This window comes from Scyliorhinus torazame, chromosome 15 (genome assembly GCF_047496885.1).
Source record: "Scyliorhinus torazame isolate Kashiwa2021f chromosome 15, sScyTor2.1, whole genome shotgun sequence".
In the NCBI taxonomy this organism is placed as follows: domain Eukaryota; kingdom Metazoa; phylum Chordata; class Chondrichthyes; order Carcharhiniformes; family Scyliorhinidae; genus Scyliorhinus; species Scyliorhinus torazame.
This window is the reverse complement of record NC_092721.1, coordinates 151,456,131-151,521,008: the sequence shown is the minus strand read 5'-3', so window position 1 is coordinate 151,521,008 and position 64,878 is coordinate 151,456,131. Positions and strand designations below refer to the sequence as shown.

Sequence of the window (64,878 nt, the reverse complement as noted above, 5' to 3'; positions counted from 1 at the left end):
ACCCCATGACTTCAAACCTCCCTGCCGTTAATGTTTCACTGCCCTGCAGTACCCAGAGCCCAGTCACCAGCGACACTGCATCATCCTGGTGTGCCAGGTTCATAACCTGGTACTCCCTGTCCTATGTGATCGAAACACTGTTAGCGTTGGCGATACTCTGCTGTGTAGTGCAGACTATGCGCCGACGGAAATGGAGAAGGAGAGCCTACCGCGCTCGAACCCCGGTATATAGGATCAGATCCCCTATGTTTGGTTACGACCAGACCCCCGACCCCCGCGATCTATTATAAAATAATAAAGTGCACTCACTTGCGTTTATTTTTGTTGTAAATAAAGAGATGTAAAAAACTTTTTCATGAGCAAAAATTGTATGATCCTGAGCTTGACTGCCAAGCCAGGAAAGATTATATGAAATGCTGAGATTTTGTTGTATGCTTGAGGAAGGTAGGATAATGGAATGTTTAGCGAGCGTAGTATATTAAGGATTTTTGTAAAGGCCCCGAAGAATCCAGCACGAGTTTTAAGGATACAAAATAATAAAGTTTATTTACTATAACAATATATACATAGTAGTAGCAGTAACTTCCCTTGCTACCTTCTCCTTCCTCCTGGTTCCTGGACTGGCCAGCTTATTTATAGTAGGAGTTTCTCCGCCCCCCTCATTGGGGAAGTTCATACTCCCATAGGATTGTGGGATAGTCATTAGTCCCCAGCCAATCGTCAGTAGGCAGGTTATAACATCCCTCCCCCCCAAAGTCCAAGGAATCCACCGTAGGCCCTGGCGAAGGAAGGCGTCGAACTCGTTTGGCCGCAGGCCGGACGCCATTTGCACGCGGCGCTGGATCAGGCGGCGTATAACGAGACGGAGACCGGCGCTTCCGTGATGAACGGCGCGGTTGTACATCCACGGCCTGTGGACCCGAGGATTCCCCCTCTGATTCATCCTGTGTCTCCATCTCGGAGTCAGAGTCTGCTGCCTCCGTCATGTCAGCGTCTCTGTCCCCATTCGGTCCCGTCATGACCTGCGCAGGCTTTGAGTGAGGCACCAGTGGAAGATTTGGAGGACTACCTTCCCTTGTTTCTGGTCTTTGCCGCTGTTGAACTGAGCTCCGGGGGCGGGGAACCTTTTGCGGGGATGATCTTCTGGACCGGACGTGGTCTACATGTTTTCGCTGGAGACGACCCTGAGCTTGCACTTGGTACGATATAGGGCCCGTTTGGCGAAAGATTACCCCAGGAACCCATTGGGCACCACCAGCAAAATTCCGCACGAATACTGGGTCACCGGGCGCAAACTGCCGAATCGGACGATGCTGAGACAATCCCGGTCCCTGCCGTTCTTGTGTGCGGCGTACTTTTGCGCCAATGTCCGGGAAGACCATACTAAGGCGGGTGCGAAGTCTCCGGCCCATTAGGAGTTCTGCGGGAGCTACCCCCATCACTGTATGGGGGGTGGTCCTGTACGTAAACAAAAACCGAGCCAGTCTCGTGTCCATTGATCCGGAAGACTGCTTCTTTAGGCCTCTTTTGAATGTTTGCACTGCACGCTCTGCCAACCCATTTGAAGCCGGGTGGTAAGGGGCAGTGCGGATATGGCGGATGCCGTTCATCTTTGTAAACCTAGCAAACTCCTCACTCGTGAATGGAGTGCCATTATCCGTGACCAGCACCTCGGGGAGGCCATGCGTGCTAAATGATAAACGCATTTTTTCAATTGTTGCGCAGGACGTTGTCCCCTGCATCTTATGCACCTCCAGCCATTTGGACTGGGCGTCAATTAGTAGGAGGAACATGGATCCCTGAAAAGGGCCTGCGAAATCTGCATGTAAGCGTGCCCAAGGCCGCCCTGGCCATTCCCAGTGATGTAGGGGCGCGGCCGGCAGAAGCTTCTGATGCTCCTGGCAAATGGAGCAGTTTTGGGCCACCTTCTCAATGTCGGTGTCGAGGCCTGGCCACCAGACATAACTCCGGGCCAACATTTTCATCTTGGTCACGCCCGGATGCCCATTGTGCAAGTCTGATAATATCAGCTCCTGGCCATTTTCCGGGACAACCACACGCGTCCCCCACAAGAGGATGCCGTCTTCCACGCTGAACTCTGACAGCTTGGAGGAAAATGCCCGTAACTCGCCTGGGAGCTGTCTATGCTGCCCACCATACAGGACTATGTGCCGAACCTTTGACAGGACTGGCTCCGTCTGGGTCCACTCACGGATCTGTGATGCCGTGACAGGCAAGGTGTCCATAAAATTTAGGGTTGCGACCACCTCACCGGTCGTGGGGGTCGACATGGGCCCGGTCGATAAAGGCAATCGGCTCAGTGCGTCGGCATTTGCTATCTGCGTACCTGGTTTGTGCTCCAGAGAATACTCATATGCAGCAAGCTACAAAGCCCAGCGCTGGATCCGTGCAGAAGCAATGGGCGGTATCGGCTTATCCTCTCTGAAGAGTCCCAGCAGGGGCTTATGATCAGTCACGATAGTGAAATGGCGGCCGTACACATACTGGTGGAAGTGTTTCACCGCGAAAACCACTGCCAGGCCCTCCTTCTCGATCTGCGCGTACTTCTTCTCCGCTGCAGTCAATGTGTGGGAGGCGAAAGCTATCGGTCGCTCGGCCCCGTTCTCCATCTTGTGGGACAGGACAGCCCCAATACCATACGGGGATGCATCACATGTGACGAGCAAAGGCTTTCCCGGATCATAGTGGGTTAGTAACCCAGACGACGACAATTGTTGCTTTACCCGCCGGAAAGCGGTTTCTTGCGGCTGACCCCAAACCCAGGTGTGATTTTTCTTTAGCAGCAGGTGCAAGGGGGCCAGCGTAGTTGCCAGATTGGGGAGGAACTTCCCGTAATAGTTTACGAGACCGAGAAAAGAACGAAGATGCGAAGTGTCAGTCGGGGTGGGGGCATGTTGAATTGCACGCACCTTCTCTGCGACAGGGTGCAGACCCTCGCGGTCCACCCGATAACCTAGGTAGACTACTTCTTTTGCCTGAAATACGCACTTTGTGTGACGTAAACGGACTCCAGCCTCCGAAAGGCGTTTAAGGACAGCCTCCAGATTTTCCAAATGCTCTTGCTCCGACGTCCCTGTAATCAACACGTCATCTAGGTAGACAGCCACACGTGGTAAACCTCTCAAAATGCCCTCCATAACACGTTGAAAAATTGCGCAGGCAGAGGATACTCCAAAGGGCAACCGTGTATATTCATACAGGCCCCGGTGTGTGTTAATTGTTACATATGGTCGGGAGGCAGGGTCCAGCTCCAACTGCAGGTAGGCGTGACTCATATCTAATTTTGTGAATGAGAGTCCGCCTGCAAGTTTCGCGTAGAGATCCTCTATGTGAGGCATTGGGTATCGGTCGAGTCGGGAAACTGTATTCACTGTAAGTTTATAGTCGCCACACAAGCGAACTGTGGCATCTGGCTTCATTACTGGCACAATTGGTGCTGCCCAGTCAGCAAAACGGACAGGCCTGATAATACCCAAACTCTCCAAACGAGTGAGCTCCCCTTCTACCTTCTCGAGCAAAGCGTAAGGCACTGGGCGCGCCCGGAAATAGCACGGTGTGGCTCCTGGTTCAACTTGGATACGGGCTACGGCCCCTTTTATTTTCCCCAGACCAGGCTGGAATACCTCTGGGTATCGTCCTAGCACCTCAGTCAACCCTCCAGAAACTGTTTGGAGGATGTGCTGCCATTGCAACCGCAAATGGCGCAACCAGTCCCGACCCAACAGGCTGGGCCCATGGCCACGCACTACGATAAGTGGGAAACGCCCCTCCTGGCGTCCATAGACAACAGGGGTCATTGTAGTTCCTGCAATGTCCAGTGGTTCCCCCGTGTAGGTGGCCAACCTGGCCTGTGAGTCAGTTAGTGTAAGGGTCTGTATACCTGCTTGATGCGGTCGAATGTCCTCTGGGCGATCACGGAGACCGCTGCGCCAGTATCCAACTCCATCTCCAGCGGGTGGCCATTGACCCGTACTGTCACCTTAATGGGGGCCACACGGGGAGCTGCCACACAATGCAGCTGCAGGCAGTCGTCCTCCGTCTCCACGTCCTCAGGAGTGGTCGCCGCAGGTTCATCCACATGGAAGGTACGGCCTCTGGGCTGGTCCCAGTTACGGCCCCTGGGCTGGTCCCAGTTTCGGTCGGAACGACGGCGCCTCTGGCGTCCCCAGGACCGCCGTCTGCGACGGGGTCGGCGCCTACTAGTCTGACACGGACATGGCTCCTCATCCATTGGCTCTGGAGAAGGCTCCCTTCGGGGAGGAATGTCCGATGGCCACTGGCGTCGGTCTGGTCGTTGCCTCGCCCAAGGTACCGCAGGAGTGCGGGGGGACGTTTTTGGGCGGAAAGGGTTTCGCCCCAAGGCATGCACTTCCATTCCCTGTAGCTCCTGTACTCCTCGCTCTGCGCTCTCTCGGGACAAGACTATTTGTATTGCCTGTTGAAAAGTCAATGTTGGCTCCGCTAACAACTTTCTCTGGGTGGCCGCATTGTTAATACCGCAAACCAAACGGTAGCGTAACATTTCTGACAAGGTCTCACCATAGTCACAGTATTCCGCAATCCCGCGTAGCCTGGATAAAAAATCGGCAAGGGATTCTCCAGGGGTCCTCTCAGCGGTATTAAACCGGTAACGCTGGACTATCGTGGACGGGGTTGGGTTAAAGTGTTGCCCCACTATATTCACAAGTTCGTCAAACGTTTTGGTGTCCGGCGCAGCTGGGTACGTAAGGCTCCTAATCACCCCAAACGTATGCGGCCCGCAGGCGGTGAGCAATATGACCACCTGGCGCTCGTTTTCAGTGATATTGTTTGCCCGGAAATAGTAACGCATCCGTTGCGTGTACTGGTTCCAGCTTTCCAGCGCAGCATCAAAAACATCCAAACGTCCGTACAGAGGCATGGTGTAATAGAAAACAACTTCCAACCTGTATCCAACAAAAATCCAGGGAGGTGGCTTCAGCAGTGTAGACAGCTATTCACTTTTACCTTCGTCGCCAGTTTTGTAAAGGCCCCGAAGAATCCAGCACGAGTTTTAAGGATACAAAATAATAAAGTTTATTTACTATAACAATATATACATAGTAGTAGCAGTAACTTCCCTTGCTACCTTCTCCTTCCTCCTGGTTCCTGGACTGGCCAGCTTATTTATAGTAGGAGTTTCTCCGCCCCCCTCATTGGGGAAGTTCATACTCCCATAGGATTGTGGGATAATCATTAGTCCCCAGCCAATCGTCAGTAGGCAGGTTATAACAGGAGAAATTAGAGGTTCCAAGTTTATTGTTTTTTAATGCATGTCCCTGTCTGACATAGCGCCCTTAGAATTGTTAGTTAAAAAATTTTGTGCATAGCTATGGTCAGTGCAGAGGCCATGTAGGAGGTGTCCCCCCCCCCGGTCAGGGAATGGAAAGTAACAATCATGATGTGATCCTTCACGCTTCGCGTTAGGATCACAAAGAGGGAATATAGCCATGTAAAATGGCTAACTCCCGATTAGAATGGCCAAACCCTGATTTAAAATGGCGAACGGAAGAGGCTGATGGGAAAATCAGCCAACAGGACTCAAACAGACAGCTGCAGGTAAAAACAGTGTATTCGCCTCTGGGGAAGCCAGACAGAATTGATACCTGCAGCCATCAACACAACAACATACCAGCCATCTGCATATTAAGTAGCAATCCCGGGAACAATATGCTACAAATTAGAAACACAAAGCCAACCCAGACTTTTCGGCGCCAGCAGGAGCTTACACAAAGAGAGGTGAATGACCACCCTGAAACCGCCCATCGATCAAAGAATCGCTCCAGCATTGGAGAATATCGAACCAAGTGATTGGGACCAAGTGCAATCACTTGGAACCAGGTACAGGGTCTGCCCCAAAAGGCAGGCAGCCCCTGGTGACTATAAGAATAGAGTCCAAGGTCAAATCGCTCTTCCCTTCTTCTCCTCTCCGCACCCTTCGAGACCCTTCTGCTGACCTTCTGCAACAGCCACGAGAAATAGTAAGTCTTACTCCAACGCTCGCTACGAGATAGGCACTCCTGACTGTCGACCTGTACCAGCTTTGAATCCCACAGGCTCAGAACCCATACGAAGGCCATTCGTTTCCCTGACCTGGTGGGCCATTTCCAAAGTTAAGTATTGGCCTGTTAGTTGTAGGAAGTAGCTTAGAAGTAGAATGACTTCCGGGTGCGGCGATGACCAGCTAAGTCACACGTTTCGGCAGCTCCCGGTGGAACGGACTTTTGGGCTCTTAATAGGAGCCCCAACGGCAATTTTAACGGCTAAAAACACTGTGCGGTAAACCAGAAGGGAATTCCCCCTGGACACGGATGGAAAAAGGAGAGGAAAGTGGCCGGATTGCGGAGGATCCTCTAGAGCAGTGGCAAGGAAGGCAAGCACAAAGCAAGATGGCGTCGGAAGGGGGCCGGCTAGTATGGGGCCCTGACCAACAAGAGTTCCTGCGGCGCTGTGTGGAAGAACTTAAAAAGGAGATGAAGAAGGAGCTGCTGGCCCCGATATTACAGGCGATTGAAGGGCTAAAGGAGGAGCAAAAGACCCAGGAGCAGGAGCTTCGGGTCGTGAAGGCAAAGGCCGCTGATAATGAAGACGAAATACAGGGCCTGGTGGTGAAGACAGAGATGCACGAGGCACAACACAAAAGGTGTGTGGAATGGCTGGAGGTGCTGGAGAATAATGCGAGGAGGAAGAATTTAAGGATTCTTGGTCTTCCCGAAGGTGCAGAAGGGGCGGACGTCGGGGCATATGTGAGCACGATGCTTCACTCGTTAATGGGATCGGAGGCCCCGACGGGCCCGTTGGAGGTGGAGGGAGCTTATCGAGTTATGACGTGGAGAAATACCTCGAGCCATAGTGGTGAGATTTCTCCGATATAATGACAGAGAGATGGTCCTCAGATGGGCGAAGAAAACTCGGAACAGTAGGTGGGAGAACACGGTGATCCGCGTATATCAAGATTGGAGGAGCAGCTGGAATAGGCGGGCCAGAAAAGAACGTTTGGGACAAAGTGTTGGGGTGATTACGTGGGGTGAAGGGGGGGAAAAAGGGGGAAGGGATGATATCTCAAGTTGTTAATCTTGCGACCCTGTCACTTTTCTCGCTTCCCCATGTCGTGGGGGAGAGGGGGGAGGGAGGATGAGGAATTGTGGGCGCCGGCCATTAGGGGTGGGGCCAAGTGGGAAACGCGGGCTTTGTTCCCGCGCTATGGTAATCATGGCGGGAACAGGGAAGCAGGAAGGAGGGGGCCTCGCACAGTGGGGGCCGAGGTCACGGGGGGAAGCCGAGGTCAGCCAGAGTTTGCTGACTTCTGGGAGCAACATGGGGGGTGCAATCACGCTAGAAAAGGATCTAGCGGGGGGGGGTTTAACTGGGTTGCTGCTGCTGGGGAGAAGGGGGCGCTGGTAAAGGGTGGGGTGGTCGAGGCGGGAGGGCGCAGTCGGGGGGAGATGCGGCTACGTGGGAACCGGGTGAGGAGCTGGATTAAAAAAGGAGATGGCTAGTCGACAAGGGGTGGGGGGGCGGGTAAAGAGCCCCCCAACCCGGCTGATCACGTGGAATGTGAGAGGGCTGAACGGGCCGATTAAAAGGGCACGGATACTCGCACACCTAAAGAAATTAAAGGCAGATGTGGTTATGTTGCAGGAGACGCATTTGAAACTGATAGACCAGGTCAGACTACGCAAAGGATGGGTGGGGCAGGTGCTTCATTCGGGGTTAGACGCAAAGAACAGGGGGGTGGCTATATTAGTGGGGAAACGGGTACTGTTTGAGGCAAAGACCATAGTGGCGGATAGTGGGGGTAGATACGTGATGGTGAGTGGCAGATTGCAAGGGGAGGCGGTGGTTCTAGTGAACGTATATGCCCCGAACTGGGATGATGCCAATTTTATGAGGCGTATGTTGGGACGTATCCCGGACCTAGAGGCGGAAAAGTTGGTAATGGGGGGAGACTTCAATACGGTGCTGGACCCAGGGCTGGACAGAAGGAGACCCAGGACCGGGAGGAGGCCGGCTGCAGCTAGGGTGCTCAAGGACTTTATGGAGCAGATGGGAGGAGTAGACCCCTGGAGATTTAGCAGGCCTAGGAGTAAGGAGTTCTCGTTTTTCTCCTATGTCCATAAAGTATATTCACGGATAGACTTTTTTGTTTTGGGAAGGGCGCTGATCCCGAAGGTGACAGGGACGGAGTACACGGCTATAGCTATCTCGGACCACGCTCCACATTGGGTGGACCTGGAGATAGGGGGGGAAAAAGAATAGCACCCGCCCTGGAGAATGGACATGGGATTATTGGCAGATGAGGGGGTATGTTTAAGGGTGAGGGGGTGTATTGAAAGGTACTTGGAGATTAATGACAATGGGGAGGTTCAGGTGGGAGTGGTCTGGGAGGCGTTGAAGGCAGTGGTTAGAGGGGAGCTGATATCTATCAGGGCACATAAAGGAAAACAGGAGGGTAGGGAAAGGGAGCGGTTGCTGAAAGAACTTTTGAGGATGGACAGACAATATGCGGAGGCACAGGAGGAGGGACTGTACAGGGAAAGGCAAAGGCTACACGTAGAATTTGACTTGTTGACTACGGGTAATGCAGAGGCACAATGGAGGAAGGCACAAGGTGTACAGTATGAATATGGGGAGAAGGCGAGCCGGTTGCTGGCCCACCAATTGAGGAAGAGGGGAGCAGCGAGGGAGATAGGGGGGGTGAGAGATGAGGAGGGAGAGATGGAGCGGGGAGTGGAGAGAGTGAATGGGGTGTTCAAGGCATCCTACGAAAGATTATATAAAGCTCAGCCCCCGGAAAGGAAGGAGAGAATGATGTGCTTTCTGGATCAGCTGGAATTCCCTAAGGTGGAGGAGCAGGAGAGGGCGGGACTGGGAGCACAGATTGAGATGGAGGAGGTAGTGAAAGGGATTGGGAGCATGCAGGCGGGGAAGGCCCCGTGACCAGACGGATTCCCGGTGGAATTTTATAGGAAGTATATGGACTTGCTGGCCCCGCTTCTGACGAGAACCTTTAATGAGGCTAGCGAAAGGGGGCAGTTGCCCCCGACTATATCAGAGGCAACGATATCGCTCCTCCTAAAAAAGGAAAAAGAGCCGCTGCAATGCGGGTCCTATAGGCCCATTTCTCTTTTAAATGTGGATGCTAAGATTCTGGCCAAGGTAATGGCGACGAGGATAGAGGACTGTGTCCCGGGGGTGGTTCATGAGGACCAAACTGGGTTTGTGAAGGGGAGACAGCTGAACACGAACATACGGAGGTTGCTAGGGGTAATGATGATGCCCCCGCCAGAGGGGGAAGCGGAGATAGTGGTGGCGATGGATGCCGAGAAAGCATTTGATAGAGTGGAGTGGGACTATCTGTGGGAGGTGCTGAGGAGATTTGGCTTTGGAGATGGGTGTATCGGATGGGTACAGTTGCTGTATAGGGCACCGATGGCGAGTGTGGTTACGAATGGACGGGGGTCTGGTTATTTCCGGATTTACAGAGGGACGAGGCAGGGGTGTCCCCTGTCTCCGTTATTGTTTGCACTGGCGATTGAGCCCCTAGCCATAGCACTGAGGGGTTCCAGGAAGTGGAGGGGAGTGTTTAGGGGAGGAGAAGAACACTGGGTATCTTTGTATGCGGATGATTTGTTGGTGTATGTGGCGGACCCGGTGGAGGGGATGCCAGAGATAATGCGGATACTTGGGGAGTTTGGGGATTTTTCAGGGTATAAATTGAACATGGGGAAAAGTGAGTTGTTTGTGGTGCATCCGGGGGAGCAGAGCAGGGAAATAGAGGATTTACCGCTGAGGAAGGTAACAAGAGACTTCCGGTACTTGGGGATTCAGATAGCCAAGAATTGGGGAACCTTACACCGGCTTAATTTAACACGATTGGTGGAACAGATGGAGGAGGACTTCAAGAGATGGGACATGGTGTCCCTGTCACTGGCAGGTAGGGTGCAGGCGGTTAAAATGGTGGTTCTCCCGAGATTCCTCTTCGTGTTTCAGTGCCTCCCGGTGATGGTCACGAAGGCTTTTTTTAAGAGAATCGAGAAAAACATTATGAGTTTTGTGTGGGCCGGGAAGACCCCGAGAGTGAGGAGGGGGTTCTTGCAGCGTAGTAGGGATAGGGGGGGGCTGGCACTACCGAGCCTAAATGATTATTACTGGGCCGCCAATATTTAAATGGTGTGTAAGTGGATGGGAGAAGGGGAGGGAGCGGCGTGGAAGAGATTGGAGAGGGCGTCCTGCAAGGAGACCAGCTTACAAGCAATGGTGACGGCACCGTTGCCGTTCTCACCAAAGAAATATACTACAAGCCCGGTGGTGGTGGCAACATTAAAAATTTGGGGGCAGTGGAGACGGCATGGGGGAAGGACGGGAGCCTCGGTGCGGTCCCCGATAAGAAATAACTATAGGTTTGTTCCGGGAAGAATGGATGGGGGATTTGGAGCATGGCAAAGAGCTGGGGCAGTACAATTGAGAGATCTGTTCGTAGATGGGACGTTTACGAGCCTGGGAGCGCTGACGGAAAAATATGGGTTGCCCCAAGGGAATGCATTTCGGTATATGCAACTGAGGGCTTTGCGAGGCAACAGGTGAGAGAATTCCCGCAGCTCCCGATGCAGGAGGTGCAGGATAGAGTGATCTCAGAAACATGGGTAGGGGATGGTAGGGTGTCGGACATATACAGGGAAATGAGGGACGAGGGGGAGATCATGGTAGATGAGCTGAAAGGGAAATGGGAAGAAGAGCTGGGGGAGGAGATTGAGGAGGGGCTGTGGGCTGATGCCCTACGTAGGGTAAACTCGTCGTCCTCGTGTGCCAGGCTAAGCCTGATACAATTCAAGGTTCTACACAGGGCGCATATGACTGGAGCACGGCTCAGTAAATTTTTCGGGGGAGAGGATAGGTGTGAGAGATGCTCGAGAAGCCCAGCGAATCACACCCACATGTTCTGGTCATGTCCGGCATTACAGGGGTTCTGGGTGGGGGTGGCGAAGGTGCTTTCGAAGGTGGTGGGGGTCCGGGTCGAGCCAAGCTGGGGGTTGGCTATATTCGGGGTTGCAGTAGAGCCGGGAGTGCAGGAGGCGAGAGAGGCTGATGTTTTGGCCTTTGCATCCCTAGTAGCCCGGCGCAGGATATTGCTTATGTGGAAGGAAGCCAAACCCCCGGGCGTGGAGACCTGGATTAACGACATGGCAGGGTTTATAAAGTTAGAACGGATCAAGTTCGTATTAAGGGGATCGGCTCAAGGGTTCACCAGGCGGTGGCAACCGTTCGTCGACTACCTCACAGAACGATAGAGGGAATGAAAAAGAAAGACAACAGCAGCAACCCAGGTGGGGGTGGGGGGGTGGGGGGGGGGGGGGGGGGGGTGGAGGATCCAGGCGGGCTCTTAGGGATGTCATTGTATATGTATAGACAATTGTTATAGGTAATGTATATTGGACTGTTGGATTGTATCTTTGGAGAGTAACTATTTTTGACAAGGCAGTTGCCATTTAGTTTTGTTTTTGTTTCTGTTTATATATTATTTATTTACTTGTTTAAAACTGGCCACTGTTATTTATATTGCTTTATTGTTGTTTAAAAGAAAAACTTTGTACTGTTATGTTTGGCCAAAAAATCTTGAATAAAATATATTTTTAAAAAAAGAAGTAGAATTAATGTGTAAGTATTGATTGCTGTATGTAATAAATATGCGTTGATTTAACTCTTACTAAGCGGTGTATTGGATTATTGATCATTACTCAGACTTGAACCACGTGGCGGTATCAGAAGGATACCTGGTGACTCAAGAGCAAAGGTGACAGAACAAGAGCAATTAAACTAAGGCTAAAACGAGCAACATTTGTTAAGCAATGAACATTCAGTAGGTAAATCATATATCAAGAACTATGTAACAGTGACTGGCGGCTCAGGAACACCACAACAGCTGTCCCTTTCAGCTCCCCTGCCTGTTGTAATTATTGGGCACAATGAAGTACAAACATTTTTACAATCCAAAGAAACCCCCGTCAACTTGTGACAATAAGCAATTATTATTATTGTGTGGAAGGAATCTATTGTGTAAAATGAAAGCTACAATTATATGTTCAGCAGAGGGTATAGAAGTACAAGTCCCGGCAGATCGATGTGACCTCTACCCTCTGCACTCCAGAAACCATCCCATTTTGTACGCTTGGGAAAATTTTGAGGCCAGCCTTAGTTCATGACTCACTTGTATTATAGGGTCACTCCAGTGCATCCCCCAGGACGTAGTGGACTATCAGAGGAAATTGCATCTAGGTCCCTGGAAAGAGAAATTACATTGTACCACCTTCTTTGGCGAAACAGGAAATGATCAAGCCAAAGCCGAATATTACAGGCCCTACTGACATGCTAAATAATTGTTGAAAATTATAAAGATCTGTATGGGCCCAGAAGGCATTGCTGCAACTGTCTCACTATTCCAACAGGCACAACCCTTGTTCCTAGAGAAGGAAAGCAAATCCCACATCACCCTAACAGTATCAAGAGGACATACTCCGAAGGACTTAGGACCAATGGTTTAAAGGATTGAGCGCTTACAACCTCAGGCTGAATACGGGAGACCTGGGGGTAACACAATCTTGCAGTTCGCAGATAACCAGGAATATGGGATCCTGCTGAAGGAATGTATTTGTTGCATGGGAACATTTGAAAGAGGCCGAGTGCATCTCCAGGCCCCAGCAGTCCCTGAGGACCCCACTGATCCCCTGTCCCAAATACCATTCACACTGTGCTCCAGCCATCCCAATGAAGTGGGAAAGATGTTGACTGCACCTCCCCAGATCACTCTAGTACACGGTCATAGATTTATGTTCGGCATTTTTCTCTGTCCCCATACACCAGGACTCACAATTCCTGTTTGCCTTCATGGCCTACAGTACACTTGGATTAGATTACCACAAGATACACAGAGAGCCCTACAATATTCTCCCAATGCCTAAAAAGAGACTTGGAAGATGTAATATTACCCGTAGGGTCCGTCCACCCTAATCCAATATGTCGATGATCTACTCCTCGTATCACCCAATAAAAAGGCCTGCGAGATGGACTCAAAAAGGGACACAAAGTATCAAAAGCAAATTTACAGTTTATAGCCGAAAGGGTCCGATATGTAGGCTATAAGCTCTTCTGTGACACCCGTCAATTGTCCAAAGGCAGGATTGAAGCTGAATGCTCAGCCCCATCGCCAGCGACTACAAGAAATGAAACATTTCCTCAGATTGGCAGGCTACTGTTGCCAGTGGATAGTTAACTACAGCGAGCTGGCAGACCACTCTTAGACCTCTCAGTGCCATCACATCCTGAACCCTTATCATGGACCAAAAATACTCAGGATGCATTTTTAGCCTTAAAACAGGCTCTGATCTCAGCTCTAGACCTCCCTGCCTAGAGCCATTTAACCTTATCGTGCATCACAAATCTGGGATTGTCCAATCCGTCCTCACCCAGGATCACGGGGGCAGACAGCGACCAATCGCTTATTTTAGCACCCAATTAGACCCAGTGGCAAGTGACCTGCCTCGTTGCCTGCCAGCTATAGCTGCCGCATATTATGACAATCACCCTAAATCATCATACCACCTTACATGCGCACCATTCGGTCGAAATTCTCCTCACTAAATGTGCCACCAGGACCTGACTCTAACTTGACCATTAAGCGATGCACAACACTAACCCTGCCACTTTATTACCTAATACTGAAGACGGCACGCCTCATTGTTGTGAGACGGTTATGCATCTAGTGACTTAGTCGCGTGCAGACCTCGGTGAGGTACCATTGGGCAACCCGGTTCTAGTATATTTTGTCGACAGCTTGGCACTCCCCGAAATCAGAAAGGGAAATGTTGTGCTGGCTATGCTATTATGTCACCATATGAGACCGTAGAGGCAGCCACTCTTCCGGATACTTTTTCAGCACAATAAACTGAATTGTTCACTCTTATACGGGCCTGCATATTAACTACAGACAAGACCGTAAACATCCATACTGAATCGAGGTACACTTTCAGAGTGGCCCATAATTATAGACAAATTAGGAAATTCAGTGGATTTCTAACATCATCAGGCTCAACTATCAAAATGCGGAACGAGTGGATAATCTTTTATGGGCGATTCAGAGCCCAAAACAATTGGCGATTTTAAAATGTCAGACCCATACAGGACATGCAGATGAAGTTTCACGAGGGTATGGGAGGGCGGGCGGCATTATTGGATACTTGTGTACAAGTCTCCCCCTATGTGTCCAGACATACCAAGCCATGATTCACCACCCGCAATTGATGATGTGTTGGTCTTCCAATCTCAGGCCAATACTGATGAGGTTATGACTTGGGTTCAGAATTAATGTACTAAGACCCCTGATGGTGTATGGGTCCACCATGGTGACTGTTTGGGGCCCCCAAATCTTTACTCCCGTGGATTGCCCGATGTGAGCATACATTCACACATCCGGGCAAAGGGGGGATGGCAGACTATATTGTAAAAACATGGTACGCAAAACAAATTAGTAAACAATGTGCCACTTGGCAGACCATGAATCCGGGGGAAAACGGAAAAAATACAGTCTGCCTCCTACCCAAATCCAACAGGACCTTTCGTAAATTTACAGATGGGTTTTATTGAATTACTACCATGTATGGCTTTTAAATATGTTTGAATGATTATCGATGTATTCTCTCAATGGATTGAAGCTTTCCTGTGTAAAAAGAATGATGCAACTACGGTTGCAAAACACCTGTTGAAAGAAATTGTGCCGCGATTCGGCATTTCTGTACAACTATCAAGTACGCTTTGCGCATGTGATGTAGAGCCTGAGTGAGAATGCCCGAGTGAGGATTAAAACTTGGTAATTTGGAGAAATGTGGTAATTAAAGAGCCATGATGTGGAGATGCCGGCGTTGGACTGGGGTGAGCATAGTACGAAGTCTTACAACACCAGGTTAAAGTCCAACAGGTTTGTTTCGATGTCACTAGCTTTCGGAGCGCTGCTCCTTCCTCAGGTGAATGAAGAGGTCTGTTCCAGAAACACATATATAGACAAATTCAAAGATGCCAAACAATGCTAGGAATGCGAGCATTAGCAGGTGATTAAATCTTTACAGATCCAGAGATGGGGTAACCCCAGGTTAAAGAGGTGTGAATTGTCTCAAGCCAGGACAGTTGGTAGGATTTCGCAGGCCAGATGGTGGGGGATGAATGTAATGTGACATGAATCCCAGGTCCCGGTTGAGGCCGCACTCATGTGTGCGGAACTTGGCTATAAGTTTCTGCTCGGCGATTCTGCGTTGTCGCGGGTCCTGAAGGCCGCCTTGGAGAACGCTTACCCGGAGATCAGAGGCTGAATGCCCTTGACTGCTGAAGTGTTCCCCGACTGGAAGGGAACATTCCTGCCTGGTGATTGTGGCGCGATGTCCGTTCATTCGTTGTCGCAGCGTCTGCATGGTCTCGCCAATGTACCACGCTTTGGGACATCCTTTCCTGCAGCGTATGAGGTAGACAACGTTGGCCGAGTCGCACGAGTATGTACCGCGTACCTGGTGGGTGGTGTTCTCACGTGTAATAGTGGTATCCATGTCGATGATCTGGCACGTCTTGCAGAGATTACCATGACAGGGTTGTGTGGTGTCGTGGTCACTGTTCTGAAGACTGGGTAGTTTGCTGCAAACAATGGTTCGTTTGAGGTTGCGCGGTTGTTTGAAGGCAAGTAGTGGGGGTGTGGGGATGACCTTGGCAAGATGTTCATCGTCATCAATGACGTGTTGAAGGCTGTGAAGAAGATGACGTAGTTTCTCCGCTCCGGGGAAGTACTGGACGACGAAGGGTATTCTGTCGGTTGTGTCCCATGTTTGTCTTCTGAGGAGGTCGGTCCGGTTTTTCGCTGTGGCGCGTTGGAACTGTCAATCGATGAATCGAGTGCCATATCCCGTTCGTACGAGGGCATCTTTCAACGTCTGTAGATGTCTGTTACGCTCCTCCTCGTCTGAGCAGATCCTGTGTATACGGAGCGCTTGCCCATAGGGGATGGCTTCTTTAATGTGTTTAGGGTGGAAGCTGGAGAAGTGGAGCATCATGAGGTTATCCGTGGGTTTGCGGTAAAGCGAAGTGCTGAGGTGACCGTCCTTGATGGAGACGAGTGTGTCCAAGAATGCAACTGATTTTGGAGAGTAGTCCATGGTGAGTCTGATGGTTGGATGGAACTTATTAATGTCATTGTGTAGTCGTTTCAGTGATTCTTCGCCGTGGGTCCAAAGGAAAAAAATGTCATCGATGTATCTGGTGTATAACATCGGTTGAAGGTCCTGTGCGGTGAGTAGGTCCTGTTCAAACTTGTGCATGAAGATGTTGGCGTATTGGGGTGCGAATTTGGTCCCCATGGCTGTTCCGTGCGTCTGAATTAAGAACTTGTTGTCGAAGGTGAAGACGTTGTGATCCAGAATGAAGCGGATGAGTTGCAGAATTGCGTCTGGAGATTGGCAGTTGTCGGTGTTGAGTACTGAGGCTGTTGCAGCAATGCCGTCGTCATGGGGGATGCTGGTGTAGAGTGCCGAGACGTCCATTGTGACGAGGAATGTTCCTGGTTCAACTGGTCCATGGGTGCTGAGTTTCTGTAGGAAGTCCGTCGTGTCGCGACAGAAGCTGGGTGTACCTTGTACGATGGGTTTCAAGATGCCCTCGATGTAGCCAGAGAGGTTCTCACACAGGGTCCCATTGCCTGAAACGATAGGGCGGCCTGGTGTGTTGGCCTTGTGTATTTTTGGGAGTAATTATGTAATTAAAGAGGTAAGTGGTGAATTAAATTTTCCTGTTTTTCAGTGAAATGTTTAGCGGACGAGTTAGCTGCAGCTGCCCCTACCCTAATTGCTGAGTGGCAGCTTTCTGTCAATCACCTGAAGCCTGATTAGAGGCAAAGGTGTAAATTGCATTCTTCTGTTTGAAGCTTTGAGTGAGGATTGAAACTTTGTCATTTGGAGCAGTGTGGTAATTCGGCGCACAGTGGGAGGAGGTGATTCTTCCCTTTCATTTTGGTTTCATTTTTCTGGCTTTGTAACTGTTTATCTGCAGGGAGAGATCCAGCGAGCATCCTGGGAAGGTAAGTGATATAAAGACCTTTTCAAATTGGGGGGGGGGGGGCGGGGGAACGGAAGTGACATCACATTAAAACTGTGACCAAGTTGGCTGGTAGGCAATCTGCTAAGTTTGAAAGAAAAAATAACATTGAAAATCTAATTAAAACTAATTAACGAACCATATGTTTTGGTCTTGTCCAAAGCTGGAGGATTACTGGAAGGAGTTTTTTAGGGTAATCTCTAAAGTGGTGCACGTGAAACTGGACCCGGGCCCTCGGGAGGCCATATTCGGTGTGTCGGACCAGACGGGTTGGAAATGGGTACGGAGGCAGATGTTGTAGCCTTCGCCTCGTAGATCACCCAAAGGCGGATCCTGATGGATTGGAGAGCAACCTCTCCACCCTATGCCCTGGCATTGCGGGTGAACCTGTTGGAATTCTTAACTCTTGCGAAGGTTAAGTTTGAACTGAGGGGAAGGATGGCGGGATTCTACAATTCATGGGCGTTATTCATTATGCACTTTCAAGAATTGGATAACATCGAACATTAGTTGGGGGGGTGGGGTTGGGAGGGTTGGGGAGGGGGACTGTGTGTGTTAATGGTGACTATGGGTGATTCCTGATTCCTTTTTGTTATTTGTTTATGTTAACATGCGGGCAGTTGTTTGTGGGTTTGGTGAGAGGATGGGATTGTTGTTGTTGATACGGGGATTGACATTATATTTGTTACTGCTTATTGTTTATTGTTGATGGGTGCAAATGTGGGAGAAAATGTGAAAAAGGAGGAGAATAAAAATATTTTTTTTAATTTAAAAAAACTAATTAATTAACTAGGTAGAGATGTAACTGAACCTGAGGGCAGAGATTAGTATTTGACATTCAATTTTACAGTAAAAGTCTAGCGCCAGGGCCATATAGTTAATTGTAACTTAATATGATAACAATTTGTGTATTTACTTTGAATTAATTAACTAGTGCATAAATGTCACTCAGCGGGGTGCAGTGAGATGTGGGAGATCCCTAACGCTTACAGCGTTCCGGTCGACTATGTCTGCGGGAAGTGCAACCAATGGCAACTTCTTACAGACCACGTGCTTCGGTTGGAGCAGCAGTTGGATGCACTTAGGATCATGCAGGTGGCAGAAAGCATCATAGATAGAAGTTATCGAGACGTGGTCACACCCAAGGTGCAGACAGGCAGATGGGTGACCGTTAGAAAGGGCAGGCAGTCAGTGCAGGAATCCCCTGTGGCTCTCCCCCTCTCTAACAGGTATACCGTTTTGGATACTGTTGGGGGGGATAGCCTATCAGGGGAAAACAGTGGCCAGAACAGTGGCACCACAACTGGCTCCGTTGCTCAGCAGGGGAGGGCAAAGTGCAGGAGAGCGATAGTTATAGGGGACCCTATAGTAAGGGGCACAGATAGGCTCGTCTGTGGACATGAAAAAGACTCAAGGATGGTATGTTGCCTCCCTGGTGCCAGGGTCAAGAATGTCTCTGAACAAGCGCAGGACATCCTGAAGGGGGAGGGTGAACAGCCAGAGATCGTAGTACACATAGGTATAAATGACATAGGCAGGAAGCGTGATGAGGTCCTGCAGAAGGACTTCAGGGAGTTAGGCAGTAACCAAAAAGCAGGATCTCTAGGGTTGTAATCTGTGCCACATTCCAGTGAGGCTAGAAATAGGAGGATAGTGCAGCTAAACACCTGACTAAACTGATGGTGTAGGATGGAGTGTTTCAGTTTTCTGGACCATTGGGATCTATTCCAGGGCAAGTGCAACCTGAACAAGAAGTACGGGTTACATCTAAACTGGAGGGCCCCCAATATCCTGGCTGGGAGGTTTGCTAGAGTCATTCGGGAGGATTTAAATTAGTATGGCATGGGGGTGGGAACCAGAGCGTTAGCTTAGAAGGTGTCATAACTGAAGGGAAAATAGAGAACAAAAATAAGAGAACAACATCACCCTCAGGCCAAGCAAAAAAAGGTGACAAGTGCGAGAAGGAAGGTGATCAATGCAAGTCTGAGGGTGTTGCACCTAAATGCGCGCAGTATACAGAACAAGGTAAATGAGCTTGTTGCGCACATTAAAATTGGTCTGTACAATGTTGTGGGCATCACAGAGACGTGGCTGTAAGGGGATCAGGGCTGGGAACTAAACATCCAAGGATATGTGTCCTATAGAAAGGACAGGCAGATGGGCAAAGGTTGCATTGTTAGTAAGGAATGGTTAAATCGATAGCAAGGAGCGCTATAGGATTAGAAAGCATAGAATCTTTGTGGGTAGAGTTGAGGAATCGCAAAAGTAAAAACACCCTGATGGGAGTTATTTACAGCTGCCGAGCAGTAGTCAGGATGTGGGACAGAAAATAAATCAGGAGATGGAAAAGGCATGTAAAAATGGCAATATTACAATAATCATGGGACTTCAATATGCAGGTGGACTGGGAAATCAGGTTGGTAGTGGATCCCAAGAAAAGGAATTTGTGGAATGTCTAAGAGCACGGTAGCATTGTGGATAGCACAATTGCTTCACAGCTCCAGGGTCCCAGGTTCGATTCCGGCTTGGGTCACTGTCTGTGCGGAGTCTGCACATCCTCCCCGTGTGTGCGTGGGTTTCCTCCGGGTGCTCCGGTTTCCTCCCACAGTCCAAAGATGTGCAGGTTAGGTGGATTGGCCATGCTAAATTGCCCTTAGTGTCCAAAATTGCCCTTAGTGTTGGGTGGGGTTGCTGGGTTGTGGGGATAGGGTGTAGGTGTTTGACCTTGGATAGGGTGCTCTTTCAAAGAGCTGGTGCAGACTCGATGGGCCGGGTGGCCTCCTTCTGCACTGTAAATTCTATGATGAGATGGTTTTTTGGAGCAGCTTGTGACAGGGCCTACTAGGGAAAGGCAATTCTGGATTTAGCGATGTGTAATGAGGCAGACTTGATTAGGGATCTTAAGGTAAAGGAACCCTTAGGGAGCAGTGACCACAATATGATGGAATTTACCCTGTAGTTTGAGAGGGAGAAGCTGCAATCAGATGTAACAGTATGACAATTAAATAAGGGTAACTACAAAGACACGAGGGAGGAGGCCAGGGCTGATTAGAAAAGGAGTCTCGCAGGGAAGACAGTGGAACAGCAATGGCAGGAGTTTTGGGCGCTTATTCGGGAGGCACAACAGAAATTCATCCCATGGAGGAGGAAACATGCAAAGGGGAGGACAAGGCATCCATGGCTGACGAGGGAAGACAAGGACAGCATAAAAGCTAAAGAAAAAGCATACAAAGTGGCGAGAATTAATGGGAAGCCAGAGGATTGGGAAGCCTTTAAAAGCGAGCAGAGGACAACTAAAAAATAAATAAGAGAGAAGAGGATGAAATTTGAGTGCAAGTTACCTAGTAATATCGAAGAAGATAGGAAGAGTTTTTTTCAATATATAAAAGGTAAGAGAGAGGCAAAACTAGACATGTGATCACTGGAAAATATGGCTGGAGAAGTAATAATAGGAAACAAAAAAATGGCAGAGGAACTGAATAGTTACTTTGCATCAGTCTTCACGGTGGAAGAGACCAGTGGGATTTCAGAACTCCAGGAGAATCAGGGGGCACAGTTGAGTGTAGTGGCCATCACTAAGGAGAATGTTCTGGGGAAACTGAAAGGTCTGAAGGTGGATAAATCACCTGGATCGGATGGATTACACCCCAGGGTTCTAAAAGAGATAGCTGAGGAGATTGTGGAGGCATTGATGGCGATCTTTCAGGAATCACTGGAGGCAGGGAGGGTTCCAGAAAGTGGCTAATGTAACACTGCTGTTTAAGAAGGGAGGGAGGCAGAAGATGGGAAATTCTAGGCCGGTTAGCCTGACTTTGGTCATTGGTAAGATTTAAGAGTCCATTATTAAAGATGAGATCGTGGAGTACTTGGAAGTGCATGATAAAATAGGACTGAATCAGCATGGCTTCATCAACGGGAGGTCATGTCTGACAAATCTGTTAGAGTTCTTTGAAGAGGTAACAAGGAAATTAGACAAAGAAGAACCATTGGATGTGATTTATTTGGATTTTCAGAAGGCCTTTGACAAGGTGCCACATAGGAGATTGTTAAATAAGTTAAGAACCCATGGTGTTAAGGCTATGATCCTGGCATGGATAGACTGGCTGACTGGCAGAAGAGAGTAGGGATAAAGGGGTCTTTTTCAGGATGGTAGCTGGTGACTAGTGATGTGCCTCAGGGGTCTGTGCTGGGACCACAACATTTCACAATATACATTAATGATCTGGAAGAAGGAACTGAGGGCACTGTTGCTAAGTTTGCAGATGATACAAAGATATGTAAAGGGACAGGTAGTATTGAGGAAGCAAGGGGGCTGCAGAAGGACTTGGACAGGCTAGGAGAGGGGGCAATGAAGTGGCAGATGGAATACAATGTGGAAAAGTGTGAGGATATGCACTGTGGAAGGAGGAATGGAGGCATAGACCATTTTCAAAGTGGGAAAATGCTTCGGAAATCAGAAGCACAAAGGAACTTGGGAGACCTTGTTCAAGATTTTCTTAAGGTTAAGGTGCAGGTTCAGTCAGCAGTTAGGAAGGCAAGTGCAATGTCGAGAGGGCTAGATTACAAGGCGGTAAAAGGGTCTGGTCAGACCCCATTTGGAGTATTGTGAGCAGTTTTGAGCCCTGTATCTAAAGAAGGATGTACTGGCTTTGGAAAGGGTCCAGAGGAGGTTCACAAGAATGATCCCTGGAATGAAGTGCTTGTCATATGAGGAACGGTTGAGGATTCTAGGTCTGTACTTATTGGAGTTTAGAAGGATGAGGAGGGGATCTTATTGAAACTTCCAGGATACTGCGAGGCCTGGATAGAATGGCGAGGATGTTTCCAATAATAGGAAGAACTAGAACCAGAGGATACAATATCGGACTAAAGAAACAATCCTTCAAAACAGAGATGAGGAGGAATTTCTTCAGCCAGAGGGTGGTGAATCTGTGGAACACTTTGCCACAGAAGGCTGAGGCCAAATCACTGAGTGTCTTTAAGACAGAGACAGATAGGTTCTAAATTAATAAGGGATCGGGGTTATGGGGAGAAGGCAGGAGAATGAGGATGAGAAAAATATCAGCCATGATTGAATAGCGGAGCAGACTCAATGAGCTGAGTTGCTTAATTCTGTTCCTATGGCTTATGGACGTATGGACAATGGGTCACATTTTACAGGAACTGTTAGACGAGAAGTGTGTAATGCTTAGCAAATTGATCAGCATTTTCACAGCAGCTACCATCCACATTCAGTTGGACTGGTGGAGTGATATAATGGAGTTTTTTTTGTTTTTAAAAAAAATTTTATTCTCCTTTTTCACGTTTTCTCCCACATTTATACCCATCAACAATAAACAATAATCAACAAGATATGTCAATCCCCATAATAACAACAATCCCATCCGCCCACCAACCCCCAAACCTCAACCCACCTGTTTACATAAACAAATGACAAAAAGGAATCAGGGATTACCCGTAGTCACCCTTAATCTACACGGCTCTCCACCCACCCACCCCCCCACCCACCCCCCCAACCAATGCCATCCAGCCTCTAAGAGAGTTCCGTACATGATACCCCAAAGTTGTACACCCCCCCCCCCCCCCCCCAAGTCTCCAGCTCCTCCCGTCCAATGCCTCTTGTAAAACTCCTCCTCCCAACCTCGGTTCCCTCCCCCAACCTCGGTTCCCTCCCCCCAACTTTCCACCCCGGCTAGACCAATCGGACCCCGTTCTGTCAGGCTCCGATGGCCGCAGCCCCTCCCCCCACCTCACTCCCGTTCACTGGCCGGCTTAAACCGGCCAGCGTGGAGGCCCCCGCCCAGGTCCCTTTCCCCCCTGCCCGGCCCGAGGAAAGACCAAAGATCCCCTTTTAGCGCACAAACCCCGCATATCCACCTACACCCCAAAGAGCCCTCCTTTCGAGGGAAAGTCCCGTCCCTTCCCTTGTCCAAATATATGCAGCATTGGTTCCTTTAGCCTCTACACCCGCGCGCAGTGATACAAAAAAAAAGAAGAAAATACAGTCATGAGGTTACATCGGCACATGGCCATTCCTCAATTTGTCAGTTCTGCCACAGTCCTTCTGCCTTCGCAAACTCCTCCGCTGCTTCCGCCGTTCCAAAATAAAAGACCCTGAGCTTGTAAGTCACCCTCAGCTTCGCTGGATATACAATGCCGCACTACACCTTGCCAATGTACAGTGCGCTCTTCACCCGGTTGAAGGCAGCCCGCCTCCTCGCCAGCTCCACCGTAAAGTCCTGGTATACACGTATACCAGCTCCAGACCACTGCACCACCCGCTTCTGCTTGGCCCAGCTCAGGACCTTCTCCTTCACACTGTACCTACGGAAGCACAGAGTCACTGCCCTTGGCGGCTCACTCGCCTTTGGTATAGGCCTCCACGACCGATGAGCCCGATCCAGTTCATATCGGGAGGGGTCCTCCCCCTCCCCCAGTAGTTTTGCCAGCATCGCGGCAAAATACTCAGTTGGCTTCGGTCCTTCAACTCCTTCGGGCAGCCCCACGACCCTCAAATTCTGTCACCTGGATCTGTTTTCCAGATCTTCCATTTTTCCTCTCAGATTCTTGTTCGTGTCCATCACCTTCCACATCTCTTTCCCCATCGAGGCAAGTTGATCACCGTGCTGCAATAACGTCTTCTCCACTTCCTTCAGCACCTCCCCTTGCTCTCGCACCTCCGCCACTGCGCATGCCACCGCCGTCTTCACCGGGGAAACCGCCTCCTCCACCAGCACATTCAAAACTTCCCTCATCTCCTTCCTCACCATCTCCATACATTTCTCAATCTGCGCCAACTGCTTTTGGAATTCCGCAGCCATCACCTTAGTTAGTTCTTCAGCCGTAAGCACTGCGGCCTTCCCTGGTGCTCCAGCCTCCATTTTCTTTGTTGACCCCGCGGTGACCTTTCCACTCTCCAACGGACTTTCAGCCGCTTTTTTCCCGACTGTTTTTTTGGTGATTTTCAACATCCTTCTTCTCCTTGCGCTATCCCCCGACTTTTACTGCCGTCGCTGGCCCTAGGACCGGACGTTACTCCGCGAAAATGCCGTTCCCGAACGGGAGCCCTCCAATGTGCAGCTGCCTCCCGCCCGCCGTCACCGGAAGTCCATATAATGGAGTTTTAAAGAATAAGCGAGCAAAATTGTGTGATGAAACTGGACTAAAATGGGTTGAACTATTACCTCTGGCATTAATGATAATGTGATCAGCAGCCAACAGAACAACAGGACTTTCACCACCCAAGATTGTCATGTAGCGTCCCTAACGGCTTCCTGTTTCAGCGTCCTTTACGGCAAAACAAATGGACATCCACAAGATGGAAGAGAATATGCTGAATTATTATATTGCCCTAAGGAAAATAATCTCTAGCTTTCATTCACAGATCAAAGATCAGCAGAAGGGAAATGCCATAGCCTCGAGCCAAGAGAATTTGTGGGTGTGAAGGCCTTCAAGAGAAAGACCAACCTACACCCAAGGTTTGAAGGTCCATTCCAAGTTCTACTAACTACCAACACAGCAGTAAAGGTCAAGGGACGGTCAACATGGATCCACGAGTCGCACTGCAAAAGGGTCCCCGATCAGGAAACAGGGGAACTGGACTGACCATACTCGGCTTTCTGTGCTTTTCTTCATTTTGTTTTGCTGACAGCTGAATTACATGTGAACACATTCTTGTACATGTCCTCGGTATATGCGAAAGAATCAAATCTCTTGAGCTTTTGGGTCTGTGCTCACAAGCCAATACACTCCAAATGGGGCATCCCCTTAAGGCCAATTCCTTTTAGTACATCCTGAACTGCGGAATGGTATCTCTTCCAGAATACCTCCTGCTCATCCTTCTCCCGCGAGGGGTGGAGGCACTAAGAAGGTACCAAATCGTGAGGTACCTGGTCGATGTAACTGGGGATGCCAAGTTCTGGCAATTGGCAGGTTATCCACTCAATGCCTTCAAAGGATGGTACCAACCCAACTATGATCAAACCCTAACCCCCCCCCCCCCCCATCACTGGCCCTCATGAACACCTCAGGTATGGGAAGACTGCCAGGATCCATATGCCTGGTGAAAAACCATACCAAGAGTTATCGGGTGGGATACAGTAACTGCTCCCACTATTTTGACACTTCTGAGCACACCAACTCGCCCCTACTGACGAGTCTTAACAACCTTGCGAGTGTAAAGACTTTCTCTGAACGCTGGTATCCTGAGGTAGTGGATGGATTCGCGTCTGACAATAGCGCATACTTTATTTGCGGACATAACCCTTATCCCTGGTTGCCCATCAATTGGTCAGGGTCCTGCTACCTGAGCTATGTAGTTCCCTATATTTACCATGTTATATCAATTCCCCGAAATGCTTTGAACATCCATAGAAAGAGAAGGGCAATAATCGAGACAGCTGTTCTTCTCCATTTTGCTTCCCTGATATGGGACAGGAAAGATAGCCAGGTAATCCATAAATATGGCAGCGGCTCTAGAAAAGGTAGCAAACGATACTGCGGGGGCACTGGACGAGATCAGCACAGAAATGGTGGCTATTCGGATATAAAACAGAATGGCCTTAGTCTTTATACTGGTGGAAAACGAAAGGACCTGCACCCTGATAGGGTCAGAATGTTGCACCTACATACCAGACACGTCAGAGAACACCACCAATCTGGCTGATCACATCAGAAAGGAGGTCGCCAAGGTACATGATGGCTCAAGCCGAGGAGATTGGGGTTCATGGACAGGGTAGCTAGAGGGATTGCTGGGTGGTCTGGGTAAGCCTATCCTGCAAGGCATCATTTTGATAATCGGCAATGCATTTGCTTATATCTTTCTGTTTCTATATCCTTGAAACTTTGATTGCCCATCCAAGCTCGGCTTTAAGGGAGGCTCAATGACCAGACTCCATGAGGTGATACTGGGCAGCAGGTGCATCTCAACAGTAACTTCATTGAAGTCTACTTGTAACAATAAGCAATTTCATTCATTCAAAATATTGGGAAATCAGCTGGCAGAAATCTGATTGGGACTACTCAGCCAGACCCCCTCCCCCATCCCAACCCTCTCCAGGGGACCACCGATTATATAAATCAGATGACCAGCGACCACCATTCCCACCCAAAAAGCTGCAGGAATTGTTGTCTGCCCGACCTTTGCAGCCACAGAGCCTGGTGTGTTTCTAACATGCAGGTGCACTGACCCTGCGTTCAGTGTCATTCAGTATAAATACCAAAGGACTGCTTCCCGCCCGACCTTTACATTCTGTTCTCTGCAACAGCCGTAAACAGTCATGGAAATGCAAACTGTTAACTCCATGAATTACGAACACTTTCTCGATGTGTTTGGGAATGTGGTTGAGAAATGTCCCCTCGTTGCAGCTGCAGTTTGGGCAGGTCGCCCCTTTTCAAGTGTGAGCGCCTTGGAGAAAAACATTGGGGATTTTATAGATTCCCTGCCTCGGTCAGGTAAGGAAAACAAATGAGCTCACACACATTTGAAAACTCGATTTCAACAAGCAATTATCAACTTAGACTAAGTTGAAATGTGCAGAATCTTCAGTTAGACACCCAGTCTGATAACCCGCCTTTTTTCTTCTGAATGTTGCTGGACTGTAACCCAGTGAATTGGAGCATGATGATTCAGAAACCGGAGACTCTGTTTCACAACGCATTGTCAGCTCAAATCCCACCAGGGCAGCTGGGGGATTTAAGTCAGTTAGGCAAATTATTGTAAAAGCTAGCACCAGTAATGGCGACCCTATAGATCTGCAATTGCAGTCAAATCCAACTGCTTCATTAATGTCCTTTTGGGGAAAGAAATCTATTGTTCTTACACATTCTGCACTAAATGTGACTCCACAAACACCATGCTTGAGACTTAAATGCCCTCATGAAAAGGTCTAACAAGCATCTCAGCTGTATCAAATCATTAGGAAAAACTTTCAAACAAATAAAGATGGACAAATCACCCAGCACTGACCTGGGCATTAGTCTCAGACATGGCAAAGGCACACCTAGCTCAGTCGACCCTCCAAAGTCAGTCTCACACTTCCCCACATTACATCCCAACATGCTATGTGCTGTCTGTTCAATTAACCAGTCTATAAAAATTAATGTAAGTGCAGCATCACTAACTAGGAAATTAATTGAAGTAAAAAGTGACAAATCCCCAGGACCTGACTGTTTCCATCAGAGGACGTTAAAGGAAGTACAGGAGCTCATTGTAGATGCCTAACTATAATTTTCCAGAGTCCCTAGATTCAGGAGTAGGTGAGTAGTAGAAAATTGCATATGCCACTCCACTTTTTAAGAAGGGTGAAAGGGAGAAACCAGGGAATTACAGACCAGTTACGCTAATGTCTGCCGTGGGGAAATTGCTGGAGTCTATAATCAGGGATGGGGTTACTGAACACCTTGAAACATTGAGGTCGATCAGGCAGAACCAGCATGGATTCATGAAGGGAAGGTCATGCCTGACTAATTGTATTGAATTTTTTGGGAGGTGATTTAAGGTAGTGGATCGGGGAATGTCAATGGGTGTTATTTATATGGACTTCCAAAAGGCATTTGATAAAGTCCCACACAGAAGACTGTTAAATAAGATGGAAGCCCACTGAGGTGAGGGCAAATTATTGACATGGTGAGGAAACTGGTTGAGTGGCAGGTGACAGAGAATGGGGATAATGGGTAATTACACATATTGGCAGCGGGTGACTAGTGGTGCACCACAGGGACATGTGTTGGGGCCTCAATTATTCACACTATTCATTAATGACTTAGATGATGGCGTAGAAAGTCATATATCTAAATTTACCCATGATACAAAGTTAGGTGGCATTGTAGACAGCCTAAAATGCATAATATTGCAAGGAGATATTGACAGACTAGGTGAATGGGCAAAATTGTGGCAGATGGAATTTAATATAAGCACTTGTCAGGTTATCCATTCTGGACCAAAAAAGGATAGAGTAGAGTCTTTCTAAATGGAAAGAGGTTAGGTAGGTGGAGGTCCAAAGAGACTTGTGGGTGCAGATGCATAGGTCTTTAAAATGCCAGGAACAAGTGCATAAAATAATCAAAAAGGCTAATGGAGTGCTAGCCTATATTATAAAGGATTGGGATATAAAGACACAGAGATTATAATGCAGCTATACAAAACCCTGGTTAGGTCCCACTTGGAGTACTGAGAGCAGTTCTGGGCACCACACCTTGGGGAGGATATTTTGGCCTTGGAGAGAGTGCAGCACAGGTTTACAAAAATGACACCTGGATTACAGAGGTTGCGTTACAAGGAGAGATTACTCAAATTAGACCTATTTGTGTTAGAATTTAGAAGGCTAAAGGGTGATCTGATCGAAGTACTCAAGATATTATCAGAGAAAAACAGGGTACACAAGAACACAAGAACTAGGAACAGGAATAGGCCATCTGGCCCCTCGAGCCTGCTCCGCCATTCAATGAGATCATGGCTGATCTTTGTGGACTCAGCTCCACTCTCCGGCCCGTACACCATATCCCCAAATCCCTTTATTCTTTAGAAAGGTATCTATCTTTTTCTTTAAAACGTTTAAAGAAGGAGCCTCAACTGCTTCACTGGGCAAGGAATTCCAGAGATTCACAACCCTTTGGGTGAAGAAGTTCCTCCTAAACTCGGTCCTAAATCTACTTCCCCTTATTTTGAGGCTATGCCCCCTAGTTCTGCTTTCCACGACCAGTGGAAACAACCTGCCCGCATCTATCCTATCTATTCCCTTCATAATTTTATATGTTTCAATAAGATCCCCCCGCATCCTTCTAAACTCCAATGAGTACAGTCCCAGTCTATTCAACCTCTCGTCATAATCTAATCCCCTCAACTCTGGGATCAACCTAGTGAATCTCCTCTGCACTCCCTCCAATGCTAATATGTCCTTTCTCAGGTAAGGAGACCAAAACTGAACACAATACTCCAGATGTGGCCTCACCAACACCTTATACAATTGCAGCATAACCTCCCTAGTCTTGAACTCCATCCCTCTAGCAATGAAAGACAAAACTCGATTAGCCTTCTTAATCACCTGTTGCACCTGCACACCAACGTTTTACGACTCGTGCACCAGCACACCCAGGTCCCTCTGCACAGCAGCATGTTTTAACATCTTACCGTTTAAATAATAATCCATTCTGCTGTTATTCCTCCCAAAATGGATAGCCTCACACTTGGCAACATTGAATTCCATCTGCCAGACCGAGCGCATTCACCTAACCTATCCAAATCCTTCTGCAGACTTCTGGTATCCTCTGCACTTTTTGCTTTACCACTCATCTTAGTGTCGTCTGCAAACTTTGACACATTGCACTTGGTCCCCAACTCCAAATCATCTATGTAAATTGTGAACAACTGCGGGCCCAACACTGATCCTTGAGGGGCCCCACTAGTTACAGGTTGCCAAAAAGAGAAACACCCATTTATCCCCACTCTCTGCTTTCTGTTAGTTAACCAATCCTCTACCCATGCTACCACTTCACCCTCAATGCCATGCATCTTTAGTTTATGCAGCAGCCTTTTGTGTGGCACCTTGTCAAAAGCTTTCTGGAAATCCAGATATACCACATCCATTGGCTCCCCGTTATCTACTGCACTGATAACGTCCTCAAAAAATTCTACCAAATTAGTCAGACACGGCCTATCCTTTATGAACCCATGCTGCATCTGCCTAATGGGACAATTTCCCTCCAGGTGCCCCGTTATTTCCTCCTTAATGATAGATTCCAGCATTTTCCCTATAACCGAAGTTAAGCTTACCGGCCTATAATTACCCGCTTTCTGCCGACCTCCTTTTTTAAACAGTGGTGTCACGTTTGCTACTTTCCAATCCTCTGGGACCACCCCAGAGTCTAGTGAATTTTGATAAATTATCACTAGTGCGTTTACAATTTCCCTAGCCATCTCTTTTAACACTCTGGGATGCATCCCATCAGGGCCAGGAGACTTGCCTACCTTTAGCCCCATTAGCTTGCCCAATAATGCCTCCTTAGTGATTACAATCATCTCAAGGTCCTCACCTATCATATCTTTATTTCCATCAGTCACTGGCATGTTATTTGTGTCTTCCACTGTGAAGACAGACCCAAAAAACCTGTTCAGCTCCTCAGCCATTTCCCCGTCTCCTATTATTAAATCTCCCTTCTCATCTTCCAAAGGACCAATATTTACCTTAGCCACTCTTTTTTGTCTTATATATTTGTAGAAGCTTTTACTATCTGCTTTTATGTTCTGAGCCAATTTACTTTCATAGTCTACCTTACTCTTCTTTATAGCTTTTTTAGTAGCTTTCTGTTGTCCCCTAAAGACTTCCCAATCCTCTAGTCTCCCACTAATTTTTGCCACTTTGTATGTTTTTTCCTTCAATTTGATACTCTCCCTCACCTCCTTAGATATCCACGGTCGATCTTTCCCCTTTCTACCGTCTTTCTTTTTTGTCGGTATGAACCTTTCCTGAACACTGTGAAAGATCGCTCGGAAGGTTCTCCACTGCTCCTCAACTGCTTCACCATAAAGTCTTTGCTCCCAGTTTACCTTAGCTAGTTCTTCTCTCATCCCATTGTAATTGCCTTTGTTTAAGCACAAAACACTGGTGTTTGATTTTACCTTGTCATCCTCCAACTGTATTTTCAATTCCACCATATTGTGGTCGCTCCTTCCAAGAGGATCCCGAACTATGAGATCATTAATCAATCCTGCCTCATTACACAGGACCAGATCTAGGACCGCTTGTTCCCTTGTAGGTTCCATTACATACTGTTCCAGGAAATTATCCCGGACACATTCTATAAACTCCTCCTCATGGCTGCCTTTACCAACCTGGTTAAACCAATCGACATGCAGATTAAAATCTCCCATGATAACCGCTGTACCATTTCTACATGCATCCATGCATCCGTTATTTCTTTTAGATTGAGATGAACTATTTCCACTGCTTGAAAATTCTAAAACTAGTGGCCATAATCTAAAAATTAGAGCTGGGTCGGGCCGTTCAGGAGAGATGTTAGGAAGAACCTCCTCACTCAAAGGGTGGTAGAGGTTTGGAATTCTCTCTCACAGACACCAGTTGAAGATATAACAATTGTTAATTTTAATTCTGGGATCGATAGATTTTAGTTGTTAAAACAATAAGGGATATGGACCGAAGGCAGATATATGGAGTTGGGTCACAGATCAGCCATGATCTCATTGAATGGCAGGACAGGCTCGATGGGCTGAATGGCCTACTCCTGTTCCTATGTTCTTTGTAGCTTCTTTGTGTCCTCCTCATGACTTACATTCCCGCCTAGCTTTGTATCGTCAACAAACTTAGGTACATTACTCTCAGTGTCTTTGTATGAGATGAAAGTAAAAGATACTCAAGCTCATTTAATACTGCTCATACTACCATATCTGCCACTGCAAAACAGTTTTGTCCATGTCATTACTTTCTCAACCCACAATACATTCATGTACAGACTCTAACCACCATAACAGACAGCTTTTATGTCTCTCAGTTATGATATGTGCAACTCAAAAGCCCCAAACTCTGCACACATAACACATATTGCAACCAAACCTCTATTGTTGAGCTATCTATGTAGCTCACTTCTCTTTCTTCTCCCCAGGTAGCTCCCTTGATGTCTAATGTTTTGTATCTTTTCAAGCTCTTACATCTCCTCTCCTCAGTGCTCCTTTGCTGATGGTTGGGTGTGATGTTCCTGGCTGTTACATTTCACGCGTGCTTTCTCAGGCTGAGGGGTCTTGGTCTCTGAGTCCTGCTCACTAAATCTATCTGTTGCAAGTTGTATCTTGTCTTCAAAGACAACCTGTATTTTCTAATACATAAGCAGATACCTGGGGATGCTGACAGGAGGGTTCATGGCCATAAAATCATGGAGCTGCATATATGTCAGACATCCAATTCTGGAACTTGGTTCCAGGTGGCCAGTAATGAGAAAGATGCCTGAATGATCTTTGAAATCCTAAGAGATACTTGAATATACTTTGTTCCCACACACAGAGTGTAGAAAGAAAACCCACTCCACTCAAGCCCCAAAGTGTCAGTGACTCCATGGTAACATCCACACCTTCCTGATCTGAAGATATTTCTTCTGATGCAGAAGCCTCCACTGCAGGTCAGTGTGGAGGTTACCATGTGCTTGAGGGTGGATTGTAGTGATGCACTTCACACATATTCAAAATGGAGCAGTAGTGGCAGATAATTTAATCCTCCAAATAAGCCATTATCTGCAGCACATTCAATAGTCTCCCTATTAACCCCTTTCCCCAGCTGGCTGAACGTGTGAAAAAGATGGCGGTCAGTGAATATGTGAACAGTTGCCAGAATATCTGGGAGCAGAGTAGTCAGGATCGCGTTGCTTGTCTTTCTCTCTTTGTTGCTGCCAAATAGCTGAGCTGACAGATGAGCATGGATATATTATCAAAGCATTGGTCATTTCACTTACAGTAACAAGGAAAGAATTTGTAGTAAATGTAATGACAGATTATGTATTTTGCAGAAGCTAAAAAGCCATTAGAAAGTGAATCCATAAAAACTGCTGACACTTCTTCTTCCACCTACCGTGTCCCACATTATGCCTAGAGAGGGCGTCCAGGGCTCACTCCCCACATAGAGCAACAAGCTGGAGGTGGATTTCTACCATTTGTGGCAGTTCTCTGTCACTGGCCAGGGATCTATTCTTCCTCAGAGAAGAAATCACACAATGTAAAAGGCTTTTTTTTTGCCGTCATAAATAATCCAACCCAGGGGTCAGTATCTGAACTATAATGTGTGTTAACATTTTCAGGATATGCAAACACACATTCTGAATTTATTTCGTTTTTTTGAAAAATATTTTATTGCGGCATTTATATATATATACATCGAACACAACCGTAAAAAAAGAAAGCAAACTGAATGCAAGTAATCAAAATAAATAAATATTGAACACCCCACCGTCCCACCTCCGGCTCCCCAACTCCCCTATCTCCTTTTGTACACACCCACCCCCCCCCCCCCCCCACCCCACCCCGCTGCTGACATCTTAACTGTTTTTGAAGATGTCGATGAATGGCTACCATCTCGGGGAAACTCCTGCACAGACCCTCTCAGGGCGAACATTATCTTCTCCAGCCTGAGGAACTCTGCTGGGTCACTCACCCAAACTCTCGGCCTCGGCGGTCCTGAGTTCCGCCATTCCTATAAGATCTGTGTCTGGGCTAACATCGGCCTCTCTTGCCCCCTGGACTCCCTGGTCTTCTGACACTCCAAATATCGTCTCTTCTGGACTCGGAACCACCTTCACCCTCAAGTCCTCCGACATAACATCAGCAAACCCCCGCTAGAATCTCTCCAGCTTTGACTAGCCCAAAACATGTGTACATGATTCGCGGGCCCACCTGCGGACTGCCCACACCTATCCTCCACCCCTTCAGAAATCTGCTCATCCTAGCCACAATCATATGTGCCCTTTAAACTGAATAAGGCCAGTCACATGAAGAGAATGCATTCACCCCCCTCAGAGCCACCTCCCTCCCTAACTCTTCCTCCCACTTACGCATCCCTCCCAGTCCATTAACTCTTTGTAAATTTCCGACACTCTACCCTCACCTTCCCCTGTTTTTGACACTACCCTGTCCTGCAGCCCCTGGTGTGGCAGGTGAGGAAAGGACGGTACCTGCTTCCTGACAAAATCCCTCACCTGCAAATACCGGAACCCATTCCCGGCGGGCAACTCAAATTCCTCCACCAACCCCTCCAAGCTCGAGAAGCTGCCCCCAATGAATAGATCCCCAAATCCTCAATCCAAGCCCCCAAAATCCCTGTCCAGCCTCCCCGGAACAAACCTATGATTCCCACAGATCGGTGCCCAAAATGAGGCCCCCTCCAGCCTCCCCCTTATGCAGTTGGCTCTTCCACCTTCTGGATCTCCTGGCTTTGAGTCTCCAACCTTAGCTCCACGCGGTCGACCCCGCCTTAAGCAGATCGACCATTCTCACCAGGTCCTCCAGAGATTCCTTTCTCTTCTGGGTGAACTTCTCATTCAAGAAGTCCACCAGCTGCTCCATAGACCACTGAGATGGTAGAACCGATCCCTTACCCTCCGCCATCTTTCTCTGTGTCGCAGGAAAAGCTTCTTGCTCAAACACCTCCTTTCGCCTAAAACACCGTCTGGTACATAAATTTATCCACCGGTGAAATAAACTCTTCCTCGACCACTCCTGCACCTTTTTCCATCAAAACATCCACCCGTTAATCGGGAATAAAGTCCAAAAACACCTCTACAAGTGGGAGCTTCCAAATGTGCGACCACTCACACCATGGCCGTCACCGAAGTGACCATTATGAGTTTATTTGTACCGCATCTCCTCATGTTAGTCTGTGTGAAGACACTTGCAGAGGAAGGAAAGTGGTCTGAAGGTTATCATGGTAACTCTTGGAAACGCTCTGCTACACCCTTGCTCTCAAATCATTCTATGGACTGGCCCCTCTCTATCTCTACACTCCCCTGCTTCAGCCCTGCAACCCTCTGAGATATCTGTGCACCTCTAATGTTGGACTTCGGGCATCCCAATTTTAATTGCTTCTCCATCGGAGACTGTGCCTCCAGCGCCCAAGTTCATAAACTCTGGTACACCCTCACTAAATCTCTTCCCCCATAAGACCATAAGGCATAGAAGCAGAATTAGGCCACTCGGCCCATCGAGTCAGCTCGGCATTCAATCATGACTGATATTTTTCTCATCCCCATTCTCCTGCCTTCTCCCCATAACCCCTGATCCCCTTATTAATCAAGAACCTATCTATCTCTGTCTTAAGCTCACTCAGTGATTTGGCCTCCACAACCTTCTGCGGCAAAGAGTTCCACAGATTCACCACCCTCTGGCTGAAGAAATTCCTCCTCATCTCTGTTTTAAAGGATCGTCCCGTGAGTCTGAGATTGTGTCCTCTAGTTCTAGTTTTTCCTACAAGTGGAAATATCCTCTCCACGTCCACTCTATCCAGGCCACGCAGTATCCTGTAAGTTTCAATAAGATCCCCTCACATCCTTTAAACTCCAACGAGTACAGACCCAGAGTCCTCAACTGTTCCTCATACGACAAGCTCTTCATTCCACGGATTATTCTTGTGAACCTCCTCTAGACCCTTTTCAAGGCCAGCACATCCTTCCTTAGATACTGGGCCCAAAACTGCTCACAATACTCCAAAACCGGCCCCCTTAAATGGGGTCTGACCAGCGCCTTATACAGCGTCAGAAGTACATCCCTGGTTTTGTATTCCACCCCTCTTGACATGAATGCCAACATTGCATTTGCCTTCTTAACTGCCGACTGAACCTGCACGTTAACCTTAAGAGAATCGTGAACAAGGACTCCCAAGTCCCTTTGTGCTTCTGATTTCCTAAACATTTCCCCTAAATTCCTCCTTCCAAAGTGCATAACTTCACACTTTTCCACAATTGTATTTCGTCTGTCACTTCATTGCCCACTCTCCTAGCCTGGCCAAATCCTTCTGCAGCCCCCTTGATTCCTCAATCCTACTTGTCCCTCTACAGGTCTTTGTCTCATCTGCAAACTTAGCAACAGTGCCTTCAGTTCCTTCTTCCAGATCATTAATGTATATTGCGAAAAGTTGTGTCCCAGCACCGACCCCTGAGGCACACCGCTAGTCACCAGCTGCCATCCTGAAAAGGACCCCTTTATCCCCACTCTCTGCCTTCTGCCAGTCAGCCAATCCTCTATCCATGTCAGGATCTTAACACCATGGGCTCTTAACTTATTTAACAGTCTCCTATGCAGCACCTTGTCAAAGGCCTTCTGGAAATCTAAATAAATCACGTCCACTGGTTTTCCTTTGTCTAACTTCCTTGTTACCTCCTCATAGAATTCTAACAGATTTGTCAGACATTACCTCTCTTTGACAAAGCCGCGCTGACTCAGTCCTATTTTATCGTGCACTTCCAAGTACTCCATGATCTCATCTTCAATAACGGACTCTTAAATCTTACCAATGACCAAAGTCAGGCTAACCGACCTATAATTTCCCGTCTTCTGCCTCCCTCCCTTCTTAAACAGTACTGTTACATTAGCCACTCTCCAGTCCTCTGAGACCCTTCCTGCCTCCAGTGATTCCAGAAAGATCGTCACCAATGCCTCCACAATCTCCTCAGCTATCTCTTTTAGAACCCTGGGGTGTAATCCATCCGATCCAGTTGATTTATCCACCTTCAGACCTTTCAGTTTCCCCAGAACCTTCTCCTTAGTGATGGCCACTGCACTCACCTCTGCCCCCTGAGCTCTGGCATCCCACTGGTGTCTTCCACCATGGGGACTGATACAAAGTAACTATTCAGTTCATCTGCCATTTCTTTGTTTCCTATTATTACTTCTCTAGCCATGTTTTTCAGTGGTCCAGTGTCTATTTTTGCCTCTCTCTTACCTTTTATATATTGAAAAAAACTCTTCCTGTCTTCTTTTATATTACTAGCTAGCTTGCACTCATATTTCATCTTCTCGCCCCTTTTTGCTTTTTTAGTTGTCCTCTGCTTGCTTTATAGGCTTCCCAATCCTCTGGCTTCTCACTAATCCTCGCCACTTTATATGCATTTTCTTTTTCTTTTATGCTGTCCTTCACTTCCCTCGTCAGCCATGGATGCCTTGTCCTCCCCTTAGCACGTTTCCTCCTCCTTGGGATGAATTTCTGCTGTGCCCCCTGAATAACCCCCAAAAGCTCCTGCCATTGCTGATCCGCCATCTTCCTTGCGAGACTCCTTTTCTAATCTACTCTGGCCATCTCCTCCCTCGTGTCTTTGTAGTTACCCTTATTTAATTGTAATTCCGTTACATCTGATTGCAGCTTCTCCCTCTCAAACTGCAGGGTAAATTCTATCATATTGTGGTCACTGCTCCCAAAGGCTTCCTTCACCTTAGTTCCCTAATCAAGTCTGCCTCATTACACATCACTAAATCCAGAATTGCCTGTTCCCTAGTAGGCTCTACCACAAGCTGCTCCAAAAAACTATCTCTTAAACATTCCACAAATTCCTTTTCTTGGGATCCACTACCAACCTGATTTTCCCAGTCCACATACATATTGAAGTCGCACATGATTATTGTGATATTGCCTTTTTTACATGCTTTCTCTATCTCCTGATTTATTTTCTGCCCCACATCTTGACTACTGCTAGGGGGCCTGCACATAACTCCCATCAGGGTCTTTTCTTTCTAGCCTCACTGCCATGTAGCACAGGGAGTAATCCTGAGATTACAACCTAGAGGTCCAGCTTTTTAGCCTAATGCTCCCTGAACTCCTTCTGCAGGACCTCGTCACTCTTCCTGTCTGTGTCGTTAGTACCTATGTGTACTATGACCTCTGGATGTTCACCCTCCCCCTTTGGGATCACCTGTGTTCATTCAGAGACATCCTGAACACAGTTACCAGGGAGGCAAGAAACCATCCTGGAATCTCTTTCAGTTCCACGGAAGCGCCTATCTGTGCCCCTTACTATAGAGTCCCCTATAACTATCACTCTCCTGCACTTCGCCCCCTCTGTATCTCAATTTCCCCCTTTAAGACTCTTATCAACACCTACCTCTTTGACCAAACTTTCGATCATTTATTTTCAAATGCATCTGTGAAGTTTTTTTGGAAGTTTTATTCCTTCAAGGGGCTATGCAAATACAAAGTTGAGGCGGTATCTGCTGAAAATGCAGAACCTCCTCTCCAGGTCCTCAGACCTTTAAAATTGACTCTCTGGGAAATGAATTTCAAGCTGCTGTCTGCTGTGCCTGTTGCTGTCAAGCTGGATCCTCTGTTAATTCACCATTCTAACTGACGCTGCAATCTCCAGGTTGAGAAAGCCGCTCCTTCCCTTGGGCTGAGGCTGTGATCCTGATCAAGCGCCAGGTGGCGGTGCAGGATTGGATTTCGGGACTCAGTTGCGGCTCGAGGCGGTCTTCTGTTCTTCATTCGCACAGGAAACAAAAACAAAAGAAAATGAAACCGCTGCGAATCTCCTTAATTCTACATCCTGTTCTGGTAGAAATGCTATGTATGTTTTACTCATTGCCTAATCACCGGGAATGTGTCCTACTTTGATTTCACCAACTAAACTAATGAAGTAGCTAGGACCAGACATTTATTTGAACCTGGAGGAGTATATCACACAGTTTTCAAATGCGGGGCAAGCATGTTGGGTTGGAATGAGCGGTATTGGATTATGTAGAGTGTCAAAAAAGATTTCATTCATTGACTAATTTAGTTGACGCAAGTCACGGATTTTAATAAAACAATTTAACCATCTGTTATTGCAGCCTGGGGTTGGGAAAACATTTAAGGTTGTTCAATGTTATATTTACAATCAAACCTGGATGTTATTCTAATAATTCTAGTCATTTACTTTTTTTTTTACCATTCACCTCAAGAGATGTGTGCGCTGTTATATATTGTGCGTTGTATCAAATTTCCGATTTAATATGTTTGGGGAATTCTGTGGATTACTCCATTGTCTCTCAATCCCAGTATTGCCTCTGATTTGCTGCTCGTCGGACATGTTGAATGAGCAGACATTTTCTCCAGTTACATTTTAAGAAACCCATTGGTTCTCGCCACAAACTTTGTTCCCGAGTTCCTGACTCCATCCCTCTCCCTGGGCACTGCGTGGGGCCGAACTAGACTCGTCACAACATTGGTATCCTATTTCAGCCTGATGTATATTATCCTTAAGTAGTAATCCCTTAATCCTCTCAATCACCAACCCCCTTTACTTTCACCTCTATAGCTCAAGGGGTCTCCACCGCTGCTTCACTTCACCTGCATTGAAATCCTCATTCACTCCTTTATTAACTCGAGGCTGGACAAGTCCAAAGCTCTCCTTGTTTCTAAATTCCTCCGTGGTCTTTGTGCTCCCTATCACTGTAACCCCACTCTCTGCCCTCATCCCTACAGCCAATGTTCGTGTTAAAGTTTATTGTTGTGCCTCAAGAATTTTCAGAATGTGGTCCCTTTAATTTGTGTGCGCAGCCATGTGCTCACACAATTTAATGGTAATATTGTTTGCAACTTGCAAATCTCTGTGCTCCGCCAATTTTGGCCTCTTGTGCATCCCCAATTTTCTTCACCATGGCTTCAGCTGCCCAGGTCCAAAATTCTGGAATTTCCTTCCTGAACCTCCACCCTCTCCAGCTCTCTGTTCTCCGTGAAGACACTTCTTTCAACTAGATTCTGGTCAGCTGTCCTGATACATTTATGTGGTTTGTTGTCAAATTTTATTTGATAACTGATCCTGTTAAATGTCTTCAAATATTTTAAAAATTAAAGGTGCTAGATCAATGCAAATCGTTGTTATCTATTATATATATGTGAATGCATAGAAATGGTGGTGATGGACTATTCATTGGCCTAGTAATCTGGAGGCCCAGGCTGATGCTCTGGGGGTCATGAGTACAAAATGGATATTCAATAAATGAATAAAATTGGGATTATAAAGCCATGGCAACTATCATTGATTGTTGTAAAAACTCATCTGGTTCACTAATGCCCTTTGATGAAAGAAATCTGCCATCCTGCCCTGGTCTGGCCCACAGCAATGTGGTTCATTCCTAACTGCCTCCTGAAATGGGGTAGCAAGCTCCTCAATTCAAAGGCAATTAGGGATGGGCAGCAATTTCTGGCCTTGTCAACATCCCATGATAGATTTTCTTTAAATGAAAACTTTAAAAAGGTAGTATTTTTCCATTTCACTGAATCACAGAAATTAGCTGCATCTTGTCCCTTTCTCTATCTTGATTGAATGTTAAGGTCCAATGTGACCGCGTAGATTTCAGAAATAGCAGTGAAAGATCCATCAGTGTCAGTGATACGTATTGTTTTCCTTAACGCCAATGTGTTAAGAGTCGAATAAAGTTGATCACAATTTCCATAACTGTGTATTTAAAGCTTGCATTGTCTTTGTAAAGGGAAAGAGGGAATCCTGCGGTGCCACCCCGACCTGGCTGGGAGAGAGCTACTCAGAGGAACACTGACACCTGAATCCCAGCGAGAGTTGAGCCAAGCCGGCTTAACCAGCCTCACTGCAGGCCAGAGATTCCAGCCCAGTGAATTAAATGCTTCTTACAAGAGCAGATTTAATTTCCCGTTCGTGATCTGTGTCCGGATGAGTGACAAGGAAACTATAATCCAACAGCTCGGCAGCAGGATCCGCAACAGCCCGGAGCAGGAGCTCCAGACCGGGATCCAGGAGGTTAAAAAAATCTGCCACCTGCGCCTTTTGGACATCTCCGGCCAAGTAGCCCAGGCCACCAAGCTTTAATAAGAAGGGCTGCCTGTCAGAGAGGTTCAAAATAGCAAGAGAGAATAAATGATGTGGAGAATCAGCCCGTCACTCTCAAAATGAAATGTGCAAACCTCGAGTAGAATGTAGAATGTGACATCACAAATTGAATGTATCGCTTTAAGAGGCTAAAAAATTCAACGAAACTAAAATTGATTCTGTTTGTTGAGCTTCGTTTGGTCTTACACTCGGAAGAATTGAAAAATACTTGCACATTCTCTCCAGCCCTTCCCTAAATATTACAGCCTTGTTTTATTCGTGTGGATGGGTATTATTTAGTGAACGTATCGTCCCCGAAGATGCCCTTGGTCTGACTGTACAAAATGCAGAAAGCCAAGCCCTAAACCAGCTGCCTGTGTCTCACTGGGTGTCATTCTTGTTTCTGCATCAGAAGATTACGAGTTGAAACCCCACTCATGTGTTTCAAATATGGATATCTGTGCCGACTGTCCAGTGGCATCGTTTTAGAGATCAAGTGAGATGTCCTTTCTCCATTACAGCTGGGTATGGAAGGACAAGAATAGGTGAATTCTCCTGCTGTCCTAACCAATACATGATTCTCAACTAACATCAAAAAATGATTCTGGACAATTTCACATTGTGTGTGGGACTGTATGGCTGCTGTGTCTCTACATTACAACAGTAACTACACTTCAAAGGTGTATTTCATTGACTACAACGTTTGTTTCAATTCAAATTTGGCCAGTTGGATAACAAACTGGCTAACCGATAGAAGTCAGAGAGTGGTGGTGGATGGCAAATATTCAGCCTGGAGCCCAGTTACCAGTGGCGTACCGTAGGGATCAGTTCTGGGTCCTCTGCTGTTTGTGATTTTCATTAATGACTTGGATGAGGGAGTTGAAGGGTGGGTCAGTAAATTTGCAGACGATACGAAGGTTGGTGGAGTTGTGGATAGTAAGGAGGGCTGTTGTCGGCTGCAAAGAGACATAGATAGGATGCAGAGCTGGGCTGAGAAGTGGCAGATGGAGTTTAACCCTGAAAAGTGTGAGGTGGTCCAATTTGGAAGGACAAATATGAATGCGGAATACAGGGTTAACGGCAGAGTTCTTGGCAATGTGGAGGAGCAGAGAGATCTTGGGGTCTATGTTCATACATCTTTGAAAGTTGCCACTCAAGTGGATAGAGCTGTGAAGAAGGCCTATGGTGTGCTCGCGTTCATTAACAGAGGTATTGAATTTAAGAGCCGTGAGGTGATGATGCAGCTGTACAAAACTTTGGTAAGGCCACATTTGGAGTATTGTGTATAGTTTTGGTCGCCTCATTTTAGGAAGGATGTGGCAGCTTTGAAAAAGGTGCAAAGAAGATTTACCAGGATGTTGCCTGGAATGGAGAGTAGGTCTTACGAGGAAAGGTTGAGGGTGCTAGGTCTTTTCTCATTAGAACGGAGAAGGATGAGGGGCGACTTGATAGAGGTTTATAAGATGATCAGGGGAATAGATAGAGTAGACAGTCAGAGACTTTTTCCCCGGGTGGAACTAACCATTACAAGGGGATATAAATTTAAGGTGAAAGGTGGAAGATATAGGAGGGATATCAGAGGTAGGTTCTTTACCCAGAGAGTAGTGGGGGCATGGAATGCACTGCCTGTGGAAGTAGTTGAGTCAGGAACATTAGGGACCTTCAAGCAGCTATTGGATAGGTACATGGATTAAGGTAAAATGATATAGTGTAGATTTATTTGTTCTCAAGGGCAGCACGGTAGCATTGTGGATAGCACAATTGCTTCACAGCTCCAGGGTCCCAGGTTCGATTCCGGCTTGGGTCACTGTCTGTGCGGAGTCTGCACGTCCTCCCCGTGTCTGCGTGGGTTTCCTCCGGGTGCTCCGGTTTCCTCCCACAGTCCAAAGATGTGCGGGTTAGGTGAATTGGCCAATGATAAATTGCCCTTAATGTCCAAATTGCCCTTGGTGTTGGGTGGAGGTGTTGAGTTTGGGTAGGGTGCTCTTTCCAAGAGCCGGTGCAGACTCAAAGGGCCGAATGGCCTCCTTCTGCACTGTACATTCAATGATAATCTATGATTAATCTAGGACAAAGGTTCGGCACAACATCGTGGGCCGAAGGGCCTGTTCTGTGCTGTATTTTCTATGTTCTATGTTCATTGGATGTGGGAGCCATTGGCTGGGCCAGCAATGATTGCCCATTCCTAATTGCCCTTGAACTGACTTGCTAGGCCATTTCAGAGGGCATTTGATTACAGTGGACCTGGAGTCACATGTAGACTAGGTAAGGACGGCAGATTTCCACTTCCCTAAGTGGAACAGATGTTTTTTTTGTAAAATGACAGTGGTTTCATGGTCATCGTTTTAATTCCAGAATTTTATTGAATTCAAATTCCACCATCTGCAATGGTGGTATCTGAATCTGGATCCCCAGAACATTACCCTGGGTCACTAGTCTAGTGACAGCACCACTATCCCACTGCATCCCTATAGTGCATTAGAATGCCCTGAGGTTGTAGATATCTTTCATTCTCTCCTCATATTTCCATGCACTTGAAGAGGTGCCTTTTCACATCGCCCCTGAATGACCTGTCTCTAATTTTAAGGTTCTGGATTTCTTTAATTATTGCCCACTCCTCAGTTAGATTGTCCTTTTATCTTCTATTCTCCAGGGGACACAAGCTGAGTCATCATAGTTAAACCTTTTGATCCTGGTATCAAAATGGTGAATCTGTGCTGTGCCCACTTCAGGACCAATTTATGTTTCCTGAGGTGCAATGTCCCAAAACTGAATTAAATGCTCCAGATATGGACTAACCAAAGTTTTATACAACTGTAGTATAACTTGCAAATCTATGTAACCCAGTCCCCTTGTGATAAAATGTAACATTCCATAATGTATTTGCATCTATCTGTTACCTTTAATGATTTACATACAGGGATTCCTAAACCCCTCTACTGATGAGAACCTTAGTTCTTAAAAATTGGAGCAGAAGCAACCTTTTGGACCTTTGAGCCTGCACTGCCATCTAATAGTATCGTGCTGACCTGATCAAAGCCTCAACTCCACTTTCCCGCCTCCCCCCATAACCCTTGAGTGTCTTGTCAATCAAAACTATGTCTAACACGACCTTGAATATATTTAATGACTCTACCTAAAATGATATTTGGCCTTGAGAATTTCATAGATGAGCAACTCTCTGAGTGAAGAACTTCCTCCCCATCTCCCACTTAATGAGAGATAATTTATTCTGAAACTATATCCGCCAGTTCTAGAGTCCCCTACAAGAGGAAAAATCCAGCATTCACCTGTAAAACCCTCATAGAATCTTATATGTATCAATGGGATCACATTTCATTCTTCTGAACTCCAATGAATTCCATTCCAGGAATCAACCGAGTGCACATTCTTTGTACTGCATCCAATGTAAGTATGTCCCTTCTTAAAGGTTTGCAAGTTAGGTAAAGTCACCATAGTCCCAATGACCATAGGCTCCTTTCCCCTTTGAGGAGAAGAACTGACTGGTTGAGATTTAACCTGAGGTTCGCCACACCTCAAGCGATGGGCAAGGTTGAGAAGGCAGGGCCTTCATGAATAATCTCAGCCGGTATAGGAATTGAACCCATGCTGCTGGCCTTGCTCCGCATCCAAGTGACACTGTCTAGCCAAGTGAGCTAAACCACCCAACCCCCTAAGGTGTGGTGATCCTTAGGTTAAACTGACCCCCTTAAATAAGTAGACCAAAACTGTAGACAGTAGTCGAGGTGTGGTCTCAGCAAAATCCTGTGCAGTCCCAGCAAGGTTTCACCACCTATACACTCTCTATTCCTCTATGCAGTAAGGCCAACACTCCATTTGCCTTCTTAATTACCTGTACCTGCATGCTGACTTTTTATGATATATGCGTCAGGACAATCACACCCCTCTGTACTGAAGCATTCTGTACTCCCTCTCCATTTAAATAAAATTCTGCTTCTCTATTTTTCCTGTCAAAGTGGACAACCTCATGTTTTCCCACGTCATACTCCCATCTACCATATTTTTGTCCACTTGGTTATCTGTATCCCTCTGCACATCCTTTTTGTCCACCCCATAGATTGTTTTGTATCATCAGAAAATGTGGCTACAATACATAAAATTCCTTCATCCAAGTCATTAATCTGGATTAAATAGATGAGGCCCCAGCACTAACCCCACTTGTTACAGTTTGCCGACCGGAAAATTACACATTTATCCCGACTCTTGTTTTCTGTTAGTTGGCCAATCCTCCATCCATATCATTATATCACCCCAACACCGTGAGTTCTTATCTTGTGTAGTAACTTTAATGGGGCACTTCATCAAGTGCCTCTTGGAAATCCAAATCCAAAGGTTTCCCTTTAACCTGCTTATTACCTCTAACACACTTGTGAAACAAAATTTGCCTTTCATAAAACCATGTCAACTCTGCTAGATTGTGTTATGATTCACAAATGTCCCACCACTACTTCCTTAATAATGGACTCTAGCATTATCCCAATGTCAAGATATTCGATTAGTTGGCTGATAAGTTGGTGATTTTGCCTCCCTCCTTTCTTGAACAGGGTTGGTACATTTCTGGTTATCCAAACCACTGCACTCTTCCCAGAGTCAAGGGAATTTTGGACGATTACAGACAATACGTCCACTGTCTCTGCAGCCACTTTTTTAAGAACCTAGTTGGCAGGCTGTCAGGTCCAGGGGACTTGTCAACATTTAGTCCCATTCATTGTCTCTTTTTCTCCAGTGATAGTGATTGTTTAAAGTTCCTCCCTTCCTTCTGCCTCTTGATTATCTACTATTCTTGGGATGCTTTAGTGTCTTCTACCATGAAGGCAGATATTAAATACATTCAAAGTCTTTTCTTTTCCCTTTGTTTCCCATTGGTAATCCTCCAGTCACATCCTCTAATGGACCAATATTTATTTAGCGATTTACTTGGAGACGTTCTTGCTGTGTCTTGTCATATTTCTTGCTGGTTTACTCTCAAATCCTAATTTCTCCCTCTTTATCATTTTTGATGTGGAGATGCCAGCGTTGGACTGGGGTGAGCACAGTAGGAAGTCTTACAACACCAGGTTAAAGTGCAACAGGTTTGTTTCAAACCTGTTGGACTTTAACCTGGTGTTGTAAGACTTCTTACTGTACTTTATTATTTTTGTCATCCTTCATTGGTTTCTATAGTCAACATCTTTTCCCAAAGGTAGGGGAGTCTAAAACTAGAGGGCATAGGTTCAAGGTGAGAGGGGATAGATTCAGAAGGGCCCAGAGGGGCAATTTCTTCACTCAGAGGGTAGTGAGTGTCTGGAATGGGCTGCCAGAGGTAGTAGTAGAGGCGGGTACAATTGTGTCTTTTAAAAAGCATTTAGATAGTTACATGGGTAAGATGGGTATAGAGGGTTATGGGCCAAGTGCGGGCAACTGGGACTAGCTTAATGGTAAAAACTGGGCGGCATGGACTGGTTGGGCCGAAGGGCCTGTTTCCATGCTGTAAACTTCTATGATCAAGATACACTCTGAGGTGCTTCAATTCAGTGATGAGAACGTTACATACATGTCAATGTTTTTATTACAGAGGGTAAAATTCAGTTCAAACCATGTACACAAGTCTTGTTGCACACTGCGCTGCTTCAATACAGTTACATACAGTTAGCATTAAGCATACAGTCTGAGGGATTTTACATGGTTACCTCCCCCTCAGTATATATTGGCAGAAAGACCTTGCATACTGGCCTTTCCCCATTGCGCATTGACAGCAACTGCCCCAAGTTAGAATGCGTTCCTCAGCATGTAGTCCTGGACAATGGAATGTGCCAGTCTGCAACACTCCATCGAGGGCAATTCTTTGTATCCTCTGTAGTGACAACTGCAGACACTTACTACATATGTGGCTTCTGTGGATCACACCTGCATCCGCCAGTCCCACATACTACAGCTGCAACACCTCACCTACCCTACCTTTGTTGTACTTTGTTTCACTAACAAGGGTTTCAAGTTTTGAAATGTCACTCAGTGATTATTTCTAGTTATATTAAATAGCCCAATTAGTTAAGCTACAAATTTAATGCAGTGTTTGTATCTCCCCGGCCCTGGTTTAATTTACGGCCCCAGTTTAGGGAAAGAAAACATAAAACCCAGCAATCAATCAGCACTCGCACTGTTACGTAATGCCACTGGACCTCACTGCAAAGTAATGCCACTGGACCTCACTGCAAAGCAATGCCACTGGACCTCACTGCAAAGTAATGCCACTGGGCCTCACTGCAAAGTAATGGCATTGGACCTCACTGCAAAGTAATGGCATTGGACCTCACTGCAAAGTAATGGCACTGGACCTCACTGCAAAGTAATGGCACTGGACCTCACTGCAAAGTAATGGCACTGGACCACATTGCTAAGTAATGCCACTGGACCTCACTGCTGAGTAATGGCACTGGACCTCACTGCAAAGTAATGGCATTGGACCTCACTGCAAAGTAATGCCACTGGACCTCACTGCAAAGTAATGGCATTGGACCTCACTGCAAAGTAATGGCACTGGACCTCACTGCAAAGTAATGGCACTGGACCACATTGCTAAGTAATGCCACTGGACCTCACTGCTGAGTAATGGCACTGGACCTCACTGCAAAGTAATGGCACTGGACCTCACTGCTGAGTAATGGCACTGGACCTCACTGCAAAGTAATGGCACTGGGCCTCACTGCTAAGTAATGCCGCTGGACCTCATTGCTAAGTAATGGCACTGGACCTCACTGCTAAGTAATGCCACTGGGCCTCACTGCTAAGTAATGCCGCTGGACCTCATTGCTAAGTAATGGCACTGGACCTCACTGCTAAGTAACGGCACTGGACCTCACTGCAAAGTAATGGCACTGGACCTCACTGCAAAGTAATGGCACTGGACCTCACTGCTAAGTAATGACACTGGGCGTCACTGCAAAGTAATGCCGCTGGACCTCACTGCTAGGTAATGCCGCTGGACCTCACTGCTGAGTAATGCCACTGGACCTCACTGCAAAGTAATGCCGCTGGACCTCACTGCTAGGTAATGCCGCTGGACCTCACTGCTGAGTAATGCCACTGGACCTCACTGCTGAGTAATGCCACTGGACCTCACTGCTGGGTAATGCCGCTGGACCTCACTGCTAAGTAATACACTGGACCTCACTGCAAAGTAATGCCGCTGGACCTCACTGCTAAGTAATGGCACTGGACCTCACTGCTATGTAATGCCACTGGACCTCACTGCTAAGTAATGGCACTGGACCTCACTGCTAAGTAATGCCACTGGACATCACTGCTAAGTAATGCCACTGGGCCTCACTGCTAAGTAATGCCCCTGGACCTCACTGCTAAGTAATGCCGCTGGACCTCACTGCTAAGTAATGCCACTGGACCTCACTGCTAAGTAATGCCCCTGGACCTCACTGCTAAGTAATGCCACTGGACCTCACTGCAATGTAATGGCACTGGACCTCACTGCAAAGTAATGCGCTGGACCTCACTGCTAAGTAATGGCACTGGACCTCACTGCTGAGTAATGCCACTGGACCTCACTGCTAAGTAATGCCACTGGGCCTCACTGCTAAGTAATGCCGCTCGACCTCACTGCTAAGTAATGCCGCTGGACCTCATTGCTAAGTAATGCCGCTGGGCCTCACTGCTAAGTAATGCCGCTGGACCTCACTGCTGAGTAATGCCGCTGGGCCTCACTGATAAGTAATACTGCCGGAACTCACTGATAAGTAATACTGCCGGAACTCACTGCTAAGTAATGCCGTCGGACCTCACTGCTAAGTAATGCCGCTGGACCTCATTGCTAAGTAATGCCGCTGGACCTCACTGCTAAGTAATGCCACTGGACCTCACTGCAAAGTAATGCCGCTGGACCTCACTGCTAAGTAATGCCACTGGACCTCACTGCAAAGTAATGCCGCTGGGCCTCACTGCTAAGTAATGCCACTGGACCTCACTGCAAAGTAATGCCGCTGGACCTCACTGCTAAGTAATGCCACTGGACCTCACTGCTAAGTAATGCCGCTGGACCTCACTGCTAAGTAATGCCACTGGACCTCACTGCAAAGTAATGCCGCTGGGCCTCACTGCTAAGTAATGCTGCCGAAACTCACTGCTAAGTCATGCCGCTGGATCTCACTGCTAAGTAATGCCGCTGGACCTCACTCAGCCCTCAGGTCTTTCTGTCTCCCGTTCTTTCCTTGAACCTCTCGGTCTTGCAAACAGGTCGCTTCCTCACCAAATTCCTGGGTTGAATACTCGTTCCGTCCAACTAGTCTCGCTGCTACTCACTGCTTTACATTTCCCAGCTTCTTGCCATTTAAGACGCATTCTAATCTATCTGTTTTGCTGTGTGTTCCAGCTGCTTCAATCGGTGTCTTTTTATCGAGATTAAATATGTAAATTGATAAATTCAGAAATATCAATAACCCCATCATCTACTTGTCGGTGGTGGCAATGGTCTTTGGTTATTTCACCTGTAAGAAAGGCGAAACAAATAAAGGTTGACACTAATGTCCAAAATAAACTTGTCACATTTAAAATGTGTATTGTGAAATTGCCGATTCTTCTTGTAATCGTAAAGGGAATGAAGGAAGGAATCCTGCAATGACATCCCCACCTGGTCAGGAAAGATCCGATTCCCAGGGAGAGCAGGGCCGAGCCGGCTTAACCAGCCTCGCCCCAGGCCTGAGATCCCAGCTCAGTGAATTAAATGCTTCTTACAGAATCACTCTTTAAATGAAATGTGCAAATCTCGAGTAGAATGTGGAATGCAACATCACAAATTGAATGTATCGCTTTAGGAGGCTAATAAATGCAGCGAAACTAGAAATCAATTGAAACGTCTGTGTGTCTCTCTGCACAGATGTTGCCAGAGCTGCTGAGTTTTTCCAGCGTTTACTGCTTTTATTTTTAGAAATCATTTTGTTTGTTCGACTTCATTTGGCTTTACACTCAAAATAAAATAGACACATTTGTACTTCATGTCCAGTAATTTATCTGCTGTAAGAATACTTGTTTTCTTTCTGTGGGTAGCTATTGTTTACTGAAAATAACGCGCCCCAGCGTTCACCCCACCAAACAATAAATATCGTTGCATTTGGTCAGACACTGAATTCTGAAATCTCCACTCAACTCCCAGAAGTAAAATTCGATTGAAACGGCGGCTAAAATCAAACCCAGAAGGTCACAATTCCAGAAGTGCGGCTCTAATTGTGTTTAGGATAGAAAAATAACTGAGTGCATCGTTTTGACAGAATAAATTGAAGCAGATAATGCTGCAAAGATCAGAGTCACTTGAGATACTAACAAATAACCATGATCATAACTCGCCAGGTTAATGGTCATTTATTACTTTGAGATTACAGGATCTGAATGATGTTCACAGACAGGGCAGACAACTCGGAGCTAAGTTTATGAAGCACACTCACGCAATATAATTCAAGTGACAACAACTTCTGTCTGTTTTATCGCCTTTTGAAATTGTATTTTGAGTTGAGTGCTTCATCAAATTCGATTTAAAATTAGCCATTAACATGGGGATCAACTTCGGCGGCCGGGAGGGAAGTGGGGACTTGGATTTAGGACACTTTACACTTAAAAAACAATAAAGAGTAGTCGGTTGCTCAGACCCAAAAATGCAAGTCAATGAAATTCTGGAGAATAGATGGACTCTTTGCAAAATAACTTTGGGAGAGATGGTAATGGTGAAAGGACTTCCGGAGGACTGACTCTTTTCGGTCGAGTAAATTCGTTTTGGTGGTTCCAAAAATATACCAATCATTGTCACCGAAAAGTTCCCCGTTGTCACTGGGGGACTTAAATATCAGCATGAGTGCAAATATTTCGATGGCGTTGCCAGAACTATATCGAACTGTTAGGGATGCTAATTATCAATAAATTGTACTTGTGATCCCCGAGATTTTGGCGGTAAGATGTTAAAACCTGCACCAGAAGGTAAAATACACTTGCAAATAATTTGCTACTGTGGTTACACATGGCAAAGGTCTATATATAAATGCAGGCTTTATAGTATTATCTTACTCCGTGTAGATACCCTCGCTCGGCTTGACGTTAGAATAATATTGCACATGATTTAACTCATTGGACTGACAGCATTGGTATCGTCAGGTTTACTGTGGTGTACACCGATTGTTGGTAACATAAATCATGATCATTTGAATAAATAATCCACATCATTAAATTGTGTGGGAGCTCATGTGATACCACATATTATGTCAGCGATATATTTATTTTTATTTTCTTCCCGTTGTCCTAACTGAGAAGTTGCAGTCCATCACTGAATGATACTTCAGATTTTTTTTCACAGGTTAAGACACGAAGCATCGTGCATCAGGAGAGAAGATACACTTTTCACGTTGTCACATGTATGTAAGACTATAAAGTTTATTTGAACAACGATCGAGATCCTAACCTATTGGCTCAGTTAACTGATGCTGAAACACGTTTTGGGGTTGAAAACTCAAAAAATAATATGGATGGTAGCATTTTCAAAGTTGGAGGATATTTATTAATGCAGGTGACTGCTGAGTATATTCAGCGTCAAATGGCGAGGTCAGTTTTAAACATAACAAGTATTGAACTTGTATGTAGCAATGTGGCGCGATTAGTTTTCCAAAAGTCTTCGACTCCTGGGTTTCAACGTGCACAAATCACCAAAACGTCGGGGCAAAATGCTTCCATGAGTTCTCGTGTGTTTTTATTCCTTTTGTAATCAAACTGTGTCTCGTCAATCGTTAAATAAATGGCATCAGATACAAAAGTGCATATTCAACTCCTTGACATGTGTTCGCAATCATAACTTTGTAAGTAAAATCATACTGAAGACACGCAAAACCTCGAAATCATATTTCTAAAAAAAATAGTGATCACCTTCCCTCTCTTATCAAATTGTATTTTACTCACATTCTCGCTGTTTGTTCAGAATCTTACCAGCATTTCTGAATCTTCATTTCGCCTCTGAAGTGTTTCTCTCTCTTGATAATTTGGCAGTTTAAAATTATCGACACACCTTGTATTAAATCTACTCCAGTTCCAGTAAAACGGGGGTGATAAGTGCCCCCTTATTAGAATCGTGGACCCTGGACACTTCAACCGGCACCTGTGAACCTGCAATCTCAAATTATTCATTTGTCCAATAATACTCACCCCTTTCCTGTCCTATCAAAGGGAATGAGCACACTGCAAATTAATGTAACATTTCCACCTTTTTTAAAGCAAATTTCTGACGAAAGTTCATTGGTTACCAACATCATTTATTTTCTTGTACTGTCTTTCTGTGAGGCATTTAATTTATGGTCCTAAACTCTGGAATGTCAGAACACAGATTAGTTAGTATTCCAGATCGCAGCTCCTTCCAAAGACACAAATATATTGTATTGGTATTTGAGCCATATTTTGGTTTCTCCCCCCCCCCACTGTCCAGCACATCTATAACATTAAAACAGCTGACTATACATTCCAATGAGATTTTACTAAGCTGGTGGAAAGTGTTCAGGCCGATTTGATCCTGAGGCCAATTATTTGCTCTCTCTCTCTGATATAGTTTAAAATGGATACTTAATAGATCTGTGATGTATCTGTAAGTGGACAAATCTGCCGCCTTTTGAACCTTGTGTGACTAGGTGTCTTCCACGATTCCTGTCTGAGTCATTTCTGCAGAACCAGTAAACCTTCCAAAAGCTGTTTTTTTTTTAAGTTTCTGAATGTGATTAATGCTTTTGGTATCAGGAGCATTGAGGTTAAAGTGCGAGAAGGTTGGGATAGAGGGGAGAAAGCTTCTCAAACAATACTTGGTTGAATATGCAGCTCTCGGTCGGGTCGCCCCTGTCTCCTTATCTTTTTAAATGCAAATCTTTGGCAGTACGAATTAGTTGACGTCACCTGCCTTTAGTTTGCCATTACTAATACAAGTTGTAAACAATCGTTAATCATGTGGGACACGGGCGGATCGTCCTGATCGCTTTGGAGAGTCACTGCTAAAGGGCAAACCAGGAAAAAGGGTCCCGAAAGTAAAAATCTGGATTTTTCCAAAGCAGTATGCCGATTGCGCCCTGTCGCCAACATGTACGTGAGCTATCTTTTGGATAAGGATATGAGCATGTACTCCGGATCCGTCAGGCATTCTGGCATCAACCTGGCGGCTCAGAATTTCGTAAGCCCGCCCCAATACGCGGACTATACTGGTTACCATGTACCCGGGGTGAACTTGGACAGCCATCCGCAATCTTCAGGATCCTGGCCTTCTCCTTATGGCCCTTCCCGGGAGGACTGGGGTGCTTACGCGGCACCTACCAACACGGTCCACGCCATCAACACTTCACCGGGGACTATGACTTACACCCCTACAGATTATAACTCGGTACAGGCCCAGGCATCTGCTGCCATACAGCCTTTAAACAATAACCTTTTGGAACCGCATTCTCCCAACAGCCAAAGGCGCAACCCTTACCAGTGGATGAGGAAACCAAACCAACAGCTATCAGCTACCGGTAAGATTGTGTGTCCTAAAGCCTCCCCAAAGCTGAAGGTGATAGAGGGAGTGCTGCCAAGTTGGTTCATTTCACGACCAGACTCGCTTCACCTCACCCCATAGCGTAACCGTGCGAAAAGCGGGGCTTGCATGCATTTCTGCTGCCAAGATTCGCTGCAGCTGAAGTGAAAGGTTTGCTGCCATTGTTGAGAATAGCCCAATCCTTAAAACAAAGGCCACGGAGAGTTAGCTCCAGAATTGTCATCACATTACATTTTGTTTTCTATACACAAAATATGAAGGAAAACGGTCTGATTATTCTTCTAATTTATATTGTGCAGAAGGAAATCGGAGGTAAAATGTGCTTGTAAAATCCCCACTGCCGCAATCTCAACCGCGTCTTGAGAAATTGATTGCTCTTTACGTTTTACAGACATGTACAAATAAATATGACTGACTCTGGGTTCATTCCCAAAAATAATGTAAAATAATTTCATTTTAAAGCTCAGTAAGTGAAACACTTTTATTGTAAAACTCGGGAAGAGTAGACAACCCGTCCCTTGTTAAAATTCTTTGTCTAATAAGCAGTATTCTGTTTTAAACACAACCTTCTTACCTTTAAGGGAACACCCATCAGAACCGTAAAGGGGATCCAGATGTCGACAGCCAATGTACCAACAATATGTACCAATCATCTATTTATAGTATGTATTATTCACTGTCAAAGTGTCAGGGAATTCCGCTTAAACACTAATAAATGAGGAGGTGATACCTTGTTAGAATGCTTTCCATAATGCTGTGTGAAAGAGCAGTCCCATGTATACATTGTGCTGCAGCATTTCTTATCGTTCTCGTGTGGACACTGGTTGTAACAGATCAGTGTAATAGCATCATTATTAATGTAGAAATAAATGACAGTATATTTGTAACGCAGTTTTGTGGCTGCCATTCCGTCTGCTTTCTTTCACCTTAATTCATTCATTAACAATCCTGATAACGGTCTTAAAATGTGGAGACATGCTTCAATTGCAATAATTCCAAACCCTGTTATCGACATTCGAAGATTTTATAACCAATTTCGGCCATATAAATCACTGAGTAGTGTCGTCTGACAATTGTTTCTGTGTCATTAAGCAAATACTTTTATTAGTACCCGCTATTTTTCAAGCATTAAACAACTGTATACTTTTATGAATAGCCGACCTGAACGCTAGTTACCACTTGTATAGTGTACTGTAACTTAGAATGGGTTCTGCACCGCCTCAGCACTACAGCCTTCCCCACCCCCAGCCCAGCCCTCCCGCTCACCAAGAAGTAACATTAATTTTCACAAAATAATTTCTATAAACCACTCTCAGAATCAACGAAGTTTCCGCTTATCCCGGCTTGTGTATCAACATTAAAGTAATGACTTCGCTCTTATTAACTCTCCAACCACTACCCCAAGCGGGTACTATTCGAGTTATCTGACTTTGCAGGAGGAGGTATCTGGGCTTGGTTAAGATTTAACAGCATTGATTTAACCTCGAGATAGATTCGGAGAAAAATTACTGATTGCAAAATCTATATTTCTCAAAGCCAGCTGTTTCCCGAGCTCTATTTTCGACGGTTAGAAGTGAAGGCCTGTTGCACCTTTGGTTTGCAATGTCCTCCAGTCTCCTTGGTCAAGGAGAAGAGAAAGATGTCGGCTCTTGGAATAGGTCAAATGCGAAAACTGAAATGGTAAAAGGAGGTGACACGACCAGGCGCCGCTCTTAGTTGTAATGTAGATTTATTTTAGCCTGAAGACTTGCATGGAGCCCAGATCGCTTTTAATTTATTTATGCTGCTTCCCTTTCTTCAGACTGCAGGCTGATGGTTGATCTCTTATGTGACAGGGCCTTTCAAAGTTGAGTGCTTTGATATACACCTTTCTCTGTCAGTCCCAGCCCATTGTTCCCGTCCAGCTCCCGGAAAAGGGTGGCCAGTTTCACAGCAAATAAAGAATTTTGACATTGCTGCATGATGCCCATTTAGTTCCCAGGCCATCACAGAACAATACATGTTACTCATTCCGACTAACGAAGCGTTATCCGTGACATACATATATGTCATTGAGCTCCAAAACAAATCCTAATTTCTATGATATCATGGTATAAATTCAATTAAATTTCTCTTTATTGTCCACAGGATAATAATTTCGGGTACATCACTCGTTCATTTAAAACTTACATACGCATGAGTAATAATGATAAAGAACATTACCCTATTGCAGAGGTCTAAACTTTCATTAAAATGTATCAAAAACTATTTAAAATAATCGGTCAGTGAGTGCACATCCTCATCCATACATCAAACCCTTGTTAATCCCGTGCCTGTTAATTTCCCAGTAGATGTTAGTGATCCAAATTCAGAATAATCGTTCTGAAAAGAGACACAACTCGGTATTAAAATTTCGAAACTGCAACAGTTTGAATTGAAGATTATCTTCAATTTACTAAGTACTTCTGAGTAAAATAAAATAAATGCTAAGAATAAGGTTACTCCTTAACCGCAATGCACATTTAGAACTTGGAACTTGTTCAAGCTCCAAATAGTGTATTTTTAAAAGTGTGTTTTTAAAATTTTATTTTTATCAAGCTTATACAGAATTAAGTTTTGGGTAAAGGCAAAGAAAAATATAATCCAGAATCCGGTGCCGTTCCCAATGGGGTCTGTGATCCTTCCATTCAATACCTAGGGAATATTGGCGTAGTTCTTGCTCTCCGAGATAAGCCATGTGTTTTTAGATGATTAATGTGTCTTTTTAAAAGTACATTTGTCAGATCATTTTTTTTTTGCATTCTGAAAATGCCTGCATGCTCGCCCCCGCCCCAGTACCCAATCTTGATCTTTGATGAAGGGTTCCCATTGAAATTCTTTCGCATTCTTTTAAGAACGGGGTTTTAAATGTAAATGTACTGAGGCTGGTGATGAAAGCTTTTTGCCGCCATTTGCTCAAGAGTGGTAATTCAAACAGAATGGGTTTGTTATTCCATCAGTGAAAAATTCCCTTTGATAAGATCGCCTTGTAGTGCATTGTTTCAGCCGTGTTCCCCTTTAAACAGCTGTATACAGATTCCCCAGATCAGACATGTTTCTTTGCGGGGTGCTTTTGTTGTGGTTTGCAGCGTGTTACCTGAACAAAGCCAGCCTGCCAGCAGTGAACATCTAACCACAGGGGGGGAAAAGAGACCGAGCCGGAATGATACCGGACTCTAATCACGGCGAAAATAAATAAACCCGCGTAATTATTAAATCCGGGTTGTAATCCGCCAATGCAACAACTTGCATCTATACAGTGTTTTTAAATAGTTTCCATCCTGGCACACCAGCACTGCTGCGCCTCAAGCAGTTCACCTGTTTGTCTTGTACTGGCATTGCCATTGGGAAGATTCGATGTTAGGAACCTTGCCTTAGGTCTCAGGAGGGCGGCCTCGCTGTCACTTGCCTTTTGCAAGAGGTGAACATTCCCCGAAGGCTCAAATGCCTCCTTTCCCGTTGTAAAATGTGTTTTGCGAGTTCCCTTAATGTTGAGATAAACGGGAACATGTTTGTATACTTTACCAAAATGTTTACGAACCAATGCCCTCCCCCCTCCCCCCTCTCCCCCCCCCCCCCCCCTCTCCCCCCCCCCCCCCCCCCCCACACACACACACACACAGGGCGGCACGGTGGCACTGCTGCCTCACAGCGCCAGGAAGCCGGGTTCAATTCCGGCCTTGGGCCACTGTCTGTGCGGAGTCTGTACGTTCTCCCCGTGTCTGCGTGGGTTTCCTCCAGGTGCTCCGGTTTCCTCCCACAGTTCAAAGATGTGCAGGTTAGCTGGATTAGCCATGATAAATTGCTCCTTCGTGTCCCAGGATGTGCAGGTTAGGCTACGGGTATACGGCGGGGTGAACGGGGAGTGAACATGGTCGAGTGCTCATCCAAAGGGTCGGTGCAGACTCGTTGGGCCGAATGGCCCCCTTCTGCAATTTAGGGATGATTCTATGAACGTGCCGCTATGAAACCAATGAACTAGATTATTGGCAACCCTTGGCGTTCTTTTCCTTGGTTGTGGGTCGATCAGTTATTTCGCATAGCTCTTGATATTACTTCAAACTAGCCTGTCTTTGACATAAAACCCATGGAATTCATATCTCCCCACGCATAGATTATTGATTAACACAAGCAGTTTCTGCTATGAAATCTCAAGCTGAGGTTTGGCCTTGTGTGGTATTCCACTTTCGCTCTCGGTTTATGAATAAGAGCGTCGAAATCGCATAGTCATTGTGAAATACATCAATCTGAGTTAGTTTAAATACTTCGCGTTGGGGTGGGGGTGCGGGGGGGGGGTGCGGGGGCAGGTCTTTCCAATCTTGCCTCAGACCCTTTAATCATGGTGACTCGGGATTTTCCGACCTTCTCCGTCGGTGTGATATCCTTCATTCTAAAACAAGGACAGACCATGTCAGAGGGCCCAGCAAGTAACCAGAAAAGTCCAGGCCGGAAGATGCACCTTGGGGGGGGGGGGGGGGGGTGGGGGGGGGTAAAGGGTCGAGATCCATCTCTAACTAGAAACGGTCCTGATTTAAGGGAACTAAACACCTTCCAAGTCTGCGAGAAAATGAGGCGGGAATCGTTTGATGCAATAGCTTCACTGCACTTTTCTAAGGATAATTTGATCAGGGACAAAATATGATATAGAAATGCAGGGCAAGGCAATTTCAAGTAGACATATTAGAAAGTCGGTGCTGGGCAGTAGAATATAGTTGGGTAAAGACGCATAAGGCGACAGAAAAAAAGAATTATAATTTCAGTTGCACAATTAAACCAGACAGACACACTTCGAATGGTCTGGCCCCTGGCGATTCGCAACTTTATAGCACTCTGTAGGTCAAACGGGGCGGCTCCTGCATTTTCTGCCCTGGTTATGCATTTGGTTCAGCTATCGATTGACCTCATGTAACCTTTTAATCTAATTTGCAAGGACGTGGTTTTGTTTCCTTTTGTGTTTTGTTTTTGAGCCTTTTCAAATTAATCGCCTTTATATACAGCAACTCTGAAAATAAACATTTAACCCTACATGAGGTATATGCTAATATCACGGACCCAGTTATTACGGAAGGCATTGGCATTCATGTAGCTATCATGGTTTGTCGGAAGTTGTTTTCGGATGAGCTCGTCATCAAGTCAACATGAGAAACTAAATTACTGCACTTCCAATAATATTTATCTGATGCTAACCATCTAATTAACTGCAATAAGTATTCAATTTTAGACCTCATTAACAGTTCAATTGTTTCACCAATCCGAGAGACTCGACATCACAATAATATATAATTTATTTAGCGTTTATTACACGGGCTTCTTACTCCTTTTATCTTGCAGATAAAACGAGAACAAAGGACAAATATCGGGTGGTGTATACAGATCACCAGAGACTGGAGCTGGAGAAGGAGTTTCATTACAGCCGCTACATCACTATCCGGCGCAAAGCGGAGCTGGCAGCTAATCTGGGGCTGTCTGAGAGACAGGTCAGTCACAGAGTTAAAACCGCGCCCCTTCACCCGGCATCAAGTCAAGGAGCTGCCACTTAGTCGCGTTCACAGCATTTTCAGAGTGCCTTGCATATTTCACCGTGGCAGTAATATCTAGGCCCACATCTTTTCCATTTCTGATCGAGAGGATGGATGAATCTGTAAACCGCGGGAAAGTCTGAAAATGAGCTCTTCCAAACCAATGTCCTCCGATGATAAATATGTAGTGTGACGCTCATTGGTGGGTCCAGTCCTGTAATGTCTCTGAATAAACCTTGAAGTGCGGGGTTCTTTAACAGGTGGCAGTTAGTCAGGGGATGCCCTTTCAAACTTGGAGTTACAACAAGAGGGAGTAAATTTCTAAACATTTCATCTCGATCGGGGCAGCCAGTGTTTGAGATTTCACATCAGTGGGCCCAGCACTAAGGTTAGGGAGATCAACAGCAAAGCGTGTCTGCCATCACGGACCCTGTGTGATACATGACGAGCACATCTGGCGAGTTTTAATTTGCACTTGTGATTTCACAATTTTTTTTTAAAAAAAAGCTAATTTAGTCAAATGAAGATTAATTCCGCAATGTCACTTGTCAAGTCTAATGTGGTGTCAGGGAACACCTGGGCCACATTACCAATAGAAATACAATCCATAACAAAATATGAATCACAGTCCATCCGATTCCAGTGAGGTGCACCAACTAATGGAAATGATCCAATTCCATCACACTTCTAACAGATGTCCTTGCTTCCCCACCTTGTTTTTGACACCACTTGACTTCCAAACCCAAACTGCCTGATTCCTTAAGAGCGCAACAACCACCCGCTGTGTCACTTCTTATGCGGTAACTTACCTGATCTGTGTACTTTCCCAAGGGTCATTTAATCAGGGGCAAACTATCCGATAGAAGTGTAGAGCAATTTCCAATGTAAGTATTAGAAAGCACAGGTAGCTAAAAATAATTGAATGCGCAGGTTTCTCTGGGGGGATAAAAATAAAGACCGGTTCCAATGAAGGTTTATTCGTTGTTGTTATTCGATTATTAGGGTAAAGAGTTCAGTCATAAAAAACATCAGAAATTATAATTTGCATATACATAACAATGCTCTTCAAATTAGAAAAATGTATTTAGTTGGTGTTCCTTTTGTCATTTCTGTCGTCCTAACGCCTGTGTGTACCCGCGGGACAGTGTGAAGGGGAACGGAGTTTACGGTACTGTAATTGAGTTATTTTTCATTTGACTCGTTCAGGTGAAGATCTGGTTTCAGAACAGAAGAGCAAAAGAGCGAAAACTGACGAAGAAAAAGTTACAGCAACAGCAGCAGCCTCAGCAAGGGCCAGCCCAACTCAGCCCAGTTCCTCCTGGGACAGCCGCTTCTCTGTCGGTCACCAGCGGCGGTGTGCTGACTGCCAGCGGAGGGGTGCTACCCGGCACCGTCCCTCAATGATCACCCTTCAGACTTTCCGATGCAGAAAGAGATAGGGGGTGGGTTGTGGGGGTGTGAACCGGTCAAGCGCGGAGCTCCAGGATTCCACAGTGCGGGAGAAGACTTTTTTTTACAGCACTCCAGGAATACATTATGGAAACATTGGACATTTAAAAAAAAAATCTGACAACGTTTGGACATTTTATTCCAGACTTCAACAAGCAGCTATGAGATTCTGAAGATTTGCCACGGGTATACCGACAATGTGAACCGATTGTAACTTGGATATTTTCCCCCTGAGTGTTTTGAGGCCATAAAACAGAGACACGCTTCGTTCAATATAGTTGTCAACTGTTGGGTTATTGGGTCACAGAAACACGAGCAGTTGTATTTCGGTATTTCAAATGTGAACCCCCTTCCTCCCCAGACTTGCTCCCGAATGGGATTGTCCTTATTTCAATTGTTTTTTCTCTCTCTCCAGCTTTCTATGTATATAAATTCCATATTTTCCCTATCAAAGACACTTTTGTAAATCTAATACACTAGTGCGAAACAGATTAGTTTATTGCGATGTAGATTTTAACGTTTGAATTCCGAATTACAGAATCTGATTTATTTTACGAGATGTTGGGAAGTTAATTGTAATTTTGCAGTACTGTTTTATACGGGGGTGGGAGGTCACATTCTTGTTGCTGTGATGGCTCTAGGGTATTGATGCAGTAAATCATCCATTTTGGCCGCATTTGGAAAGAGAGGAAAGCACTTTCACAGAAGTTAATGGATTGTTTTTTACAGTAGTGATCTCACCCACAATTGCTTAACGATCTGCTAATGCTGCATCTATACTGCATAAAAACATCCATAACGTTGAAGCTTTTTCGAAAATTGCAGTTATAATGCCCTGGCAATTAGCCCTGTGTGTAGAATGTGGGAGGCCTCCCTGCCAGTTGCCATATTATTTGGCAGCATTACACTCCAATCTTAATTTTCATTGAATACCAAAGATGAACGGTACACCTGTGTTATAAATACAATAACTGTTATTTTGTCCAAAAACCTGCAAGTCTGCATTTAGCTTGTGTTTCCATTATTTCATGATAAATTAAAAATACAGATTTAGATAAAAATTTAATTTGATACAAATTGACACGTTGAGTCTTTAACCTTTATGCCTATTGGTGTGAGTGTTTGCAAGGGTCGAATTGGTCACCCTATCACATTGTTCATTGTACTGGAAAACGTACTTTGATACTTCCTACTTGCTATCGAATAAATAGAGGTAGATAATTGATCTTATTGCCGATGAGTTGCCTGGCGTTGCTATGCGTTGCTGTGAAACGGCAGACCATAAACTGTGTTTGGTGGCAAACCTGAGCAGGAGGGTTGTTTATACAATGGCTACAGGGCAAAAGTCAGCATTGTTCTGCTGGGGAAGATTAAAAGTTTGCAAAAGAGTCAGGCAACAAAACATGCGCCAGTGAAACTCCTGCTTCTCTACTTGGAAGACCAGCAGCCTGAAATATAAAGCGGCACATTAACTCTTCTCTAGTAATGAGACGCTTACTGATCAATTCAGGAGAAATAAAATGGCAACATTGAATGGTGCCACAGTGAAAGCAATGGAGTTGATACGGTGCGACGGCGGGATGTAGGAACATACATGTAAACATCCAAGACCAGCACATTTGAAAAATATCAATGCAAAGTTCTTGCGAGTTAAACATGTTATGCAAAAGCACCAAATTCTAAACAGATGTTTTCTAAAACTAATTGTTGCCACTTATCGAATGAGCCTGAGAAACATTGGAATAATCCAGAAATTTAAAAACAAAATCAGACCTTTCTGTCGGGGAAAAAGTGCATTTCATTTGCCCCATTAATAACCTGTTCAATGTTTATGAGGGGCTACGTGACCTAGCCCAGCATTCATTCAGTCAGGGCTCTTCGCCAATTTTTGACTTTCATCCAAACAAAACGTCAGTTTATAGTCCTTACACATCCCAACCACTTCACCAATTTAACTTCACACGGATTAAAAAAGATTCATACTGTGAGATTAAATAAATTAATTTGTACACCCTGACATCAAAGTAGTGAATGATAGGCACACTACTCTCAGTGGCCAGCCAACTTGGTCAAATAACCCAGAAAATGTTGCGATATACTGAAGCACAAATACAGAAGCATAAATACCCCGCACCCCCCACGGGCTATGGGAAGAGCTCCCTCCGTTTGCATTGCAAGTTCACTGTTGCTGTTTGCGTCCTGACTCAGCGGCAACGCGCTGTGCGAGCCTTTGAGAACCTTGTCATTTCCAAACATTCACCTCTTGGGATGGCACTCTGCACCTGCAAATATGCACACACACAGGCATCTCTCCCAGCCAAGAGCAGTTGTGAAAGTTCCAGCCAGGCAAAAGCGAGGCAATATACGTCAGTGGGATAGTTAGTTGCCTGGCTGCTCCCGGAGAGCAGAGATTTATATCCCACGAGGAGCTCCAGCAAGTACACCCTCGGGATCCTGTGCTCAGTTTTGGGCAACACACACCAGGAACTGGAAAGGATTTTTTTAAAATCGGAAGTGGTATCGAACCGAGCAATCCTAAATCTAAAAGGCAGGACCAGCTGTGCGGAGAAACAGAAAAATTAAGAGTTTTGCAGTCAGAAGGTGGTTCAGGGACATGTAAGAATGCTGGGACATAAAGGACAAGCGGGAAATGAATGAAAAGAAAGACAATGCTTTACTCAAAAGATCACTTGTTTGGAATAATTTGTAAAATAAAGTAATGGCGGCTAAATACATTGGTTTGAAATATAATTGATAAAGGGGAAATGCCCTAAATATTGATGTAGCTCACTCAGACATCGCTTCCCAATCAAATAGCTGCCTCTCCGACCCACACACAGCAAAACATTCAAGCTTGGGCTGCTAAGTGGTAATAACATTCATTCACGTCAATGCCAGGCCAGCACCATCCCTGAGGAGAGCTGATATAAACTCCTCTCCCTGACATTCAATGGTATTCCCATCACCGAATCGTCCACCATCAACACCCGAAGGGTCACATTGGCCAGAAACCTGACAGGATAAGCCACCTAAATACTCAGGCTAAGAGGCTGGATATTCTGTGGAGTATGACTCCTTGACTCCCCAAAGCCCATCCACCATCTACAAGGAGCAAGTCAGGAGTGTGATGGAATACTCTCCACTTGCCTGGATGAGTACAGCTCCAGAAACGCTCAAGAAGCTCAACACCATCCAGGACAAAGCAACTTGTTTGATTGACCCTCCCCGCCATCCACTATTTTAAACATTTACTCCCTCCACCACCGACATAGAGTGGGCTCAGTGTATCACATATAGAGATGCAGCAACTTGCCATTGTATCTCCGCCAGCACCTTCTAAACCCGTCGCTTCTACCCCTTAGAAGAACAAGGACAACACGCACATGGGAATACCACCAGCAGTAAGTTCCCCTCCAGGTCACCACCATCCTGACTCTGAACTTTATCATAGTTCCTCCTTCATTGTCACTGGGTTCTGGAAGTCTCCCCTTAACATCATAGTGGGCGTACTACAGTGGTCCAAGAAGGCAGCTCACTACTACTTTCCCAAGTACAAATGTGGACCTTGCCAACGTTGCCACTTGGGATGAATATATACATAATTAAAAAAGCAGAATACTGCAGATGCTGGAAATCTGAAATAAAAACAGAAAATGCTGGATGAAGTCAGCTTGTCTGGTAACATTTGTGGAGAGAAATAAAGTTAATATTTTGGATCTAAATTATCCTTCTACAGATTCTGGGAAATGTAAGAATACTGGAACAGAGAGGATAAATGAGAAATGAATGAAAATAAAGACATGGCTCGACTGAAGAGGCCACTTCTTTGAAATAATTTGTAAAATGAAGTTGTCTGCAAAATATTGGAGTTTGAAATATAATTGATATCAGAAAATTCTGCAGAAGGATTATTTAGATCTGAAACATTAACTGCCTTTCTCTCTCCACAGATGTTGCCAGATCTGCTGAGTTTATCCAGCATTTCCTGTATTTATGTATAAATCTTGAATTGTTTATTCGCAATTGCAATCCTTTGTAATTTTTAATTTTTGGTAGTTTAATTCGAAACTAAACAAAATAAATTTGCAGCTGGAACATGATTCGTTTACATAATCATTTTCTGATCGACGTGAGGAACATTTCAGACGATTTGATGTTTGAGGCTTGTAGACCATAATGTCAAAGTGAATAACTAACGCTCTGGCAAGAAAGGAGGAAGTGAATTGGAGTGCAATGAGCACAATTGAGATTTGTAAATAAAATTAGATTCCAGTGACATGAATTGGAGAACAATAAAGACTGATGAAAATGTATTCTCATCTAACCCGGCACGGGAGAGATTATTTTATCAAAAACATTTTTTTTCAATAAATGGAGAGTACCCAATTCATTTTTTCCAATTAAGGGGTAATTTAGCGTGGCCAATCCACCTAGCTTGCACATCTTTGGGTGGTGGGGGCGAAACCCACGCAAACACGGGGAGAACGGGCAAACTCCGCACGGACAGTGACCCAGAGCCGGGATCGAACCTGGGACCTCGGCGCCTTGAGGCAGCAGGGCTAACCCACTGCACCACCGTGCTGCCCACGGGAGAGACTATTCATTATCCATTCAAATTGGTTCATGCCACAATCACTTTTAAACCACACGAGGAGTAATTAATTGCTTCCTCAAAAATCAGAAAATGCCTTCATGTCACAGAAGGCTCTTCTGACAGGGATGGGAGCATAGGCCAGAATTCTCAAACTCCTGTGCGGTCTGGATATATCTAAATTCATCTAAATTCAGTTTTGACAAAGAGCCATCCAGACTCAAACGTTTGCTCTCTTTTCCCCCCACAGATGCTGTCAGACCTGCTGAGATTGTCCAGTA

At 45.9% G+C, this 64,878-nt stretch overlaps 2 protein-coding genes across 3 annotated transcripts; both read left to right on the top strand.

Moving 5' to 3' along the window:
• The first annotated feature begins 26,386 nt into the window (after window positions 1–26,386).
• On the top strand, window positions 26,387–41,736 carry urad (ureidoimidazoline (2-oxo-4-hydroxy-4-carboxy-5-) decarboxylase). The gene is made up of 2 exons (XM_072476941.1): window positions 26,387–26,616; window positions 40,115–41,736. Exons 1-2 carry the CDS (start codon window positions 26,442–26,444, stop codon window positions 40,465–40,467), a joined length of 528 nt encoding a protein of 175 aa, XP_072333042.1. The 5' UTR covers window positions 26,387–26,441; the 3' UTR covers window positions 40,468–41,736.
• A 10,612-nt stretch (window positions 41,737–52,348) lies between these two features.
• LOC140391901 (homeobox protein CDX-1-like) lies at window positions 52,349–61,236 on the top strand. 2 transcript variants are annotated; one of them, XM_072476939.1, is made up of 4 exons: window positions 52,349–52,997; window positions 53,602–53,682; window positions 58,370–58,515; window positions 59,764–61,236. In XM_072476939.1, exons 1-4 carry the CDS (start codon window positions 52,571–52,573, stop codon window positions 59,959–59,961), a joined length of 852 nt encoding a protein of 283 aa, XP_072333040.1. In that variant the 5' UTR covers window positions 52,349–52,570; the 3' UTR covers window positions 59,962–61,236. The 2 variants fall into 2 exon arrangements, with proteins under 2 accessions (XP_072333040.1, XP_072333041.1); XM_072476940.1 differs by lacking the exon at window positions 53,602–53,682 and having other exon boundaries at window positions 52,401–52,997.
• The last annotated feature ends 3,642 nt before the right edge of the window (window positions 61,237–64,878 follow it).

Excerpts from the sequence above, each read along its gene's own strand:
- urad (XM_072476941.1), top strand. The coding sequence starts at position 26,442 with ATGGAAATGCAAACTGTTAACTCCATGAATTACGAACACTTTCTCGAT. Across the intron at positions 26,617-40,114 it reads AGATTCCCTGCCTCGGTCAG|GGAAAGAGGGAATCCTGCGG; the intron begins GTAAGGAAAACA and ends GTCTTTGTAAAG.
- LOC140391901 (XM_072476939.1), top strand. The coding sequence starts at position 52,571 with ATGTACGTGAGCTATCTTTTGGATAAGGATATGAGCATGTACTCCGGA. Across the intron at positions 52,998-53,601 it reads CCAACAGCTATCAGCTACCG|GGAACACCCATCAGAACCGT; the intron begins GTAAGATTGTGT and ends CTTACCTTTAAG. Across the intron at positions 58,516-59,763 it reads TGGGGCTGTCTGAGAGACAG|GTGAAGATCTGGTTTCAGAA; the intron begins GTCAGTCACAGA and ends TGACTCGTTCAG.